The following is a 60,948-nucleotide window of genomic DNA, read 5'->3' on the forward strand; positions in this document are numbered from 1 at the left end:
TAACGTTATTGCATCATTTTTTGCAAGGAAGAGGTGAGTTTCTGTTCGTGTATTGATGTGCACTGCAGTATGTGCAGGTGAAAAGCGTTCGAACTTTCTTTCCCCGAGTATGGTGGAAACTCGATGTATTTCTAGGCCTATTAAAGGAGATCTCATATAACAGAATACTTATAACAAACTATTTTCCGGTCAAAATGAATTAATTTCTTTTGTTTTGTATCGTTTATTGACTTGATCCCAAGGATCTCGTCGCAATACCGAGTTTTCAATGTGTATTTATTTTCGCGTAGCTTTCGGTGCTGCAAACTTTTGCTAGCCTAGGGCCCAAGCTTACTACTGAACTTCGTTTTATTTCTGTCGTTTCTCACACCTCGTTTGGTACCATTTCTTCCATTTTATATCACTTTATCCGGTCCCTTTATACTTTGAAGTATTTAAACGTAATTCTCTTAAGTGTCTCGCACTGTTATTTTCGTAATGGCGATTTCTCCGCTTCGCTGCAATACTTTTTCGAATCGAAGCGACGGAGTTTGATCCCAGCCGCTTCGATGTGCTGTTTGTTGTATTTTCTAAATGTTTGTGTTGTTGGGAGGTGTTGATACTTTGTATTTGTTATTTATTTTCCTAGGTATTTATCTCGAGGGATTATGCGTGTTTCTTATATAGGAAAAGGCTAAAATGATCTTGAGTGATGTCTGATGGTGATGATGATAACTATGCTGGTGACTGGTGTAAAAAGACGGCTTCCCTGTGAATGCTGAGCGTACGTGACGTTTGTTTTATTTCCCTTTCCCTCTTACTCTTTCCCCCTTACTCTTCTTTCCCCTCTCAAGAATGATAAAAAAAAAGGAAATTACATACACCTCACAACAAAAAGAACCACGTGCTATAGTAACCTTCGTAAAGTTAAATCTAAATGTTCAATATCAGCAGGGAGGTGACCTCCCTGATATGTCTCTTCGGCTCGAAGAAACTTGACACCCCACCCCTCTCCCTTGTGGAAATTTCCACAAAAGCAGGTGCCACACCAAGGTGCGTGCCAGACGAAAGAATGTGCGCACTGGAATAAACAGCGTGTAAATATCCTGGAAATATCGAAGAACCAGCTCATTAGTTGAATTAAAGGAATCATTGCAAAGATATCATGATTCTATTTCTATAGCCTTTCTTTTGGCGCATAGTAGGAAACATCGAACAGTCGATTATAGCGTACTTGATGGAATATCTAATGTTCCCTGAACAATAAAAAAAAGGATTGATTATTCAGTCAATTAAAAATGCAATCACAGAAATACATGAAAGGTCTCGTATGCCCAGACAAATTCACTACGAGTAGGTCCAATGAGATGCAGTCATCACCTGGTTAGACAGCAAAATACAACGTGTAATGACAATTAATTTCAGTTCACGCTCATCAAAACTGCTTAATACTTTTTAAAGTTTTGGCTATCAACATTCGTTCGTGGGTGTATTTTGTTTGTTTGTTTGTTTTGTGTGTTTTTCCCTCGTGAAAGACGTAATGATTTCTTCGTATCGAACGTAAACTGCATGTTTACCGTAAACAAGCCATTCAGCTCAGCTCAGGTATGGCGCATTCGATCCATCGAACTTGCAGTAACCTCTTATAGGCAGGAGCACATGGCGCATTCCTTTAAACCTGAAAGTGAAGCCACGTGTTTGCACATTGGCGCTTCTACACACAGCGCGGCATTTTGCGATCATCGTTGTAGCAGACTTTCCGATTCCAGTCAGGGGAAAAGGAATTGGAATACTTAGGAAAATACTGATGTTTAAAATCCAATAAAAAAAAAAAAGCCTGAAAACAACGCATGATTATGTTTTAATAGTAAACAGTAATTGGAAACACAGAACAGAGTTTTGCATCCGCTCACACAGAAGCTCTCTTGAGAAGATGAAAGCATTCCCCGTCCCCTGCTAGATAGTGGAAGCTTCCATAATCAGCCCAGCAAGTTTTTGGAGTTACATACAGGTGTACTTGCACTTGTACACATTCATTGGGAGAAAGCAATCAATCAACGCTGAACATTGCGTAGTTTGGCATCTTTATCGTGCTGGTGACCAGCTCGATGCTTCGGCATGTGTCATAACGTTATTAGTCCATGGGCCAGGCCAGATATTGGTACCATCTGAGGTGGCAAAACCTTTTTGGTGTCATTTTGTTTGTCGGGCATAGATATGCTTATCAAGCTATGATAGCATTTCCAAATGAGTAGCTTAGTCATAGTAAATGAATTCTAAACAAATTTGGTCTCGCTGTTATATCCCTGTACTTCTGAATCGAGACCAACCGCTATACAAAGAAGAGCACTGTCTTCTGTATGTTCACAGGTGTTCTGTTGTAAACGCGGTGCGCTTAGTCTTTATTCAAGGCAGCGAAGGGAATATCCAAGGGTTATGATGTCCACAGCGCTTAGTCTAATATTCAAGACGGCGAAGGGAATATCCAAAGCTTATAATACAGTGTATATCCTTTTATCTAAAAACAACAACAACAACAAAAAGCAATTTCTCGTGAATTTTAGCGTATTTTTCAATTATTTATCATTTTCCGGTGAAAACGCTACCGTGAAAACGCTAATACCACGCCAATGTCGCTTTATTTCCATCCAACAATGAAAGATTATGCAAAAACAATGTACCGGTACACTACAATACATTATAATTAATAATGTTGGAAATGAACAGAGTGATTTTTGTTTAAAACTGATGTATTTGTTGAGAGGGTGGTATAAAAACAGTATAGATAAACCCTTTTATTAGGAACTTTAGATATGATAACGGTACATTGGTCTAGATAAAGACTAAGCGCACCGCGTGACAGCTGTGGACATCATAACCCTTTGGATATTCCCTTCGCTGCCTTGAATAAAGACTAAGCGCACCGCGTTTACAACAGAACACCTGTGGACATACCATGGAGCTCTGTTAGTAGCTCCATGGACATACAGAAGGCAGTGCTCGTCTTTGTATAGCGGTTAGTTTCGATTCAGAAGTATAGGGATATAAAAACGAGACCAAATTGGTTAAAAATATATTTATTATGACTAAGCTACTCATTTGGAAATGCTATCATAGCTTGATAAGCGTATCTATGTCCGACAAACAAAATGACACCAAAAAGGTTTTGCCACCTCGGATGGTACCAACAACCCATTTTTCGGCTCTTGGCCCATGGACTATATGTTTAGAGCCTGTAGGCCTCATAAGTCGACGAGTTTGATTCAAAATAGCAAAGAGAGGGAGATTGAAAAAATACGAATTATGGTGGAAAATACGAATTTTGGAGCTGCTGAGTACTAATTTGTGCTTCCAAAGGTTGGCAGCTCTGTGATTGGAACCTTTCCTCGGTTAGTTAGATCTTGGAAAATATTAGTCGAAAATTGACTGTTTTTTAGGCGGAAATAGAGATACGATGTAGAATCATGACGCCGCAATGATTCCAAAATGTTCTTTGACTGAGGCCGTGTAGTCCGTATGACAGCTAGCAGACAGATCCCCGCGCATAAATATAACTATGAAGTATTTAGTTTATTTTCCGTGAAATTTATTATAATCGAAACAGTGATATTGCAAAAATGAAGGCGCAAAATATTCATAAATTATGTTCAAAACAGCAACGACAATTTCGTCAGTGTTCCAAGGCTGTGGCCACAATGAACACCTGTGCGCTTGCGCCTGCTTAATCTTTCCTGATGGAAATACTTCGAGACGTTGAGAAGCGTCCAAGTGTTTGTCACTGTCATAGCCGTGGTCAGACTTCCAAAAGTTGGAGAGGTGTAATCGCGATCTTACACTTCTCGATCTTTTGCCAGTGTGACTGCGCCTATTGTCGTTATTTTTCTTGTCGTTGTGGTTGTTGTTACCGTTAATGTTTTGCTTCAAGAGTCTTGAAATGTTGGATGTTAGTGCGTGAGACAATCGCAAAGTCTAGGCTTTTGTGTTTGTGTGTGTGTGTTTCTTTTCTTCTTCATTCGTATTTTTTCCCCATTATTAACGAGGACCACTGCACGGTGAAGGCCCACCCGGATATACCAGGGAGGTTCTCACCTCCCTGGATATACCGGGCTAGTATCACTACCTTTAGCGAGCTGCTTGTAGTATGTATGCTTGTTTGTGTGTGTGTGTGTTTTTGTTTTTTTGTTTTTTTGGGGTGTGTGTGTGTGTGTGTGTGTGTGTGTGTTGTGTTTTTATTTCTAACAGCATCCAGCACCTCTTCTTCATGCAAACGTGCATGACAGGCCGTGATTACTTTTGGAAATGAATAACGGTTAAAGGGAAGGTAAACCCAAAGAGCAATGTGGATTGAGTGAAAGCAGCAACATTAGTAGAACACATCAGTGAAAGTTTGAGAAATATCGGACAATCGATGCAAAAGTTATGAATTTTTAAAGTTTTGGTGTTGGAACCGCTGGATGAGGAGACTAGTAGAGGATATGACGTATGAGTGGACAACAATACAAAGAAAATATAAAGGATATTCAACAAAAATTCACTTTTCTAGAATTATGAAAGAGCAGTGGACCAACCGCTTTCAGAAAGCAGGGGGAATAATTGCTACCCTTAACATATGTCAATATCAAGTTGATGGAATTTTTAATTTTCATGAAAAATGGATTTTTGTAGTATTTTCTTTATATTTTCTTGATATTGTAGTCCACTCACACGTCATAACCTCTAGTAGTCTCCTCATCCAGCGGTTCCAACATCAAAACTTTAAAAATTCATAACTTTTGCATCGATTGTCCGATTTTCTTCAAACTTTCACTGATGTGTTCTACTAATGTTGCTGCTTTCACTCAATCCACATTGTTTTGGGGGTTTATCTTCCCTTTAAGATTCATGCAGCTCCGTACGGTGCTAAAATCAATGTCAGACTTGATATCGCGTTCGGAAATGAATAAGGATAACATTCGGTTCCAGAAGATGCTGAAATAAACGTTGAATGTTTGCTTTGACGTTCGTAAAAGAATAGTAGTAATATTCAACTCCGTACGATGATAAAATAAATGCCGGATGTTTGCTTTAACGTTGGAAAGTAGATAGCAGTAACATACAGCTCCGGAAGATGATTAAAAAAATGTCGAATGATCCTTTTGACGTTCGGAAATGAATAAAATAATATTCAACTCCGTACGAATGTCGGATGCGCTTTTACTTTCGAAAGTAAATAGCAATAACATTCGGCTCCGGAAGATGCTAAAATAAATGTCAGATGATTATTGCTTTTACGTTCGGAAGTGAATAGCAGTATGTTCTGCTCCATACGAGGCTAAAATAACTGTCGGATGTTTGCTTTTACATTTTGAAATGAATAACAGTAACATTTAGTTGCGTTCGATGGTAAAATAAACAATTAATGTTTGATGTTTGCTTTGACGTTCGGAAATGAATAACAATATAGTATTCAACTCCGTATGATAATAAAATAAATGCCAGATGTTTGTTTTTACGTTCGAAAGTAGACAGCAATAACATTCAGCTTCGGAAGATGCAAAATGAATGTCGACTAACCCTTTGACGTTCGGAAATGAATAACCATAATATTCAACTCCGTACGATGATTAGGTAAAATAAATGTCGGATATTTGCTTTTAATATCCTTTCGAAAGTAAATAACAATAATGTTCGGCTCCGGAAGATGCCAAAATAAACGTCAGATGATTGATTTTACGTTTGGAAGTGAATTAGTAGTAACATTCTGCTCCATATTCATGATGGTTAAAAAGAAAAATGGAGTGGGCGCGTGCGTCCCAAGACACATTGTAATTTTGTAAAGGCGTCCTCTTTGCGGAATTCCTGGATCCGCCCCTGAGCTTTATCACTCATCTGTGCATGAGGTGAGTATAAACTCATTAACCAATTCTCTGTTTAATGAGTTCACAGCAGCCGAATAGTTATGTCGACGAAGGTATACCACCGAGCATACGCTTCGATGCACATGCCGACAGGTGTAATTGTTCATCTCTTCATCTTCCCTGAGAACAAAAGGAGAATAGTTTCCTTTCAAGGTAGAGACGTGTGGGCTTACACCGACCAGGGAAGGTGGCCCGAGAAGAGGAAACAACTCTCCTTTGAAGTCATGCTCGACACCGTACATAGAACGTTACGCGTTCAACACTTCGTGTAGCCATGTGCTTTGACAAGAGAGAGTGCATCATGCGGTAAGCAGGTCTTGAATAATTGGAGTAGAGAATCAAAATGCAGTGTAAATCTGTCGATTTTGACGCCAAAGAGTTAAAAAAAACACGCTGCATGGAACATGCTTGATTCGGCGGAGCACTTTCTTTCAAAAATCACCTTACAGATATAACAAACAATCAAAAATTACATGTAAGCAAAAAGTTTGCATCATGGATAAATATAAATGTCTAGAAGAATCTAGAAATACATGTTTATGAATTCCAAATATCGAGCATTTTTTAAAGATTTTCCGGTAAAATATAGCTTGTAGCAATCATTGAAATTCGAAGCGCGTTTTTCGTCTCACAGAGTGGTGTCGAGCAGGACTTCATTTGAAGCGTAGCCTATGAATGTTGGACATCTTATATGGTACACAGGTTTGTATAAAAATACATTGAATATGCATCGTGTTTGTCCGAATTACGAAGAGTTGCCACTCCGTCTATAACATCCCAGCTGCACAGACCAAAGAGGACACACAGCTCTAAAATTTTCTCACAGAGATGATAGTGTTTTCCTATAAAATTGGAAAAAATCCATTATAAGGAATCCCTCCTTTATGATAAGTAAGCTTTTCCGACTATGTTATTCATCGACGACATGAATTGTTTATGAAAGTATTTGATATTATACTTTGATGAATAATATTCAGAAAACTGACTTCATGACTCAGGAGACAGCAAAATGTTCTCGAAATCCAGTTGGAACTAAACTTGAAGGGGATATAGAGATGAAATGACAATGTATACAGGCAAACATGAATTAAAAACACATTCTCTCATTTTCCACTGGACCCTTATAGATTATAATTGTGCCCGACAAGATACACATTTTCGAATGATTAAAATCATAGACTGTTTGCCCCTCACGCTATACGACTGGTAGAAATCATATCTCGCACGCGTGTCTCTTAAAAATAATAGTCGACATATTCCAAACTCGTCTATTATAGTTATGGAGCTGTTAAAACCGTGCGTTTGAAGAAAAAAATGAAGTATATTAAACGGTTTACTCGCGTAGTTGACATTCGTCACTGATAAGGGGATAACCGCATCATATAAGTCGCATATAAGATCTCGAGAAAAAAAAAAGAGAGAAAAAAAGAAAAAAAAAGGAGAAAGTAAGTGTCAAAGATGTCTGGGGGGAATCATTTTGCTAATCTTGGATTGTATAAGAAAACGTGGAAATAACCGCGGGACAATCGGTGGCTGCTTTTACATTTCGATTGAATCTATAATAATGTATAGTGTGTGTAAAAATTTTATAGTGTGCATGTTTAAGCGTGTGGCATTCACTCCTGTTTTGCAACGGAGAGGGTAATATGACGATATTTTGCGATAACGAAGTAATTCATAGTTAAAGTTGCCAAATTTGTCGACATTAAAAACAATGGTGTAAAATTATTAGGAACACTTTTGTAAGTACACGGTTACAGCAAAATTCTTGTTGAAATAGTCATTTCCGAGCGTCATTGGCAAAGAACAAAAGAAACATGCTCCGTTCCAGTGAGATGCCACAGAGTCACAGAGACTGCATGAGCGAACGCTTGTTATTTATATTCGTTCACTTTTCTCCGTGGATAACTTTCATTGCATTAATCGAAAGTGAATATTAGGGCTCGTTATCACGAACATTATTTTATGGCGTTTGTCCGAAGGTTCGTTATTCGTATACGGTTTATCACTGCGAAAATGAAATCAGATTTCTTAATCCGAAAATGATAAGAATCTTCGTTATTCCGAAGATTCGCTGATAGGAATATAAATTATTAAAGATTCGTCGATAGGAATATGAATTAAGATTCGTGAATCCAAAAGTGAAAAAAGAGAAGAGTACACTGACACAATTTTGGAATTACAAATCTAAATCATCGTATCCGTTTCTATAGCAAAGTTACGCCTTGCAGAACCTTATTTCATTTTCGGATTAACCACGCAACCTTTTGAATTACGAATCCTGGGAATATCGAATCTTCGGAGTGATCCTCCGAAATAAAGTCGGGAATAATGAACGTTCGTAAACGTTCGTAATCGACGAACTTTGGAATAACGAATCAGGCCTTTAAACACATTCCTTAACCATCACTTTTTTATATATTTTTTTCCAAACTAAGCATGAAAGTACAAACTATACTCTGTTTGAAATCGGTTTCAAATTGCTTTTTCATCCAGTGCAGCGTATTTGATATGACCAAATATTACATTGTGCACTAAGCATTGAATTACGCATCATGCGTATCGTTGCCGCCTTTTTTTTTAACATACTCAGAACTGTATTCGTTCGATAAGACGAAATGTCGTTATACTTTGTATGAAATTGCCAATCCCTAGGACTTCGATTATTTATAAATGGAATGCAGTGTATACAAAATAGGCACGAACAGACTGGCAAAAGATCGAGAAGTTTAACATCGCGATCTTTATAAGATCTCGAAGTTTTGCCAGTCAGACTTCTCACGTGCCTTATGTTTCCCTGGGTGAGCTTCGACCACCGCTGAATTCTCACGTGACTACTAGTACAGTATTGTACCCCCGTTTATGGATGCACAACGTGCGTTGTTGCCTTGACACGTCCACACGAAGAGGAAAAATGGACTGTCATGTCACACGTGCGCACCGTGTGTTTACGACGGACCATCGATTACGGTACTACAGTAGTAATTTATCAGGTGCATCAGCGCTGTCATGCAGTCTGTACTTCGATCGACTGTGCAAACGGTAGCGGTATACTAATACAATTACCAGTTGTACCAGCTCGTTTAGCTGACCAGATGAGCTCGAACTGTAGGTATACGACCGCAAAAAGAAATCTATTCTTCTCCGTCAGATTTGCTCGAACTTGGCCCCATTTCTTACTCGTTTGAGGCGCGGCCACGATTAGTAAGAAGCTGAGAGCTAGTACTAGCTAGCCGCAATAACGAAGCCACATTGTGTGCGCGAATGGATTTTACCTAGAACAATGGCTAGAACAATACTAAGTGGTCCAGAATGATTTAAGCCGATAATTAAGTCATAAAATAGTAGTTGGCTGTTCGTAGAAAAGTCATAGTTTTGAGGGAACTGCCCTGGAGGAAAATAGAAGTGGTATCAAAAGACGGATTATCGCCGTGAATAGCTAGTGGTCTATTGTCCGATTTTCACACTGCATATTACAAAAGACGGCGTTCTCGGTCGCGAGAGCGGAGATGCGGAAGTCGTCTTTTGTTCTGTGGCAAAACTACGACTTTCCTACGACTTAAACCTCACTAATCCACCCCTGATCTACAACCACTTTACATTATCTACGCCTCTTTCACTTCTTAACAACAACGTATTCAACACTAAGGCACGAACACAAAGAACCACGGCAAAACTACGACTTTCTTACTATTTTTTCAGTAGCAATCTACAGCAAAACTCTGTGCCTTTTCAACACGTAAGTACCACGGTTAGTGCTGGTAGTGTAAATGCTCATTACCAGCAAAGGGGGAAAACCCGACAGTAAAAACAAGCGAAGAGATTGTGTGTGCAGTCTCTGGTCTTACGAGAAACTTGTGGAAATTTCCACAAAACCAGGTGCCAGACGAAAGAATGTGCGCACTGGAATAAACAGCGTGTAAATATAGCCTGGAAATATCGATCGAAGAACTAGCCTTTTGTCAAGGCCCTCTCGCTGTAATGGGCGAGCGAAGCGAGCCCAGCCGAGCGCGCCAGCGCAACCCCACTCAGCTGGGCTCTCTTCACCATACAGCGAGAGGGCCTTGACAAAAGGCTATCGAAGAACTAGCTCGTGAGTTGAGTTCAAGGAATCATCGCAAAGATCATGATTCTATAAGCAACACATGGTTCTCTGGCCTTTCTTTTGACCCATAGTAGAAATATCGAACAGTCGATTACACTTTAAAGGTCCAGTTTACCTTTGGGAGCAGTGATTTCAAAAATGTTCAAGATATCACATTTGATGCATATGTGTAGGTCTGTTGTATCATAAAACATCCTAACATATGAAATATTTGCAATAAAACCTAAAATATAAGGAGATATCAGGGTTTTTCTCAGTAAACCGTAACTGTATACGGTTCAGTCTGGAAACATTTTTATTATAACTATTGTTCACATTTTGTGTATTTAACAACACTTAACATCGATTATACGGATTCAAATTTTGACAGTGGTTGTTTCTATCCCTAACTCACATTTTAGAACTATTTTAAAGCACTAATGCTTTCATCTGCAAATGGTAAATTATGCCTTTAAATTATAATAGTGTGCTTGATCGAGTATTTTAAATGTTTACTGAACTGTAGGAAGGGATTGATTAATCACTCGATTAAAAACTAAATCACAGAAATATATGAAAGGTCTCGTATGCCGAGACAAATTCACTATCCGGTTAGACAGTGGGAAGAGATTCTATCACCTCCCTAGGTGTCGGGAAATTTTCACAAACTCCAGGATCACCCCTCCCCTACCAACTCCAACATGTTGCTCCCAAACGTGCATGGTGAATACATGGCGTCTCGATGTCACCGTTAGGTACCCGAGGCTGCTTTGTTTTTGTCTTGGAATATTGATTCATTTCTTGTCATGACATGAGTGTATATTAATCTTTTTGCATGACTATGTAAAAATTTATGATACTAAACTCGTCTTTTTTTTTTCCCCTTTCAGTCCAAAAGTATCATGACGTTTCAATTGTTCAGAAGGTCTGCTTTTGATAACTCACAGACTAACACCCTTTGAAGCTCCTTGCCTGTTCCCAGGCCCTAGCTCCACCCAATCAAGCAATCTACAAACGCGCGCAAATTCTGCCATGTGGTTTTGCCAGCCAGCTGTCGGAATGTGCTTTGAAGTTACATGGCAGCCTGGCCTGGCTGGCAGGAATGGGTGTCAAGTTTCAATCAACATCTGCTGTTGTTTTATTCTTTCACCAGACAGAAACACGGAAATCAGAAAGGTGTAGGCAGGGAGGTGGAGGAGAGAAGAGGTTTTTGTTGTGTGTGCGTGTGTGTGTGTGTGTGTGTGTGTGTTTTTTTTTTCGTTTTTTTCCCCTTTTTTTTTTTCCAATGGGATCGAGGCCAAGGCGTGGAAAGATCAGAGTGAAATGAGTACAAGTACACAGTGAAAGGAGTCGGGTAGAGGGGAGATGGAGTAACCAATTACCAGAAGCATTTTTAAATATTGAAGTACCATTATGTGAGAAAAAAAAAAAAAAAGAATGCTACACCTATTTTAGTGTTCCTGACAAAGCGTAAGGAGCGTGGTAATAGTCCTGAAAAATGAAACCCTGATAATTGTGATTTCTCTCTTTTTCTCAACCTCAGCTGTTTATCAACTTCACTTTCTTTCTTTTTTTTTCCATTAAAACCTTGACATGCAAGTAATTTTTTTTTTATTTTTATATTTTCTGACTTTTTTTTTCTGTTCGGGCAAGTGTTTTACACTAATTTGCAAATCTGCTTGCCCGATCGGGCAAGTGATTAAAAAAAGTTGTGTAGCACCCTGGTTTATGATGGTGCCTCAAAAATGCTTCGCTTAGAACGAATCGACCATTAATTAGGCGTGTATTGGTCACTACTGACACGTTTGTTTGGAGAATAAAAAAAGAATGAATAATCGACCTGTTCTTCACTTCTTGTGAATGTGTTGGTGTGATTACGGTGTGCGTGCGTTCATAAATAAACATCAACATTTCCGAGGCCTGTAGGCTGTATGTCTTGCCCCTGACCCGGAAGACAATTCAACCTGTCACAAAACAGTTACAAAACGTAGTAATGATGAATGATGATAATGAAGTAATGATAATGAATATGATATATAATACAGTAATTGAAATGTCGTATTACTTGCGGCCCTCCCCAAAGTGACATTAGTCATGCGATTAAAAAACAAGACGGACTGTTGGCCAGTCAAAAATTTTGCGGACTAGCCAAAATTGAATCTAACTGATCTGCCTGGCTAGTTAAAAAGTTAAGCGCGACCCCTGAAGAACCATTTTTCATTTCTGATTGTAGAAAAAAAAAAATATATATCCAACGTTTATTAGTATTTAATCAACTTACGGAGCCAAATGTTACCGTTTATCATTTTCGAATGTAAAAGCAAACAACCGACATTGGTTTCAGCATCTTACGGAGCTGAATGTTATCTTTATTCATTTCCGGACATGAAAGCAAACATCCGCTATTTATCTTAGCATCTAACTGAGCCGATTGATACCGTTAATCATTTCCAAATGTAACAGCAACAATGTGTTATTTTTTAGCATCGTATGGAGCATGATATTACCGTAATTCATTTCCAAATGTAAAAGCAAACATCCGACATTTATTTTATTATCGTATACGGAGCCGAATATTACTGCTGTCCACTTCCGAAAGTGAAATGAATCATCTGACAATTATTTTAGCAATGTACTTAACCGAATGTATACTGTTTTTCATTTTTGAAGGTCAAGGCAGAGATCAGACACTTAGCTAACCATATAAAACGCAGCTAAATGTTACTGTTATTCATTTTGAAATTTTATAGCAAATATCCGACATTTATTTTAGCATCGCATGGAGCAGAATGTTACTCCCATTCAATTCCAAACGCTAAAAGAATAAAACAATCATCTGACATTTATCTTGGCATCCTCCGGAGCCGAATGTCATTGCTGTTTACTTTCGAACAAACAGGCAAACATCCGGCATTTATTTTATCATCGCACGGAGTTGAATATTAGCTATTTCATTTCCAAATGTTAAGTCAAAATCATACATTGATATCACCATCGAACGCAGCTGAATGTTACTGTTATTCATTTCGAAATATAAAAGCAAACATCTGACAGTCATTTTAGTATCGTATAGCCCGTATGGAGCAGAATAAATACTGCAATTCACTTCCGAACGTAAAAGCAATCATCTGACATTATTTTAGCATCTTCCGGAGCCGAATGTTATTGCTATTTACTTTCGAAAGTAAAAGCAAACATCCGACATTTATTTAATCATCGTATGGAGTTGAATACTATTGTTATTCATTTCCGAACGTCAAAGGGATCATTTGATATTTACTTCATCATCTTCCGGAGCCGAATGTTATTGCTATTTACTTTCAAACGCAAAAACAAACATCCGGCATTTATTTCATCATTGTACGGAGTTGAATATCATTATTATTTATTTCTGAACGTCAAAGCAAACATTCGACATTTATTTCAGCATCTTTCGGAGCCGAATGTTATCCTTATTCATTTTCGAACGCAAAATCAAATATCTGACATTTACGCTGTTCATTTCCAAAAAGTACAATAAAACTCCCGTCATTTTGTGTGTGTGTGTGTGTGTGTGTGTGTGTGTGTGTGTGTGCCCTGGTTTTTGTCACCACAGAACCCCAAAACAAATGAATTAAAAAGAGGCACACTAACAGAGACTCCAACTCTCCCGTTTTCGACGGGAGATCTCCCGCCGAAAACCCATTTTTGCAAAATCTCCCGTTCTCCCGTTTGAGATTTAATTTCTCCCGCCCTGGTTCAATGTCTCCCGTTGGAAAGGATTTCTTACTTATTGCTATCGTATGTTGCAAAAATAAGCCTTAGATAGCACCAGAGAGCATCTATAACCCTAGGAACTTCGCGCTTCGCACACATTAACTTGGAGTCTCCCGTTTGCTAGGGGTTTCGGGCGGGAGAATCTCCAGATCAGAAGGTGCTTCGGGTGGGAGTCTCTGCACTAACGACAAAAAGAAAAATGGCACGTCTTTGATCACAGGGGAGCGACGTCAAGAAGAAAAGGGGCGGGTGTAAATTGTATGGCCTAGAGAATATCGTTTTCTGCCACATTCTGGGGGCATCACGGCCAAGAGCATCGACGGCTAATTTTCGAGGTCTGCTCTGATAATGGCACGCGAATTTTATTTGTTACGATCAAGAATTCTTTCTTGCCAAATCCGATAGTAGTATTTCATGTAGATAGCGTCAAACACGGAAGGGAGGTAAGTTTCATGTCATAATTTTAAGGAATACGCGGTCAAATAGAGCATGTCAGTGGCGTGCTTTCCGTGGAACGCTCGATAACCCGTTCTAATTTCCGCCTTTTCATTCTTATTGTACCACAACACAAGCACCATTTTATAGCCTCAAATACGATGGAGAGTTCATTTCCCATTCGCAGTTTCAAGGTACACAAGCACTGTAGAACGCAAGAGCATTCTCTTATTGTGTGTACACTGTGGATAGATCGTTCAAAAGCGCGTTTTGGAGGAGTAGAGTCGCAATTTCTTAAGTGGATTCGCGAACAATAGCGCACGATCTTTCCGTGGAACGTTCAAGAACCCGTCCTCACTAAATCGGTAATGACTTTGTTCTTGCCCGTTCCGCAAACAATAGCGAAATTTCCGTTAGTTTTCCAGCAGAACGGAAGGTAACGCGCCTTTTGTTTCATTTAAGTACCCCGTTCAGAACGCGTTCAGAACGCGAGCAGAACTGCAGTGACTTAATTCCCTGACGCCTTATATGTGCAACGTGATGCTGCACCATTCCGTGTGACCTCATAATGGACTGACTTGCCACACGTCCAGTCTTGTAGCTGCGATCACAGGACTGATGAATGAATTTCTGCAGCGTTCACTTTGCTGACAAGGACGCTTGTTCAAGTCCAACTAGAAGACCTTCGGTTATTCATCCTGATGAAACAAGCAGGGGGAATTCCCCCTAAAATAACTGCAGGACACCTACAGTAGATTCACATGTTCAGCAACTCATCAAAGTGAGCTAATGCTATGTTGTGGTTTTGGCTACCTGTTGCCTGTTAGCTGGCCATACCTTCGTGATATTCCTTCTTCGTCACCATTTGGTCAACTTTTCATTCTGGTAGTTACCTCTGATTGATGATAATTAACAGGATGCTAAAGAAACTGAATTGGCTGTTCTCCGTTATTTTGTTCAAAATTCTATTGTCTGCCCTGTGGCATATATTTCCACAAGTATATTTCACGACTTGGGACTTGTGGGATATATCACCAGTGGTTGAATTCACAATGTGGAACCGTTAAGTGGCGAAATGAGAAAGAAATATCACTTTATGAGACGAAAGTTGAGGATTCTCCACCTTGAAGACACTTCACAATGTAACTGTGTTATTGGATGCAATATTTTTGGAAGTTGTTGAATTCATAAAATTCGTGAAAATAAAAACATCGTAAAATGTACTGTGTGAACAGTATCTCATTTTTCAAAGAATTTGTTCTGAGATTGCTTAGTTATTGGTCATCATAGTTTTTACTCTTTTATTTGTCAAACTCAGTGTTATGACCAATGGTGCTGGTCTTTGGACAAGCAGAATGATTTAACCACGACGTAAAAATCATCAAGATGGCATCAAGCAGCTCACAAACCATATTGTACCAGTAACACCCCAAGGGCCCAAGAAACTTACGGCCTGTTGAACTCACCAGTACTTACTTCCATGGAGTCCAGGGCTTATTTGACGCAGAAATTACCATTTTTGTTACCACATTAGCAACTCACTGGGCTTCCCATATTAGAGAAAGGCTTAAAAGAACTGGTTAATGTCATTAAATCTGCACAAAATTAGAGAAACAAAACAAAACAAAAAAATCTGCCCATTTAAGAGGGAAACGCAAACTTCAGTCTCTTAAAATATCCTGCTAATTCAAGGCTCATTACATATTTAGACATTGAGAGGCTTTGGGTAATTTTGCAAGAAAAACAAAGATTGGTGTGTGATGACCAAAGTAAGATTCAAATGAAAAGAGAAGTTTATTATTTTTTTCTACCACAAGTAACACTTACAGTGAATATTGATATAAAACAAGAGCACAAGATCACAGAAATATTTTTCCTGGGATTCTGCGGGTTGTCCTAGAAATTCATGTGAAAAAAAAAAAAAGAAAATGGCCACCACACCACCTGAATAAGAATCACAAGTATACTTGTACTATTATGCAGTTTGGCATTTTATTAATGCGTCATTGAAACTGTTTTGTGATGACAGACAAAATAGGTGCCCTATGTGCAGTGTATTTCTGCACTGCTTCCAGTTGTCTCGTTGTTTGTACTCCTTAATCAAATGCAGCATCTTTCGCTGAAGTAGATACATACCTGTACTGTATCAAATTATATGCCAAAGTAGCACCATCTACAAGAGAAAGACTCATCTAGTGGTGAAAAAGTCTTTGCTCAAAGTGCTTGTCACATTTTCCTTTTTTTTTTTTTTTTTTTTTTTTTTTTTTTTTAATGAAGGTCCCCTATGAATGCTATTAAATGATTCATGCTGGCATGCCTCAAATTGGCATCAGATGTAATCATGATAATCCACAACAAGAAAGATTGTGTCATGTCTCAATATGTTTACTTCATTGTGAAATAAATCAATATATTTTATAGTAAATCAGAAAAATACTGTCTCATTTATTTGCAATACATGTACATGTGTTCTACATTAAAGAAAATGAGCCATACAGTACTTAAGAGTGTGTACAATGTATATGCACCTGATGTGTTTGTGTGTGTGTGAAATAGAGCAATTATAGACACATGTGATACAACAAGCACACAACAGCATGACAAGGAAATTTAGCTGTGATGATCCTTGGATCAATGTGAGAGAGGACAATGTTATGTGGTCAATGGATAAGATTAAAAAAAAAGTATGAGTGTTCCTATGTACCCGTTTGTAGGAATTTGTGCTAAGGTGCTCCATTCCTATTTACGGTAATTGATCCAACCAAAATTACTGTATTATTTCCACTCAGCTGCAAAGAATTTCCACCTTCAACTTCCTGTGAATTTGCTATGAACATAGGCAACCTTATGCTAGCTGAATCCCACAGGACAAAAAAAAACAACAAACAAACAAAAAAAAAACCCCAAACAAACAAAAACAAAAACAACAGGCATGGACTTGAATGCTGATGTTAAGTGTCCATGCATTTCACCAGAAATGACTCAAATATGAAGTAAGGACTTAAAAGGGAAATTTACCCCAAACATGTGTAGATTCAGTCAATGCAGAACTGGTATAAGAACACATAAGTGAAGTTTGAGGAAAATGGGACAATCCATTCAATGGTTGTGAAATTAAAGTTTTGGTTAATCCTTGTGCCATCATTGCTGGATAAGAAGACAACAATTCACGATGTCAAATGTAGGGCAAAGTTATAGAGAACAAAAGATAATTCAATATACATGTATTGTCATTTGTCTCGCATAATGAAAGAGCACTTGACATGCCCCTTCTGAATGCAGGGGTGATGACCACAAGAAGTAGAAGGAGCATACTTCTAGGACAATAAGGAAGAAGTTTTATGGAATGTATTTTCATATTCAATATATTGTTTTTATATCATTGCCCTACTGTGACATTACAAAGTGTTTTCATTTCTTATCCCTCTATAAGGGCACATGGAGGCAACCACAACTTTAAAATTTATTTTTCAAATGGATTGTGCAATTTTCTCAAACTTTTCTAATATGCACTTCTGATATTTCTGCCTTCATTGAATCCAGAAACACACACACATACACATATTTCATATATATAAAAAAAACCTGAAATGGCATTCGATTAAAAAACGCTTTATCGTGCGCTTTCCTCGCCAGGATAAAGCGTTTTTTAGTCGAATGCCATTTTAGGTTTTTATCACACATATATATATATATATATATATATATATATATATATATATATACAGTGCACTCCTGTTATAATGAACATGGTTATAACGAAATTCCAGTTACAAGGAAATGAAAATTCAGGCCACAATATTACCCACACTAAGTATTCTTATTGTTTATTTGTTCTGTTATAACAAAATTTCGATACAACGAAAGAAAACTGCCGGTCCCGAGGACTTTGTTAAAACGGGAGTCCACTGTATACAATATATATATATATATATATATATATATATATATATATATATATATATATATAGCGAAGAATCAAGAAATAAACTAGTAATGCATTATTTCGCAGTTTATTTCTTGATTCTTCGCTATATTGGAGCCAATACGTGAATTCGCAATATATATATATATATATATATATATATATACTCAGTGTGAAAAGAAGAGCAAGGTGGACGTAGCTAGGGTCAACGTGCCTGTTTATTGCCGCCGAGCTTTCAGTCCCAAACGGACCTTCATCAGGGCTTATTAATGGCGGATATAAAGGCTTGCGGCGGTGTCTGTGTGGGTTGAGTGTCGTCACTCAACCCACACAGACACCACCGCAAGCCTTTATATCCGCCATTAATAAGCCCTGATGAAGGTCCGTTTGGGACCGAAAGCTCGGCGGCAATAAACAGGCACGTTGACCCTAGCTACGTCCACCTTGCTCTTCTTTTCACACTGAATGTAAATAATGAAGGAGCTACACTGGTACTGTAAATGGTCGAGACCCCTTCTCGCAGTCTATATATATATATATATATATATATATATATATATATATATATATATATATATATATATATATTATATATATATATATATATATATATATATATATATATATATATATATATATATATATTTATATATATATATATATACACATGTATATATAATATTCGCCAGGGTTTAATTTTCGCGAATCACTGTTGGACCATGAATTTAACAACACACGAAAATATCTCAAACTGACAGGCATTAATGCACTTATGAGACATCATGAATATTTCTACATTTATTAATTTATTACCTAATAAAAGAAGAACACTTATTCAAAGAAATAGATATACAAATATTTACAATAGCATATCAGAATTTACAATATGTGAGGTATTTACATAAAGTGATACATTGCATATGTACTACCCATGAACTTTTAATTCACCACTGTATATGTGACCCGCTACAACAAAAGGATCCGAAAGTCGGTGAAAGACAATTTTCTGAAAATGGCATGACATTATTCCCGTACTCTTCTTCTTTAATTTCATGTATAGCACAACTCATAAAAGCACTCGGTTGCAGAGATATCGATGATTTTATTAGTGCATGTCAAGTTGTTGAGGAAATCAGAGTTTCGAGAAAAACGCCTTCAAAGTTTCGTTCCGACGAAGGGGAGGTGAGACAGTTTTCACCGCTTGACAATAGAAGGCATGCTCCTAGCGACCTCCGTGATGTTCATTCAAGCTTAGCGCCAGAGGTCTACGCACAACCAATCAGTAATCAGGATGCCGCGCACTGACCAATAAGATCAATCCCTCGTTGCTACGGGCGGAGTCTAGTTGCGGCGCTAAATCCAAATCTTGGACACGTTTCTGTTAAGTTAAAAGTCGGAAAATCATGGCCGAGAAATACGCTGACTTCTTGCCTTTCCTTTGATCATTTTAATAGCTTCGAATTTTCGGCAGGTGATAGACAAAACATTAGACTATAAAATTAGGCCAAAACCAGAAATCCGATTGTTTTGACCAGTTTTTATGGTTACAGCTCGTTATTCCAAAGGTTCGTTATTCCGAAGGCTCTTTAGTCCGAATATTCGTTATTCCGAAGGTTCGTTATTCCGAATTTCATTTTCGGATTAACGAATCTCCGGAATAACGAACCTTTGGAATAACGCCACAAATGTTCGTATTAATGAACCCTTTTTCATTTTCGGATTAACGACCCTCTAGATATAGGGAATTTGCGTGTTTCGGATTAACGAACCTTCGGAATAACGAACCTTCGGAACAGCGAACCTTCGGAATAACGAACAGCACCCGTTTTTATGACGTGATTTCAAACTCGATTTTCTCTGCTCAGACGTCAGCGACTTTAGGATCCTTTTGTTGTAGCGGGTCACATATGATCTACTTCATCAGCAATGCATTTACCACAGATTGATAGACCCCAAAAAATAAAATTCTGACTTTTTGTCACTAAGTCACTAATTCACTTTGTTTTTCTTTGTTTTTCTTTTTAAACCCATGCGATCAGTGCCTTGGATGACATCAGTTAATCAAAAGCAGCAGACCGGTGAAGAATTTGAGTAACAGTGATTAAAAGCATCTTATTAGAGAGTTATAAGGCCATTTCAATATCAGTGAGCATTCAAATTTTGATGTTCTCCAGAGGGAAGTCTTGGTAGCTTCACTATGACATCACTTGGGGGTAGTCCTCCAATTCTCAATAAGATTAACTTAAACTATGTGTTGATGGAATACACCTGGTGTAATGATACAAAAATGTATAGTGTAATAGGGCATAATTTCATGAGATTGATTTGCTTGCTTGGTCATGACACTGAAATTTTTCTGCTTGTAATAAAGAAATTGTGTGGAATTGATGAGATGAGTAAATACATTATTCACATGTTCTTGATTTTGCACTAGTTTGGTAGAGCATGAATTCTGGGAAAATTTACTCCACTGAAAATATCCCAAGTTGTTCTTTAAAATTCATATCTCAAATTGCAGTTAATCATGTAACAATTTTCTATCTCATCCAATCTTAATGTTTATGTTGTTTAATCAAGGTACATTTGTCAAATATATATGTAGGGCAGACATTTTTCTTGTAAAGTAAACGGTACTGAGCTGCCAACCGAGCTACACATAAATTGAACAGTGAAAAGTTTCCAGTATCTATTCTTTAAAATAATGGCAAAGACTGCACAATTTCTCTTGGTTGCCCATTTATGTTACATGTATCACACTTTCTTATGTCTGGCATTCACACAACATGTATGAACACCTCAGCCATATTCAGGGAGTATCATTCGTGAACATAGTCTTTGATATTGAGATAAAGTGTTTTACGGTGTATGGAATCAATATCTTTCCAAGCACACTGCAAAGTAGAACCCCTTTCCTACTTTTCTATGACAGCACTTCATCAGATATTTGTTGTTTATTTAGTGAGTGTGAGTGTGGGCATGTATGTTTGTGTGTGTGTGTGTGTGTGTGAACGTGATACAAATACAGTTGTCCAGATGCTAAACTCTTGAAATCAAATATTCTGTAGGACGAATGCATCATTGTATTATGCTGAGCTCCTCCTGGTCTTGCCTCTTGCTAATGAAAGCCAAAACTTTGGAGAGGAACAGGTTGAAGTCCGCTCTCACCGAGTCTGCATCATCTTCAAGATTGGTCTGCACATGGTTGACCTTTGACATCTTTGTTGCTAAAAATTGGGAGGGGAACAAAACAAAGTCATGGAAGAAAACACACACACATTCTCTTGTTGTCTACTTTGGCATAAGGGCAAGTCCAAGATAACGCGTGCGTTACGTATGGGACATTCAGAGACTTTTATGACCTGAAAAATAGTGTTAATGGCTTTTGATCATATTAAACTTTATCATGGTGATTGGTGATTGATATCTAAGAGAAGTATAATCATGCAAAAAATGGAGAAAAATGACCTTCACAATTATATTCTAGAAGAGAAAATATGTGCCGTTACGTATGGGACCAGAAAAATTTTGTTTTTTTGGAACATTTTTTTCAACCTCAAAACTCTCTGAAAGTATTTCATTCTACAACTTGTAACTCACTGTGATGAAAGTCACAACACTCAAGATTATCACAGGTAAGTTTCGTGTCATTAGGCAAAAAGCTCTAATTACAGGTTCTAATTAAAGACAGACATGACGTGTTACGTATGGGACAGTTTGTCCCCCATTCATTTAGTGTGTGAAGAACCATGTTTATGGGTATTTTGCATAATTATTGAAGTAAAATCAGTTGAAACTACTCAAATACTGATCCAGATTGTCAAGGAAACAATATTCCCCAAATATTCACCATCCTAATCATATTCAATCATATTTTTATATTTTTATGACCAACCTGAGTATGCATGCCCTTTGTCCCCCATTCGTTTAGTGTGTGGAGAGACATGTTTATGGGTATTTTGCAAAATAATTTTGCAAAATACCCATAACCAAATTTTTGCATAACTATTGAAATGGAATCAGTTGAAATTACTCAAAAACTGATCCAGATTGACAAGGGAACAATATTCCCCAAATATTTACCATCATAAATCATATTTAATCATATTCTATAGTTTTATTACCAACCTGAGTATGTGTGCCCTATTTTCATCAGGATAGTTACTACTGAAAAATTGAATAGTTTAAAGTGTTTACTTTTATTGATGAAGGGCAGTTTGTCATTTCGTTTCAATAAAAAACAACTTGACACAAGAAATATTAATTTTTATAAATAAGCAATACCTGCTGCGTGGAACCCCAGTGATGGAGTAGATATATGATGTCTGTCTAGCAGTCAGGTCATTGATTCGAGTCACACCTCAGTGTGCATACCCATGAATTTTGTCATGGCTATTATTGAAAACTGAATAAGGACAATTTGTGTATCACTTGCAATAAAAAAAAAAAATCATTTTACTTTATTTTTTTTTTTAATATATATCACAACCATTTCAAATTGGATCTCCCTCACTAAACTTTGAATTCCTCTAGTCTTAGGATTGTATGCTCTTTAGTAATTCATATAATTGGTTTCCAATCATCTCATTAAATGTTGAAAACTGAATCCCCATTTCTACAAAAAAAACTATACCATCCCTTTAATGCTGATTTTGCATTGTGTATTTTGCCATTTTCCCCTCCCCCTTTCTGAAAATTGTTCAGTCAAGCACATGTATTGTTTAAAGTGTCTATAACTCAAAAAGTAGCTACAATGTTGGGATGCTTTCTTCAGGATGATTGACCATTTGTGTACTGAGAGACCTTCCCAGCTACAATTGTAGCTACATGCATTCATATGCAATATGTATGAGGATGTCCCATACGTAACGCATTTGTCCCATACATAACATTATTTCAATGCCTAATAAAAAATATTTCTTTTACTGTTTTTTCTTTTTTCTATGGTATTTAATTTCTCTAGACTATAAATTAGAACTTTCCAAAAGGGCATTAAAATAACCTTAGCAATTTCAGAAAAAACCTAAAAAAATGACCTCAATTTGTTACGTATGGGACATCTCATGATAGGACACGAGCTAATTTGCATAATCATTGGCATAATCCCTAAATTTTCATACCAAGTTAAACTATTTGATGAATTTCTTATGTCCACATATTAACCAAATATCATTTGCTTTCCTTTGAATTAATATGAATTTTTATAAATGTCCCATACGTAATGCTGTGTTTCACATTTATGCAAATGAAGCCCTTGAAATTTGCATAAATTTACATAATATAATTTTTTCCTCCATGGAAATCAAAACTTCAACTCATAAGCTTCAAAATGATACCAAACATGTCAATATTGAGCAAAGATGAAATTTTGCCTTCTGAGGGGACCTTATCTTGGACTTGCCCATAAGCAATTATGCTCTCCTTTGCATCTATCAAGTTCTTTATGCAAACATTTTGATATTGGAAGTAATCAAAGGGAAATAATACACAAATTTTTGTTAATACATTGCACATCATTCTATTTTTGCAGAAACTCCTTTCCCCTGTACATTGTAACAAAATCTTAACAGCACATTAAAACTGGAAAATAAAAAAAAATGACAGGAATGGGGGAAAATTGGTTCCTTTCACACTTACAAAGAAAATAAAGTGTGCTTTGTACATGTATAGGTACATGTAATCTAGCCACCCCAAGGTTTTTACATGTATCATTCAGAATGTTATCTATAGGAAATTATAAAGTTTAAATTTGAATTAAAGTCAAGACACAACAAAGCCCCTTCAGCATAAACTGTGAACAAAATATCTAAACAAAGTGACCCATTTAAAATAGGGCTGCAAATATTGTAAGGAAAAAAAGACAGTAACAACCAGTACATGAGACACTCACGAATTTGTACCCTGACTGCTTCTGACGTGTTGGGTCTATGATGGCCCATTATGACACACTGACCATCCTTTAGTCCCTGCTGGATCACAAAGTGTGTGTACCTTTGACCAAAGAAAGAACGGGAGAAAGTGAATTTGTGATTTGAACGACGTGAAAACCAACAAATTACCATAGGATGATGCACAACTGTGACTCACTCATCTACATATGTAGCAAGAAAAATTGGTCACACACACATACCACACACACAAAAAGAATTAGTTACAAAAAATAACATTTACTCCAGAGTGTAGTTCAAGCATAACATATAACAGAGTGCACACAAGACAGAGTTGAAAGAATATGGTAATTTAAGAGTTATATAATGTCATAGAGGGGGAAAAATATAGTATGAGTGATATCTAATATGGGATCGGTATTTGCTTTAAGGCACAAAATTTTTGTTGGAAAATGCAAGCTAAACTACTACCCGTAGTTAAATCATAAAATGAAATTTCTATCTTCTATCATTAACTCAAAGAAGTGGTCAAGTGGATGGAACATAAAAGTCAGTCTAGATTTAAATAATGCTTCAATAAACATCACATGTGCAGTGTATCATACCATGTGTCTAATTCTCTCTCATGATTTGCCTGATCAGGGTTGTAGACTATGACCACCCCAGAAACATCCTTCATAAAGGCTGGCCAGCATTCGTCAAATCTAGAATGTGAAAAAATAAAGAAAAAATATAAGAAAATAATTGCATTACAATAAAAAGCACACATTCCAATTCTTGACTCACATGATATAGAACGTCTACAGCATATGCTGAAAAATCTTTCCGTTTTTTGTTATACTATAAAAACAGGACATGTAGACATGATGCTTGTATGTCAAAACAAAGAGACTTAGATTTTGATGAAAAAGATTTTGATGAAAATCACTTTGTCAAATGCTCAAGTAAAAATTAGATTTTAAAATATAGCGCAGACAATTATGCAGCTCGTGTTTGTCCACAAAGTTTCTGATACAGAGAATGGAGTGATGTAGCCTACAACTTGAACTCATACTCACTTCTGATCTCCACTGCAATCCCACAGCTCTACCTCGGCAGAGAGCGAGCGATTTCCAACATTGAGGGCGCCACTCTCAAATTCCAGTATTCTAGGTCAGATGAAAATCATTACATACATACCATGAAGCCAAAATATACATGCATTCATACCACTAACAGTACAACAATGTCACAATCTCACTATGAAAATAGGCTAGTAAGGATTACAGAGAATCTTACATAATTTGCATTCTGAAACAATGAAAACAGGAAATGTAATATTTGAGAGAAGAAAATGCCCTAAACACCAGGGGTATAAATCAGTACACACGAATAAAAAAATCATGGATACAGTCAAGTATTTCTTTTACATACATGACTATAGCTAGTAAAAACATGGTTATCACTATCACATCGTACAGTCCATGCCGGCATGAGGATATTAGAGGGGCTATAATATCTGGCATTAAAATGGGGGTTCATAGAGCCAGTCTTGTCAGTGTGCGATCATCCCACAAAGAGACAGGCTTCCACTTCAGCATTAGAGTACATCTGACAGAGAATTTGTAACTCTAAGCCATGTATTTTCAGCTTTTCCAGGGAACGTATTCCATAATGGTCCTTTTTTTTTCACATTATCTCTGTAACAAACAATATGTAATACATTAGACAAACACCCACCTGACACCTTGTGTTGGATGATATTCTCCCCCTGATATTTCTGTTGCATCAGCCAGAAAGTTGGACAAGACACTCTTTCCAGACTATGGGCAAAATCAGAATTTTAATCCTGTTAAGTCATTGGTATTCATAATCCTAGAGTCACTACAAGCAAGACTAGAAGCACATCATCTGACTTGCTTTCACAAGATGTTAAATAATAGATTTGATTTTTTTTTTTCATTATTTATCACACACTAAAACCAAACTCATTAGAAGCAAATGTGAATATTCTCACCAGTTTGAAGTACCACCCTCCAGACTGGAAATCCACAGGAATTCATTCTTTCCCCGCACAATTAAAGGCATAATTTACCATTTGCAGATGAAAGCATTAGTGCTTTAAAATAGTTCTAAAATGTGAGTTAGGGATAGAAACAACCACTGTCAAAATTTGAATCCGTATAATCGATGTTAAGTGTTGTTAAATACACGAAATGTGAACAATAGTTATAATAAAAATGTTTCCAGACTAAACCGTATACAGTTACGGTTTATTGAGAAAAACCCTGATATTTCCTTATATTTTAGCTTTTATTGCAAATATTTCATATGGTAGGACGTTTTATGATACAACAGACCTACACATATGCATTAAATGTGATATCTTGAACATTTTTGAAATCACTGCTCCCAAAGGTAAACTGGACCTTTAAAGCAAGGAATGATCGAACTTCCCCCCTCTGTAATCACACGAACTGATCCAGCTAAATCTAAAGAGATGATACTCAATGAAATTCAACGGTTTAAATGTCCACACTCCGACACCTCCAGTTAAAACTCCAGTGGGAGTATTCAGGAGGATCCCAACTACGGTGTAAGTACCAAGTAGTTCACGTCTTGACTCTTGATTTGGAATACACGCAATTCTCATTTTACCCGGTCGAACAAGTTTCAAAATTACTCAAACGAAAATATTCACTGTTACAGTAATTCACAATTTTGGAGCGACAAATTTTAAAGGGACTAGCTAGACACTAGTCACTATATACTTTTGGTCGAGACGAGTGTTTTATCCTTTTTCGAGATATTAAATGAGCACCCAATTGGTTACATAATAAAACTGAAATATTAAAGAGCATACAATTCTTAGTGTTTAATTAGTTTACTTAATGAAAAATCGGTTTTAATATGGGCAAGATATTCTAAAACACGACAGTAGATATGCTAGACCAGGGTTGTTCTAGTATACTCACTCTACCTTTCAAATGCAGATTTTGCCACACTTGTAAAACGCGACACAGATTTCATTTACAGTGATCAAAACTGCTGAGATGAAAAGCTGTGTAGGTATATTAATACTCCAGCGTATTAGCACATGCTTCTACTACTACTACTACTTCTACTAGTACTAGTATTAGTAAATTTTAATGTAGGTAGGGCCGTAATTTACTCAGTTTAGTACGGTCGACAAGATTCCGCATCCAACAGAAATGTCAATATATGGGATTAAGCGGAGTGACTGAGCAGAACCGAAATACATCCCTTCATCTTGGTTTGTGTGACCCAAACTTTCGACAACCATTAAACAAAGCACTTTAAACAATCTTGGCTTTTACCTCTGTGGGTCCAATTACTAATATTTTGGCTTTCAGCATGATGCAGGATGATAATTAAGCAGGTTTTCTGCAGTACTCGTACCCTCCGTCAACGTCTCGGTAGGTGCGCAGTGGTATTTCTTGAGGTCAAGGGTCGTAACTCGGGACGCTTACCTCATGAATATTTATATCGCTCAGCGAGATGTTATCAGAGAAAAACTGCTCGGTTTCCGCTTTCGTTCGATCCGTTAGAAACTCATTCGTTCTTCTTTCTTTTCGTTTCTTTCTTGTTTGTTCATCCTTCCATGCTCCTGTCCGCACCCCTACTTCTTTTTTTTTTTTTTTTTATATCACTGTTTCTTATTCTTTTTGGTTCCATTCACAGAATAGTATGGTTCCATTATACAATTCATATTTTCAGTTTCAGTTTCAGTAAGTTTTAGGGCTTATTTTTCCACTTGTATAATAATTAAATATAAGTAAGATACTATCAAACATTATTATTCACAAGTAATGAAAATATAAACACGACTTCAGATTACAAATATATAATCATGCGAAATTATACATAATATATTTTATGCTCTGGCTTTATTTTTAGTAATCTGAACAGTCTTCGACATGCCACCCAAAGACATCAGAGGCAAGACGGGTTAGGGTAGGAGGGCCCTGCCACCCCCTAAGCCTGAATCAATCCAGTCACAGCTGGCACTTGAGGAGCCAGAGGAAGATGGAGAGACAACCCCTACCCAGAAAGCTAAGAGAAGGAAGATGACAACTTCACTTAGTGAAGAAAAAGAGGAAATTATCGAGTTCCTCATGCGAAATGAGGTTCTCTACAGCAAACGCTTTGCAGGATTAGAAAATGTCAGCCAGAAAGATGATCTCTGGGCTGCACAGGCAGATGAACTCTACTGTGGGGTGCCTTAAAATGTGGTACACAAGCATGCGGACCACGATTGGCACTTGGCAGGCTGATGAAACGTGTAAAAAAAAGAGTGGGTCTGGAGAAGATGTCATTGCTAAGCTGAACAGCACAGAGAAGTGGGTGTGGGAGAAGTTTTCTTTTTTGATTCTTCATTCGAGACCCTGGAACCCGGAAATGTAGCATCCTTTGCAGCAGCAGCAACGGCAGCAGCAATTAACGGCAGCAAGTCCCAGTGGCATAGAATCAACCCCTTCTACCAGCCAAACCTCCACACTAGCCACTGCCTCTGTATACCTCCAGCAGGGCTCCAACGCCACCACCCTCGACTACATCGCCACCAGGCTCTCAGACTTTCTTGCGCCCAGTATCGACGTGCTCAAGACTGGGCAGTAAGGCTAGGGTAACTTCCGGAGAACTGAGTAAGTATTTATTATTATTTTAATGTTTACCTAAGAGTTATTCACTGAAATCACATGAAACACTTGGCAATATACGTGACAGAAACAGCTGTATTTGGGCAGCTCCAGCGTTACGGACATTGCATACAGAAATTTTTCTGTGACTCTGTGTAAGCTTATTTCAATAACTCAGCATAATTATAAACCCATTCATGATTTATTCTAAAACGGTCATAATGAAGTGCTAACAATCTGAATTTTGATTAGTGCTATAAATCATTTGGTAGATGTTACACGAAATGCTTGTCGTTACAGACATTACATTTTTGGACATGATTATTTACCTCCATGCGGATATGTTAAACAATGTTGAATTGGACCATTAAAATAAGGCCCGATATTCATACTTCATCGTAGTTCTTTTCTAAGACAAGGCTAATATTGGTGCTTTTCATCCCTTCATAACCATCAACCATGGGCGTAAATCCCGGGGGGGGGGGGATGGGGGGGGGGGGGGTGGGATATATCCCCCCTGAAATGGAGGAGGGGGGATGGCCTGTACAATCACCCCCCCCCCCCCCTGAATTTTGAGGGGAAAAAATGGAGGAAGCAGAAATGTGATTGTACACTGCAAAAAGTCCGGTGTTAAATAGTGAACACCGAGCTGGTGTTAAATTTTCGGTGCTCATTTATGGTGTTAAATTAACACCCCCGGGTGTCATTTCCAAATTTTAAACTGTTTTTTGAAGAGTTTCTTAGTAACTGCACTTCTTGTTGATTTTTAATTTAAACAAGACGATCAAGAATTTTACATTAAAATACTAGATTTTTGAAAAAATGTGAAAATAATTCTACACCAAAGTAACACCAGCTGGTGTGGTCCCTTATTGAAGCTGGACGGGTGTTAAACCATTGATATTAACACCAACAAGTATCAAATCAACACCATGTGGTGTCATTTTTTGATTAACACCAGTACAGTGTCAAAATAACACCTGGTACAGTGTCAAATTAACACCACGAAGTGTCAGGTGAACACTTTTCAACACCATCACAGTGCATTTTTAACACCTGTGGGTGTGGTCCTTTATTGAAGTTTGATCGGTGTTAGATTTAACACCCGTGGTGTTAAATCTAACACCCATGTTTTTACAGTGTATCAATATTGCATGACGTTTGTACGCCGGCCTTCAGACAGGTAACAGAGCTGAACAGTATTCTATCTTGTAGGAAAATGTATAATTTTCTCTAGCGCTCGCTCGCTTCGCTCGCTCGCGAAGAAAGTAACATCGACATACACTGTAAGGTATGGCTCAGGCGTTGACAACGTCAAATAGTATGGGTCTACATGTAAACATGCTATGACGCGAGTAACTGGGGACCATCTGCAAAATATGTACGAAAACATACAAACAAACAATAACAACAACTTTATCGCCATAATTGAATCCCCTCCATTTCCTGAATCATTCCTGAGAAACGACAGTGACTGATGACTCAGTCAGGATACATCTATGGGCATACCAAGGGAAGATCAGGGACGTCGAATCTATGGGGGGCAAAGGGGCATTTGCCCCGCCCCAAAGGAAGTGTTTAGACAGACAAATCATTTATCCCCCAAGCAATTCCCGAGATGAGGACAAATCTCGAACTTTCTTAATGGAAAATTGTCCAAATATCGCCAGAACTATGCACCAGATCGTTGTATTGCAATCATGAACATGCAAAAGGTCCGCTATACAGGATAAGGGATAAACTTTGTACACTTTTGACATAGACGTATATTCCCTAATTTATCAAAGAGTGTGCAGCAGATCTTTCACTTAACAAAAGCAACCTAATATGTATAGAGGCGTCGATGGGGGGGGGGGATGGTTCTCAAATAAAAGTGGGACAAACAAAAGCGAAAAATATAGCTACAAACGGCAGTGTTTGGAGTGTAAAATGTTAAAATTTTAAAGCTCGCTCGCTCCGCTCGCTCGCATTTAACCGCTATGCCATTCTCCTGATGTTGCTGCCAGCCTGTGATTGACAGCAGGTGCACCCGGTGCGCCCCCTTAATTTCCAAAGCGAAAATATAGCTACAAACGACAGTTTTTAGGACTGGAAAATGTCAAAATTTTCAAGCTCACTCGCTTCGCTCGCTAGCATTTAATCAGTATGCCATTCTCCTGATGTTGCTGCCAGTAATTGCCGGCAGTTGCGCCCGGTGTGCCCCCTTAATTTCCAAAGCGAAAAAATACAGCCACAAACGGCAGTCTTTGGACTGTAAAATGTCAAAATTTTCAAGCTCGCTCGCTCCGCTCGCTCGCATTTAACCGCTATGCCATTCTCCTGATGTTGCTGCCAGTAATTGCCGGCAGTTGCACTCGGTGTGCCCCCTAAATTTCCAAAGCGAAAAAGTATAGCTACAAACGGCAGTTTTTAGACTGTAAAATGTCAAATTTTTCAAGCTCGCTCGCTCCGCTCGCTCGCATTTAATCGCTATGCCATTCTCCTGATGTTGCTGCCAGTGATTGTGAACATGTGCGCCCCCCTTAATTTCCAAAGCGAAAAATATAGCTACAAACGGCAGTTTGGGGACTGTAAAAGGTCAAATTTTTGAAGCTCGCTCGCTTCGCTCGTTCGCATTTAATTATTATTCCATTCTCCTGATGTTGCTGCTAGTAATTGCCAGCAGTTTTCGCCCGGTGCGCCCCCTTTATTTCCAAAGCGAAAAATATAGCTACAAACGGCAGTTTTTGGACTGTCAAATGTCAAAATTTTGAAGCTCGCTCGCATTTAATCATTATGCCATTCTCCTGATGTTGCTGCCAGTAATTGCCAACAGTTTTTGCCCGGTGCGCCCCCTTAATTTCCAAAACGAAAAAATACAGCCACAAACGACAGTTTTTGGGACTGGAAAATGTCAAAATTTTCAAGCTCATTCGCTTCGCTCGCTCGCATTTAATCATTATGCCATTCTCCTGATGTTGCTGCCAGTAATTGCCAGCAGTTTTCGCCCGGTGCCCCCCCTTAATTTCCAAAGCGAAAAAATACTAGTACAGCCACAAAGGACATGTGGGACTGTAAAATATCAAAATTTTCAAGCTCACTCGCTTCGCTCGCTCGCATTTAATCGTTATGCCATTCTGATGTTGCTGCCCGATTGCCGGCAGTTGCGCCCGGTGTGCCCCCATAATTTCCAAAGCGAAAAAATACAGCCACAAACGGCAGTCTTTGGACTGTAAAATGTCAAAATTTTCAAGCTCGCTCGCCCCGATCGCTCGCATTTAATCGCTATGCCATTCTCATGATGTTGCTGCCAGTGATTGACAGCAGTTGCGCCTGGTGTGCCCCCCTTAATTTCCAAAGCGAAGAATATAGCTACAAACGGCTACAAATGGCAGTTTTGGGACTGAAAAATGTCAAAATTTTCAACGCAAAGAGATTTCACCGTAGGAGGGGGAAACCCCCCTACCATACCCTCCCTCCTCGCTTGATTCGTTCCCTCACATATGCCATTCTCCTGATGTTGCTGCCAGTGATTGACAGCTGTTGCGCCTGGTGTGCCCCCCTTAATTTCCAAAGCGAAGAATATAGCTACAAACGGCAGTTTTGGGACTGAAAAATGTCAAAATTTTCAACGCAAAGAGATTTCACCGTAGGAGGGGGAAACCCCCCTACCATATGTATACCCTCCCCCCTCGCTTGATTCGTTCTCTCACATAACCGCTCCTCCTAAGATCAAATCCTGTCTACGCCGATGATAGGCCCCATTATTTAGTAAGCCTTCACAGTGATGTCGCACAGCAAGAGCTGAAATGCCACGATTTTGTCATTCAATAATATATTGTGAATATTTCATTTTCTTATTGTTTTTTTAAAGAAAAGAAAACAAAATTTTCACCACAAGTGAGCACCAGATCGCTGAATTTCAGGTCTGAAAATGCAAAATCTTCCTCGTGTGGGAGAGGGATACCCCCCCCCATACACACCCTTCCCCCGTTCGGTCATTCCGCTCCCTCTCACAGATATTTCCCAAAAAAAAAAATGTTTTCATACTTTTAAGGTCTGATTTTCCGCCGAAAGTCGTCTGACAAGCAAAAAAAAAAAAAAAAAAAAAAAAAAAAAAAAAAAAAAAAAAGCAACAAGAACAAAAAGTCTTTATGTTGTTGCTGCCACTTTTCTCCCACTTTATATTTCATGCAAAAGAGTGGGGCATCCGATCCCTGTAAAGTGTGTGTGTGGGGGGGGGGGGGGGGGAGGGGGGCACAAAGCTTCTCCCCCCACCCTCCCCACCCCCCCCCCCCCAAAAAAAAAAAAAAGGCTGCGCCGGTCCGGTTATGGGCTTGTAATCGTGGCGATGGTGACCATCCCCCCCACTCCTCAGTATGGATTTACGCCGTTGCCATCAACTACTTCAAAATGTACATTCTGAAGTGCTAATGAATATAGAATAATGAGAATCAAAGATATGTGTTTAACGACAATATATATATATATATATATATATATATATATATATATTGCTCCAAATGTATTTTTGAAGAAAAGAAGGCCTAAATGTACTTCAGTTGTATCAAAATACCAATCAATATTGAAAGAACTTGACAAGTTCTAGCTTTTGGTACTTTTTGTCCAGTAGCCCATATATTTTTCAAATAATTGCAGATTTATGATTTTTATGAAAAATATTTTTTTCGTAGAATTGTCAATTTCAAAGAAGACGCTCCCTCGCTTTCCCTCTTTCAGAAAAACTGCTGATGGAATTCATCTCCAAAAGTATTACTGCGTCTGGAAGCTCCTACTTTGGAAAATATGTGGAGGAGTCCTTGTCTAAGCTGCCTGGGGAGGTCAGAAGAGATGCCGAGGCGAACATCGTGCGGGAGCAGCACAGGGCTCAACGAGTAGCTAGAGAACAGGCAGACACTTCCACCACCAACAAGACCGGCAAGCGCCCTTCCAGTTCCTCCATGATTAGTGGCAGCCTCATCCCTCCCAGTGGCCACCTTGCCCAGTGGGGCCTCGGCCCAGTGTCTGATGGGGTAGTCAAGACGAGCCCATTACCACCCATCAACGAACCACAGCCAGGACCTTCAATGGCCAGGGTCACCACCACCACCACCACATCTGTGCTCTCATCCTCCCTACGTGATTTATTGGTTAGCCTGCTGGGATCCAGTTCACCAGCTTCCAGCAATTTCAGCTTCCCCTCTCAGCTCAACACCCCTGATCCACTTACTGAAGACGCTGTTAACACAGACATGTCCAAGACACAGTCAGACCACCCTGACAACCAGTAGAGAGTTCTGATGGCAAAAAGCCCCTCAAAGACAGAAACGGTTTAAGGGCCCTTATCAGGCCTATCAAAGTAAGTCAGAGTAACATTTTTTTTTTTTCAATGAGAAATAAAGAAAGAAGGATATGAAATACTAAACAACGAAAAACGACGACTTTGTGATTTTTTCGTGGTATCATCATCATGGATGAATGCATCTTGTCTGTTTGTTTGTTTGTTTGTTTGTATGCGTGTGTGTTTTGTTCCTTCCTTTAAGTAGTGTTATTGTAGTATTTTTCCCGTTTGAATTGCTCACCAACACCAACGGCACACACTCAAACACTAATGCATAAGTCCATACAAAAACAATACACATAAATACGCTCATATTTACACACACAATCACACGTTGACCTATAGGCCTACACAATTACAAACAACTGAAATAGACTGCATTTACAATTTTACATGAATTTAGTCAAAGTATTAAAATGCACTCTATAACTACAACTCCCACTCGGATATTTTCTTCTCTTTTTACTCTTTTTTTTTTTCATTTCTTCTTTACCTACTTAATCCCTATAGAGTATCGTAATTCAAGACTAGTTGTATCTTCTATCCAGTTATGTACGTCATGTTCGTTTGAAAAGTTCATGAATAAAACAGTTAACACAACCAAATCACACTCTACATACCCCAAAACACCTGCACGTCACTCAAAAATAAGAAAGAATATAATAGATGATGTGACGTTGAAACAAAGGCAACTTTATTTTGTCAAGTTCCTTTTATTGGGTAGACATTTCTTACATCATAAATCTTCCTCCTTTTAGGTTCGATTACATTGTAAGGTGGGATATATTATTTATAAAGTCTACTCTCCTGGAATGCTGTTGATCTGAAAGAAGGAATTTGGCTGTCATTCCGGAAGGACCTCAAGCACCACGGTCTCATATCCTCTTAAACTGGGACTTGAAAAGAGTCGCTGTGTAGGGGTGTGTATGACTAGTGTGTTGGAGGGGGAGGGGGTCCCCTCAGTCAGTTGCATCACCATCATTACCATCACAACCTCTAGGTTCTTCTTCATTCTCTCCACCTTCTGGGTCATGCAGCCCAGTCATCCTTTCCTATCAAGGGAGCGCACCTTGAGGTGAAGAATTAGACCTTCATGAATTCCTTCTGTCGCTTTGCGTCTGCTGTTGCTGGGTTGCGAGGTGCTGAAGATTGATCCACATCTTGCCAGTTTACTTGATCCCTTCATGCCCCTCGGATGACATTGTGGCTTTCATCCTCATGGTCTGCCTCTTGAGCTGCATTACCTAATGGATGCCCCTGAGTCAAGAGGTTTTGTAAAACCACTGCTGCCTCCACCATACCCCTCACAGTGTGAGTGCGAGAGTTCTGAGGAGACATCTGAATTTAAAATAAGGATGCCAAAGGCATTTTCCACCACTTTCCTCCCCCGTGAGAGTCTGTAATTGAAGATCCTCTCTTTACTGGACATCTTTCTTCTGCTGTACGGCTTCATGAGGTACTTCCTCAGTGCAAAGGCGTCACCACCCAGAATGAAGAAGGGCATGTCTTGGAGATCATCAGGACTTGTAGTCAGTGGGCAGGCTGGAGGGAGTCCTAGGACTTCTCGTTTCAAGAAGTTGAACAACTCAGAGTCGCCAAATATGTGAGCATCTGACTTGTGTCCTTTTCCACAAAGTTCGAAGTTCGATCTACACAAACTTGAAATGGTATCGAAAAGAAGCCTTCGTAACTGTAAAAGAGGCTGCCAGTGTGGGATGGCTTCTTGATATGTGTTTGCCATCCAGAGCCCCATTGCAAATGCGTGGGGGATATTCCATCTCTGCTCAAACTAGCTAGCTGCGGCTCTCCAGCCTGCAGGAGTCACGGGTGGGTTGAGCACCTCATCTTTGCACGCTTGCACAAAAGCCCGGTACACTTCCGGAATCATCTTCGAGATACTGGACACTCCACACCTGAAGGCATTTACGCAAGAGACCGATAGCTGTCACTTGTTGCAAGGTGCTTCAGTGTTACTGCCAGTTTCAGTCGAGGTGAAAGAGGTTGCCTGAAAGTGGTGTGTTCGCTCTCTTACATTGCTGGGGTTACCTCACGCACTGTAAGCAAAATGCGCGTTGCAATGTACTCACCGAGATTACCCCCCCAAAAAACAAACAAACAAACAAACAAAAAAAAAACCACAAAAAAACAACAACACCAAAACAAACAAACAAAAACAAAAACAACAATTACTACAAACAAACAAAACAATTATCAAAGTCATTGTCAAGATTGTCCTTCCCATTATTGGCATCTTCATTGTCATTCTATTTTCATCGTCACAGCCCTTTTAATATCATCATCACAATCATCATCATACATTCGAACTTTCATCATTTATTATGATATACATCCACATCTGGTTGTTGTAAGATCTATACACAAAACATTCCAATTATAGTGACAAGCGGATCGTCCTAACTGCTCCCTGTTAGACTTTATTTCTCTTGATTTATTGTGATCGGTATAGTTTTCCCAGAGAAAACAAAAGAAGCTATACGTGCCTCAAACTTATCACTGTCAATACCAGGATTGGGGGGGGGGGGGGGGGGGTATTTCATGGCGTTCTTTTTACATCGCATTTTTTTTCTTCACAAATCCATTAGGCAACACTGAATTTTATTCATTAAACGTGATATGAGTGTGTTAGCAACTCTTTTATTTAATGGAACATTGTTTTCAGGACATGATTTAAAAAAAAATCGTTTTGTGTCAACAATAAAGATAGCATGATGATGAGAGCCTAAGTTGCATTTTTTTTTTCTCATTTCCGATGGCCCGAATTCACGAAGGTGGTACAATCTTGTCCATGGTTTAAACCATCATGGACAAAGACCGTAGTTTTTTTTTTTTTTTTATGGGGAGCCAAGTGTCGCATGGCCTATTTCGTTACGAAATCAGTAATTTCGTCGACGAAATTATCATTTCGTAACGAAATGGTCATTTCGTCCACGAAATGACTGATTTCGTATAACAAAATAGGCCATGCGACACTTGGCGCCCCATAAAAACTACGATCTTTGTCCATGGTTTAAACCATGGACAAGATTGTACCATCTTCGTGAATTCGGGCCTATGTGTTTCCCCTTGTATCGGCATGTTTTAACTTCCAATACTCATATTCTGCAAAGAGAGAGAGCGAGAGAGAGAGAGAGAGAGAGAGAGAGAGCGTGGAATATTGTAAGATCTGGTTATTACTGATTTTTCAGTAATAGTATCAATTCAATTCAATTCAATTCAATTCATTTATTTCATTCTCATTTTCTTTCCAACAAAACATAACACGAGGTAAATCAGAAAATCCATCATAAGCATGTATACAGTACAAAGTGCGAAGGATTAACGATATCCAACAAACTAATAGAGATGAATCATGTATACATACGGGAAAATACAAAGTTATATTTTGAGGAGAAAAAAAAGAGAACTGAGAGGTCCACTAAAAAGCAGTGCTTGTAGATTGTGGACCACTCAAGAATTTCTTCCAAAAATACACATACAATTACAAATACATTACACATATGCACAACAACATGGCATAACTAAACTAAGGAGATACAATCGAACGGAATGGGACAAAAACAGAATTAGTGGAAGAAAGGGAAAGGAAGAAAGAGAGAGAGAGAGAGAGAGAGAGAAATGAGAGAGAAGGGGGAGGGAGAGGGAGGGAGAGGAAAGATAGAGAATGCCTACACGCTGAACAAGAGAAACGGAAGAGAGAATTGATGAGGTGCTTCGAACAGCTGGTGACTGCACGCAGCTGTGTAGAAATTATGCAAATAACATGCCGTATTTCATTGCCTAGTAATGCCGTTTTTCACTGCGTAATAATGAATTAAATAACCGATGATGACCCTCATGTTTGCTGTAACCTGTATAGGTAATGAAAATAAATATCTTAGCTAGAATTTAACAAAAAAGATTTCAAATTACGCTTAAAAATGTATAACGATGAAGAATTTTTTATTTCAGGACCTAATGAATTCCAAAATTTAGGGCCGATGTATATAAATGTGTTCTGAGCTAATAAGGTTCTCAAAAGGGGTAAGTGAAACTCATTAGAGCTCCTAGTAGGATAATCATGAAAAGATTGATTTCGTGGAAACATTGAATTAAAAATATTGGGAAGAGCATTTGTGTTATAATTGAACATGAACTGGCCCAGTTGAAAAAGAAACAAATCTTTAATTTTTAAAATCTTATATTCAATGAACAATGAATCTGAATAAGAACGTGGCGAAACCCCACAAATAATACGAAGTACTTTCTTTTGTAATAATAATAATTTATCTAATAAAGTTTGATGGGCGCTACCCCATGCTAAAATTCCGTAATTAAGATAAGGTAATATTAAAGAAAAATACAACGTTAACAAAGCCGACGATGGAATGTGAAACTTAAGTCTGTTGATAATACCAATATTTCGTGAAATTATTTTACTTATGTTGATAATATGAGGCCTCCACGAAAGCTTATCATCCACTGTAATACCAAGGAATTTTATGTGGGATACACGTTCTAATTGAGTACCATCAAAAATAAGATCTGTGCTTAATGTTTCTATGGATTTACTAAAAAGCATATACTTAGTTTTCTGGAGATTAAGTGATAATTTATTAGCTCTTATCCATTGAGTCACTTTTTTCAATTCAGAGTTGACGGTGTCAATTAAAGTAACTGGGTCTTGATGGGAAAAGAAAACATTTGAGTCATCAGCAAAAAGTATAAATGAGAGTGTATCAGATGACCTGCAAAAATCATTGATGTAAACAATAAAAAGTAAAGGACCTAATATACTACCCTGAGGGACGCCACATTTAATAAATTTGAAACTTGAGTTATTCTCGTTCAGAGATACATATTGTTTTCGGTTTTGCAGGCAACTCCTGAACCACTCCAAGGCCTTCCCCCTTATGCCATAATGTGACAATTTATGAAATAAAATGTCATGATTAATTGTATCGAAGGCCTTGGAGAAGTCCAGGAAGATACCAACAAGATGCGAATGATTATCTATTGTATGCGCGGCATTATCAATAAACTTCAATAGAGCGTGAATAGTGCTGTGTTTCCGACGAAACTCAAATTGAGAGTTTACAAAAACATTATGAGAGTTAAGAAAATTAATTGTTCTTTTAAATATTAATATTTCTAAAATTTTAGATAAGGATGAAAGTAAAGAAATGGGTCTATAATTGCTGACATCAAGATCATCTCCTTTTTTAAATAAAGGGACAACCTTAGCAATTTTCATTTGATCAGGAAAAACGCCATATAACATAGATTTATTGAAAATATGTACAAGTGGGTCCACAATTGAAGATATAATACCCTTTAAAATGAAATTACTTATGTCATCATAACCCGCACTGCGTTTGTTATTCATTCCAGCAACAATATCCATTATTTCATGTTTCGTAGTTGGAACGAAAAAAATAGAACTAGAATTAGATTCACCTAAAAAATGTGAAAAATGTGTATTAGACGGTGGTACTTCTTTCGCCAAATTCTCTCCAATCATTGAAAAATAAGAATTAAAAATATTTGCCATATCACCAGAATCTTCAAAAATTCTATCATCGAATCGAATTTTTGTAATACTTGATTTCTTTTTTGATACATTCATGGCCTGTTTCAATACCTTCCATGTATTCTTCATATCATGTTTATATTTTTCTAACTGAATCGCATAATATTTCCTCTTTTCAAATCGTATAACTTTAGTTAAAACATTTTTATACGATGTATATTTCCTTTTTGACTCTTCAGTTTTTTTCATTTTATATTTATAATATAACCTATTTTTCCTATTCACAGAACGCAAAAGGGATTTAGAAATCCATGGAAGCTTAGGGGATGTTTTATAATTAACTAACTTATCTTTTATTTTAGGAATATATTCATCTAAATTTCTATTAATTATCTCTAAAAAATTATCACATGATACATTAACATCATCATTATCACAAACACCAGACCAATCAACTCTTTCTAAGCTAGCACCAAGGCTAGCTAAATTTTCTGGTGTGGCTCTTCGTCTAGTTGGAGGAACATGAAACTTATTAACCGCATGCTTAAGATTAAACCAAGCCATAACTGGGAAATGATCAGTCATATCGGATAAAATTATAGAAGAATCTAAAAATTGTAATAAATTACCAAAAATATTATCAAGGAGGGTGGCGGAATGATTTGTAACACGTGTGGGTTTCGAGATTAAAGGCAAAAATGAGGCTGATAAAAGTATTTCAAGAAACTCTTGTGACATGATATCATTTTTTATCAAATCAATATTAAAATCACCCATTGCAAAAACATTTTTATTAACAAAAAGGGGACTCTTTAACACATTTGTAATACAATTCAAAAAATCATTAGGATTAGAACTAGGGGGTCTGTAAACAATACCAATTATAATATTCTTACTTTGTGGAACAGATATTTCCACAAATAAAGATTCTATAATATCATTCATTGAATTTAACTCATCGCAAACGTTGAATTTAATTCATTGAATTTAACTCATCGCAAATACCAGTCAGTTGTGGCTATACTATTCTCCATAACTTAAACAAAAACGATTTACAAACATGTCAATTCAATCTTGATGAATACCTCTTTTAGGATGTTCCTAACAACAAATGATTTATTCTGATGTTTGTTGCCATAAATAAATGACTATTACATGTATACTGGCCTCCCAGTACTGGACTGCTACCAACTGGTGCGTATGAAAATATACAGTAACATGTGCTCGCATATGGTCATCTCTATCTATACACGCTATAAGAGGTACACTTTCCTTTAATTGAATTTCCCTCAGAATTTTAAGCGAAGGTAGGCATGATCTTTTGACTTTTGAGTATTAATTTTTCCTCCCGTTATCGGGATCTTGATCCCACCACTCGAATTTATGCGTACAGTTTAATAGTTATATCAAGAGTTATAGAATCTTGTCACTATACCGGTAATAAAAATGGTGTGCAGTGAATTATCTCCTGGTAATGATTTCGGATCCCTTCAAAGGATGACACTTTTTCATATTGTGATGTATTTTAACGAAAATATTGTTAGACATGTTAGAAACTGCTCTGAGGTTTTGTTGGCATGTAGGTTTGAGCCTTTTATCATGCAATATCTTGTATTTGAGAGATGAGATAACATTGACGAAATAAGTTGCGATGATTAAGTCGTGTCACCCTGAAAGCGCCCATTAGTGTACAACTGTCATTACAGTAAAGATACAAACGTTAATACAAAATAAATACATACAAAACAAGTCACTTCAGAACTATAAAATCTTCATGACAGGTTTTCATCAATCCAGTCGTTTCTAAGCATGGTCATCGGACCCAGGTGCGTCCGGAAGAAGTTGATAGTCTTCCTCCAGGCCGTTTCTTGTGCTTTGGCGTGCAGTATTCGGTCGCCTCCCCATTCTGTGTATGCTTTAACTAGCAAATGAAGAAAAAAAAATCGAAGGATTAGTATAGATTAGGATTATAAGTATGCTGTAAAACAAACAGGAATTTTTACCCTTTTAGGTCGGGATAGGTAGGGGTATAGACGGGCAAGATTCATAGGGTTGTTTTTTACCCGGAACTATACTGAACTTTTGTGCTAAAGAGAACTACATCTTTCATTCTTGGAAATTTTGCGGATTATAGAAATATCATCACATACCATTACAATGATAATGGTTATAATGATATACTGTTAGCAGTTAGACCTGCAGCTATAGACCCCAGACCTACCGCTAGGATAGTAAGGCATGGTCAGGAAGATCCGAGACTGAGTGCAGAGCGGCATGTAGGGCGCCTCCAATAGGTGACCCGCCCCTGGTAGGTAGGTGTAGTCAAGGAGGTGGCCTTTCCCAGCTTTCGCGAGTCGTTGAGCTGCCTTTCTTGATGAGTGCGAGATAAATAGAAACAGTTTAGCCCTCATTTTGATATAACGGATTATATAGCAATGATGACCAGGGAGACAATGGGAATCATTCATGGTGCATCCGATTTTTATCAAATTTTTACTGTTGAATTTATAGACTTCACTCTTTCTACTCATAATAACTTTTGTCTGGTCCGGAATTGCCTTAAATCAATTTAGTTTACTTCACGAGTGTTGGGGAAAGTCACATAAACCTGGGCACTCATGCCACGAGTCAAACTTACCCTCGTCATACATTTCTCCGTCGGGACTGGATCGTCCCCACACATTAGGAACAGTAGTGGACACGAAATGCTTTCAACCTTGTATGAGAAAAAAAAATGGTTTGAATTGGTGTTAAATTTTTTATCTAAATACAAAATATTTACATCCGGGATTTTCAGCTGTCAACTCTAAAGCTTTTCTCAGCGGACTGACCCTTCTTCACCGTGAGTACGTGACGGTTGCTGAGCTGGTCATAGTCTTTTGGAAGTTTAAAATCCACCCTCCTGGCTGATAGAAGATTGGTTGCCCCTAATGGAGATTGCGTCCTTAACTCCCCTTTCAAAGTAAATGTAGGGCTTACCGAGATCGGTTCCCGGTCCAGAATCTCAACCTTTTCAGGTCCATGTGGTGGCATAAGGACAGTCGATGTAAATGTAGTGGAAAACTTTAGAGAAGGTGAAGATACAATATAGAACATCTGTGTTCAAGGATTCTGCGTGGTCCTATAGGCATGATAGGTGAGCGTTCTGTTCCATTGATGTAATTCCTCGCAAGCATCGGGGTCAATATTGGTAATGAATCCATACATGGGACCAGAGATAATTATACTAATTTTTTTATTTTTTTCTTCTTCTTCTTTTTCTTCTTCTTCTTATTATTATCATTTTTTTAAACAATAGTCTCATCCTTCGAAGCAAGCTTTGGCTCTGTGTTCTAGTGATACCCCTAAAGAGATAAAGTTGCTGAATTCCTCCAGAAGGTATCGGCAACTCTTTTGCCGTAAGGGAGTACAATTTGTCCTAAAGAAGCAATCTTGTCTTTGATGCTTGTACTTTTCACAGTAAAGGGGGATATTTCTTAACTTAGCTCACGAAATTTTGTAGTTAGTCAATATTATATTCACATCGAATCTCCATGCCACCATGAAGATCTAGGAAAATGAGGTCTTCTGAACCGGGTCTACTCTGAAAGTGTAGTCAAGGAAAGCAATGTACATCAGGGCCTACCAACCTTCAGTGAACAAGGTGGAGCTACAAACTTTCGAAAGTCTCTGACCCGCTTATCGAGCGTCAAAGTTGATCAAGGCGAAGACGGGTAAGTCTGCTAATGAATTAGTTTATATGGGGTTGAAGGCTGAAATTTCGGAGTTGAATATTCTATACTTAGATTAAAGAAGAATAAACACGAATCCACATGAAGTATCAATACATGTATATACAGATGAACTTCTATTCTAATGGACCGCGGTTGGGGAGTGTTCACGAGCAGGATAATGCCGCGGGCGCCTTGCGGGCGATGGAGCATAATGTAACCATGGAGCTATTTGGTAGCTCCATGATGTAACCAATGCAATACCATAATACTCACACATGAACTCACACATGGAAACACAGTACATTCGGGAGTACATTACAGGCTGTCTCGAAAGTAGCTTTGTAAGATTTAAGAAAAATACCTGGAACGAATTGTCAACTTCTCTTTTTGACCTGCCTTCAATGTTTTACCACTAACTGCAGGTTATTTTCCAGCTGACTCAAAGCTTTTGTGTTGTGTTGTTTTGTTTTGTTTTTGTTTCCTTTTTTACGCGAAATCGATAACAGTCTCAGTTTGTTCTGCTCGAAATCTTTATTTTCCCCACCATATCACTCTGACAAATAGAATTGAACCATTCGACCTTGGCATTAAATTTTTTAACGGTAATAGTAGCAAAGTGATATATCAAGGGTTAAATGAGAAATCAATATTTACCGGCGCAATGTAACTGCCCTGAGTTGTTTCGTCAAACACGTGGTGATCATGTTTGTATCTTAACCATTGTCTACCGTCTTCTCCTTCTTCCATGACTGTGAAATCATCAGGGCGCCTGAAATTGTTCATTTGAAATCTTATAGGATTGCAAGGAATCACGAAATGTTACTAGTCTGGTAGTAATTAATAAATAAAAACTCACTACACTAAGGTGCCGAACATTTCAATTATACGTAACGTCGTAAGTACAAATAACCTTTGAGCGATGAGAATCCTGAATTTAACATCTTGATAAATATGTAATAGTACAATGTAATGATAAGTAAATTATAATAACAATAAATGACTTTTTGAAACAATTTTGATATGGTCAGGTGAACCTGTGTGATTAAGACTACGTGAAATGTCATATACAATCATCAAGCAAGCATTCCAAATTCCAAAATCAATGTTTCTGAACTTTTGTATTTTCAGAGTCACTTCGAATTGGAGAGCATAAAGGTCAAACAGGTGTACTCCCTAAATCCGATGATTTCAACAACTTACAGGAATTCATGCTGGGCCGTCGCGCACGATGTATGAATGAAATCGCGGGATTTCAAGTTCAATGCTGCAGGCTTTGATACGCCGCCTCCCCCAAAAGATATTATTTCATGTTAATGTTTTTTAAGAGCCTTACTTTAACCGCATCACCATAATCTAGGTTACTGTTACTTTGGTATTTTGCAAGATGATTATTTAGTTAATTAAGGCGAAATTTCGTTTGCACACAACCAAAGAAAACTATTTACCTTGCGTGAGCTTTCGCCTGCTCTCTGTAGGCTTCATCAGACTGGCGTTGACTCGCCGTAGATGGGGTGTAGGCAGTCTTACAGGGTTCTAGGAACAGTACCCCCCGGAAAACCACCCTCAGGATAACTACCACCCGGATAATTACCCCCCCCCCCCAGGAAAATTCCCCCAAGGGCAACTACCCCCTGGACAGCTACCCTCCAAAGGCAATTACCCTCCAGGGTAATTACCCCCTAGGACAACTACCCCCCGGACAACTACCCTCCTAAGGCAATCACCCCCAGGGCTATTCCCCCTTAGGAAAACTACCCCCTGGATAACTACCCCTCGGATAACTACCCCTGGATAACTACCCCCTCGGATAACTACCCCCTGGATAACTACCCCCCCCCCCCCCCCCGGAGAACTACCCCCTGGGTAACTACCCCTTGGAGAACTACCCTCTGGATAACTACCCCCCGGAGTACTACCCCCTGGGTAACTACCCCCCGGAGAACTACCCCCTGGGTAACTACCCCCCGGATAACTACCCCCGGATAACTACCCCCCGGATAACTACCCCCGGATAATACCCCCCGGATAATTACCCTCCGGATAACTACCCCCCAGATGATTACCACCAGTATAATTATTCCCAGGTTAACTACCCCTTCCTCCGATAACTAGACCCCATATAACTTCCACCCGATAACTACCCCCTCCGATAACTTCCCGTGAATGATTACCCCGGATAAGTAGGCCTATAACTCCCCCTCCCCTATATAACTATCAAAAGGAAAATTACCCCCAGGACAGTGCACCAATCAATTACCCCTGGATAACTACCTCCCGGGTCATTGCCCCCCCCAACTTTTACTTTTACTAAAAAGAATATTATTACTACAGGAAACGAAGTTCTTTGTATCATTTGCCAGGAATCACGGAGATGCCATACTGATACTTCATCTTATGAAAACAACATCTTAAGGATTTACAATATGTATCGTTTGCATTTAGGACGATTTATGTACAAGCTTAATTCCTCCCTTCTGTATTTCTCTTGATAGTAGTATAAAAGAAGTTTTAAGTTTGAATGCCTTTACCATTGAACTAAAGACATTTTGAAGAAATGTTACACTTCACTTTTAGCATTTTTTTAACCACAATCGTCTATCGTTTACCACTAACTCCATGTAACACTTCTTTATTTTGAGGAGCTTATATCTCATGTCTCACGTGCCCTGGTTTTGACCCATCATCTTCCTCTTCCCTCTCGCTTTTCTCTGTCCATGTACCGTGAAGGTAGTCTATTCCTGTCATTCATTACTCACCTTTCCTCTTTCTCTCATTACAAGGGATTTATCTCCTGTGTGTTCATGTGCAGTGCACTCCCGTTAGGACGAAATGCCCAGGACCGACAGTTGTTTGTTTGTTTGTTTTTTTCTTTTTAGCGAAATATCGTTCTAATAATATGCAATGTATAACGAAAAGAAGGAAACCACGCATAAAAATAAATTTTTGTTTGTTGAATCCTCATCATACGCTGGAAAGCTATGTGAAATGGGAGAGCACCTTTTTAATTTCGTTTAAATATTACATTTTAAAAAGAGCATAAAGTTGTTTGTGTTGTCACACATGTGTAGAAAATGACGGTGTAGGATTTGGTTACAGTTCGATATTCCAAAGGTTATCTTTTTTATTTATTTATTTATTATTATAATTTTTTTTTTTACTTAACTACGTTACTCCGAAGGCTCCTTATTCCGAAGTTTTGCCATTCCCGGGATTCCGATGGTTTGTTTATCTGAAGGTTCGCATTTCCGAAGAATCATTATTCTGAAAGTTCATAATTTAAGTTGAAATAATATATTGTTCATTTTCCGAAGGTTCGTTGATCTGAAAATGAAATGAGGTTCGTCATTCTGAAGGTTAACTATAAATAAAAAAAAAAGAGAAAGGTTCACTATTCAGAAAGTTCGCTGTTCCGAAGGCTTTTTCATCCGAAATGAAATAAGGTTCGTTATTCCGAAGAAAGTTTGTTAATGAAAAAAAAATAGACAGGTTAGTTATTTCGAAGATTTATTTATCTTAAGACGATTATAAGGATTGCAATTCTTAAGTTTTGTTAGTGTACTCACCTTTTTCCACCATGGATTAACGATTCTTTTTGTAATGTTCCGATTAACGAACGTTTTGAATTCCTATCATTTTCAGACTAACGAACCGTATAAGAATAAGAACCATATTTTATCATGGGATTAACGAACCTTTGGAATAACGCCAAAATGTGCTTAATATTTCATTTCCGAACTATTACGGACATTTAGTTGTATCAAAATCTGTGTGTTTTGTATCAAAGGACTTCGGAACAATGAAACAAATCTTATCTGAATTCAGATTATTGTATTACAATAACGCAAGTTCCCCTCGGAAACTGTGCGTGATACACGGAGTGAACATACGCTGTACAATGATGTGAAGCGTTCGCTCATGCATGCAGAGACGCTATAAAAATGCTTGTTCCGCTACGCATTTTCGAATGCGATCCGCATTTCGTTGTAAAGGAGCACATTTCTTTTGTTTTTCTTTGTCAGTGGCGCTCAGAAAAGACTGCGTGGTAACGAAAATTTTGTTATAACCGTCTTCGTTATAAGCGAATTTTGTACCATAGACTTTAATGGCGATAATTTTGGGACCAGAAGTTTTGCTTCGTTATAACGAAATTTCGTTATAACCGTGTTCGTTGTAACGGGAGTTCACTGTATCTTTATTTGTGTACTTCGTCTCTGTCTTAATTTGCTTTCTTTGCATTGTTTCATCAATTTTGTAACTATTTTACTGTTATACCGTTAACACTCATTTCAGAATTGCCCTACTGCATCATTGGGCATTAACAACTAGTACTTATCAAGGATGTGGGAAGAGATTGTCACCTCCTTGGTATGATCACCGCGGAGCATTACCTCCCTTGACAATTACTCCTTATTAAAATTAGGCTCCAACCAATCACCCCTCTTACAGTAACTCTCCCCCAGAAATTACGTCTCTCATTTTTATTTTCGAACAACGTTTGCTATTTGAATTGAAAAAAACAAAACAAAACAAAAACCAACATTTTTTCATATCGTCTGGTTTTAGTCGAGACCTCACTTCAGGTTTTAAACATCTTTTGGGTGAGATAATTAGAAACCCCCTACGAAATATTAAAGAGCATGTTATTCCAAGAAGGTTTCAAATTTCTGTGAAAAAAAAAATACTCTTGAAATGACCGGGATAAAGCAGAGCAGCCCTATAATGCAAAAAGAATTCTGTCAACTACAACTCTCTATAGATCTATTCAAAAAGAGGGTGCAGGACAAAAGACTTCGTTAACAACTAGGGGTGTTTTGTAAAAAAAAAAAAAGAAGAAAAGAAATACCGTTAAACTCGTAATATTTTACTCTTTCTAATCAGACCAACTTATATTTGAACTTGATTTCAGTGTCGAGAACATTTAATTTGAAAACTAGCACAATTCTACTTGTATGTAAAACAAGCTGTAATTTTACTCCTATGACAGATTAGGGCACCGTTTGATAAAAGTTGCCAGTTATGACATCTTGTTAGTCTCTAATAATTTCAATAAAACCATGGGTTCTGCTTGATTGATAAGCTCGAGTCACTGACTTGTTACCATGGACCTGCTTTGATCGACCTATAACGATTGGTAATTGTGTGGAACTGACAGCTTATCAGGACTGATAACTTTTATAAAACCGTGCCCGGATCCTATCAGAAATTATGGCTTTAATCGAAGGGTCCCTCGCTAATGTTAAGGGAATATGAATTGCAGTGCAATCAACTCTCCTTTTCTTATGTTTATCGCCTAATGTGTTATAACGGTAGAAAATGGCAAGCCAAAAGAGTAAATGATGACAGTGTAAGAGAAAGGTGCATCTTCTGATATGGTGTTATGAACTTATGGAAAAATTACAACGGGTGGTAACTTTCGGGGGCGGGGTTCGGGGTATGGTTAAGGGGGGGGGGGGGTAGTAATCCGGGTGGTAGATATCCTGGGGGTAGTTATCCGGGGAGTAATTATCCGGGTGGTAGTTATCCGGGGGGTAGTTATCCGGGGAGTTGTTATCCGGGTGGTAGTTACCCAGGGGGTAGTTATCCGGCATTGTCCGGGGGGTAGTTACCCAGGGGTAGTTATCGGGGGGGGGGGGGGGGTAGTTATCCAGGGGGTAGTTATCCGGGGGGTAGTTATCCAGGGGGTAGCTATCCGGGTGGTAGTTATCGGGGGGGGGGGTAGTTATCAGGGGGGTAGTCATCCAGGGGGTAGTTATCAAGGGGGTACTGGGGGTAGATGTCCTAGGGGTAATTGCCATTGGGGGTAGTTGCCCTAGGAGGGTAGATGACAGGGTGGTAGTTGTCCTATAGGGGGTAATGGCCCTGGAGGGTGATTGCCGTAGGAGGGTAGTTGTCCGGGGGGTAGTTGCCCTAAGGGGGAATAGACCTGGTGGGTAATTATCCGGGTGGTAGTTATCCGGAGGGTGGTTGCCCAGGGGGTAAGTGCCCGGATACGGTCTTGCAGTCCGAGAGAATGGGAATGTACGCTGAATGGGAATGTACGCTGTACCCCCCTCCCACACCCTCCCTCACTCGGTCGCTTCGCTCCCTCGCCCACTATTACAATTTATTGATAATGAAAACAAATGAATGTGAATCAATAAAGTATTTCTGAGGAAAAACAGAACTGTAAATTTGATGGTGTTGTTCATTGAAGTTGGTTAAGAAGAATATCAAAGAGAGGCAGTGATTTTGGGGCTGTATATAGGATGATCAGTTTGTTATCACTATATTTAGTTATGACACTTATGTGTGTGTGGGCGTATGTATGGGAACACACTGATATCATCAATAATTAAATGATAAAATGATAAATAATCAATAATTTCTTGTTAGTCAATATATAAGGGCAGTATTATATGCATGATGTAGGGTGCCCTCTACATTAACGTATTCTATCTGGTCCCCAGAACCTGTACAGTTAAAAAAAAAATAATATTGTTGTGTTTTGTTTTGTTTTGTTTCTTCGTTGTACATGTTCGTTCAAAAATCAAATTCCCTTAAATCTCCTTACAGTTTGTGCGTGTGTGGGTGTGTTTGGAAGCGGGGGTGGGCAGGGGCAGAGGGGCACTTGCCCCCCCCCCCCCATATTTTTTTTTTTTTTTTTGGGGGGGGGGGGGGGCAAAACGAGTTTTTGCCCCCCTTGTCCCCTGTAACAATAATTGATCAATTATTCAAAGACAAAAATTAACAATAAAGGCACTTTTCTCGTCTAAAAGTTGTCAATTTCGTAACTGAAAATGGGACATTTTTCGCCCATAATGGGGCGAGTAATATACTAACAATATACATTATCTATACACTATTATATCTACCTATGAGTAAATTTAGCATATAGATGGAAGCCTCGCGTCCTCGAGTGTGCCCCTGAAACATACATTTAGTAAACCTAACATTTTGCCTTTTCTTCTACGCTTCTATGCCCATATAGAAAACAATTTGTATTGCTCGAACAATGCGATCACGTTTAAACTTTTAATGAATACATTTTCAGACGAATGGCAAAGTGAAAGTGGTTCGCACCTGGGAGGGAGGTATTCCCCTCCCACACTCTCACCCGCTCGGTCGCTTCGCTCCCTTGCCGAGGATCTCAAACCGTCTCATAATGTATCCCCCGTATTTTATAATCGTAATCACTCGCAGTGATTTTTCCACTATGTTTAATTCCCTGGAAATTTGATTTTAGATGCTCTACAAACGCGACTTTTGTACTCTGCTTTTACAAAAAGTCCCTACCGTGGGAGGGGGGTATCCCCCTCCCACACCCTCCCCCGCTCGGTCGCTTCGCTCCCTCGCCGAGGATCTCACACCGTCACATAATGTAACCCCGTATGTTATAATCATAGTCCTTCACAGCGATTTTTTACTATGTTAAATTCCCTAGAAATTTGATTTAAAATGCTCTGTAAACGCGACTTTTATACTCTTGTTTTTACAAAAAATCCCTATCCGTGGGAGGGGGTATCCCCCTCCCACACCCTACCCTGCTCGGTCGCTTCGCTCCCTCGCCGAGGATCTCACATCGTCACAATGTTCCCCCGTGGAGATTTTGCCCCCCAAACCAGAAGTGTTCCGGCGCACTTGTGGGTGGGTGTATGTGTCACTTTGTGTGTTTAATTAAACCATGGCTAATTTTCAGTTCCATACGTAAAGTACATGTAAACTTCCCATGACATTTCGTATCCAATACTGAATACATAAATAATGTCTGATGTAGGATGTTTAAAATGATAGATTGCACATCGAAAATATGTGTGCATTGTAAAGGTCATGCAGAAAAATACTTTGAAAACAACTTATGCTTATGAAAGCGTGCCACTAGCAATGTATGTATACATGTATAATGATATTGTGTACAATGTATATAAGTAAATGTACATTATGATACAGGAACCAATAAAGCAAATAAAAAAAAAATTCGCAGGTTACTTTAGTTTCAAAACGCACCCCCCTTGAAACAAAGCTGGTGACGCCCCTGCCGATTCATCATGTGTTCACGCCCCCGTTGGATGTGGATAGCCTCTTTTATCCATTGTGTGAATATACTGCTGTCTTTGGACACAATCTTGCTTTTTTTCAATTCTCTCGGACTGTAAGACTGCCTACACCCCATCTACGTCGAGTCAACGCCAGTCTGATGAAGCCTACAGGCAGTAAGCGAAAGCTCACGCAAGGTAAATAGTTTTCTTTGGTTGTGTACAAACGAAATTTCGCCTTAAATAGAGAATTACCGATCAGATGAACCTCTTCCAATAGTAGTTGTCACACGTGACGTGAAAATTTCCATAAAGCATAATGTATTCCTTCCTTCTATCAAGTAGCTCGTTAACATTTTCTTTTGTTAGTTTCAAAAACAGTATATAGCGGATCTAGGGGGAGTGTATCCATCGGGCGCGCGCCCCCTTTATTTCTTGTTAAAACAAAATAAATAATATGAAAAAATGAGGAGGGGTGTGCATGAGCCCCCTTTAATTATGTAAAGGCGCCCTCTCTTTATGGAATTCCTTGATCCGCCCCTGCAAAAAGAATGTTATTGAATGAGGAAAATCATTAAGAACTTGTGTTGTCATTATTATTGAAACACCTCACAGAGACTTACCACGGAAGAATTATCGGTGACCCGTCAGGCAAGCGGAAACCGGTGAAGAGAAGCGCGTCGTATATTCTTTGCATGACTGCGCAACGTACGGGAAGGTCAGCCAATAGCGATGCGGCGAAAAGAGCGATGGTGCCACCGTAGCAGGAACCAGAAAGACCGACCCTGTCCGCGTCGAGACGAGGATGACTCCTGGCGAAGTCATGGACATCCTGAATAAAATTGACATTCGCTGGAATTATAATCGGACAATATCTTATTCTTGTAATATCTGTAAGTTGATATCCAATTCGTAGATCAATCAATGGTATCACAAGTCATTCCTGTAAAAATTTGGCTCAGCGTTGTTAACAGCTGCGGCAGGAAGGCAACATCTTGAAACCTACTGACGCCCCCCCCCTTTTTTTTAGACTTTTGGTCCTATACAATATTGTGCAAGGAGCCATAGTACGTCCATATGGGGGACTCTATATTAAATCCGTCATCAACAAGGCACCTCGAATAGTTTTAACACGTCGTCCTGTCTCCATTTTCTCTCAGACGTGTTTTTACAAAAATGAGTCTCATTCTCCCCGTAAATGAGGCGCCTAGCCTAGGTTGGGGCCTCCCCTCACTCGGTATTTCATTATGCAGCATCTCAGATTATTTGTGATACTTTGGACACTTTTGTGAAGTGAACACAACTATCACATTTGAGCTAATCAACAAAATAGTGCAAAAGTTGAACACACACACACACACACAAACAATCACAAAATTCCTCAGAATCATTATTATTTTAAGTCGGTCTCGGAGACGTCTTTGCGACCTTGCGGACCACTAGCGATCTACCACAGACAATGTGGAGACCTCACAGGGAAGTCTCCGCGAAATGTGAGAGCGGAAGACATTAGTTTGATCTTTCGAGTCGCACGTGCTTCTGCGACAGCTAAGTCAGTTGTCTCCTGTGATTAAGAAAACTGTAAGATAAATCACGACTACTAACACATGCATTCAAAGATGTATAAAAGTATTTCTGTAATTCAGGGCTCTTGTTTACAGCAGTTGTGTTAAAAACGTAAATAATTCTGGCTTTGAATCGATCAAAATAATATGTAGAGCTTATCCTGTGCCGATTAGTAATCGGGTATCTACCTTGCGGTAGAGGTGGAGATGGGATAGAAAAGGATAGACTTGATAGCTGATTTCTGGAAGACTTTAGTGTGAGTTATAAAATGGTGTTGCAGATAAATGCAGTTTTCACTTGCAAAACCGTACGTTTCCATGCTCAAGTCCAGTGTTGCAGGCTCGGGCAGCAGTTCCGCACGCACCGCTGTGTTTATGCTGTTAGCATGCGTTCTCTCAGCTGTATTGAATCGCTCGTATTTCGTGAAAATTGCGTCTAGCTCCTTCGAATATGTTACAAATCATTCGGTTTTCTAGAGAGAAAGGATCGATGTACTATTTCTTAAGTGGAAAAGTCATGTTTCATCTTGATACTTCATGGTTTGGAAACCACGGGGTCTTCAGGTTATCAATGCTTACGTAGCATTGGTAACAACATGCACTCACGTAGAAAATTTTGCTGTCTATGCAGATGCTGTTACCGATTCTCAAGAGGTCGTCTCTTACGGGCGATAAGTAATCGAGGTCAAAAACAGCGAAGCCATGAGACGCAAGGAGAGGAGCTCTGTCTTGGACGCTTCGCGGGGACAGTCCAGGCAGGTTGATAATGAGCGGGAGTGGTCCTCTAGCGGCTGAAGGAGTTTAATGATAGAGCTATTCAAGATTCAAGATTCAAATTTATTTTCATTTCCATAAAATAAACAGAAAAATTATGCAATGTATAAGTAGTACATAATTTGTAATAATTGCAAAAACGTAATTGTATCACTTTATCACAAGCTACCGTATTATGAATGTATAAATAGGTTGATTCTGTAGGTCCTACATATCAATGCAATAATGTGAACTGTTTACGATCGAGAACAACACTCCTGTTATGTTGAAACATCTATGAATATCAAATCATTTCTAAAACGATATAGAACCATAAGCATGTAACTGTGAAACTCCTTCGTTAGCCAGAATACAGAAGTACATGTACTACCATCTACGTGAAGGAATGTTCAACGTTTCTTATAAAGAGACCAAGCCACAAGCACTTCTAAGAAACAAAACAAAACTGCAGACCTAAGGTGTGCAACTCGACCAATTTCGTCTTGTATGGTGAATATGATTAGTTTTAAAAAACATTGAGAATTGCTTTATCAATGTTTATTCTAATGAAACTTGTTATGTAGAATTATAGGGTTGTTACACGACTTTACCATCTTCACGTGGCGTATAAAGCGATCCCACTGCAGATCCACATTTTACAGGCGTCATTTCAACGTTGGGTGCAAGGAATATCCTTTTCACGATTTTGGAAGCGACAACATCCCCAACGTCACGAGTATCCTCCCCAGGTACCCCGGCGCAGAGATCGAATCTGTAAACCCAACGATGTATGGCAGGCTCAGTCTTCATAAGACGACCCAGTTTTTTTTGCGGATACCTCGTCTGGAAGCATGCCCCACAACAGTCCCATTGGTTCGATTCCAGTGTACGTTCCGCCGAGGGATGGCTGGGTGTTAACTGGGTTCGACCGGAAATTATGGAAATAATTATTACATCTCATGCATCTCATGCCATCATCAAAGAATGACTAATCAAATAAAAAGGATAAAGACAAGACACAAAATAAGCTACAGGAGTTCCATCACATGGCAATTATGTTCTTGTCTATTACAAACAAGAAACGAGTGTATTGCAACTGGGCGGGACTTTTAGGCTCAGATTCTTCCAACAGCATCAAATTGGTACATAAGATGTGTAACCCAAGTTTTGATGGGCCCCAGGAAAGATACCCTCTGGGGTGGTCAAGTAGTGGCAAAATCCAGATATGACCACCATCTGGGTTTAGGTGATATAATCGATATCTGGTATTTTTGGTAATATTATGCAATTTATATGTTATTTGCAAAGAGACAACCAGTCTGCTTAAATGAATGTGATGCAAATTTGATTTCTGATATTTTCTAACATATGAATTTACACAAATCATCAGTTAGAGTTTATTTGCATAAATACAGTGTATTATTGGATGACAAATTTTCGATTGCCCCAAACAGTGCCAAAGAACATCTTGGCCAAGTGGAAAGTTCGTACTAAATTGCTACGTTTACCCCATTAGGAAGCCTACTTCAGTAAGGAAATAAAGAAAAAAAAAAACTTGCTTTCATCTAGAAAACTGGCTTTCTGCAAGTCCGTAGAAAGTAAATTGAAAAGTAGTAGACATTCCGAAAAGGAACAATAGAGTATTTGTTAAACAAAGTAAATAAAAATCAAGATTAACAAAAGACTATGCGTGTGTGTGTGTGTGTTAAAACACACATACACACACATATTAACAAACATGGAGGCAAAAAAAAAAGGGGGGGGGGGAAAGAAGAAAATCTATGGTAACTACAGGTTGGATAAAGGTGTCTACTTAAAAAATGTAAAATTATTGACATAATACCAAAATGGTAAAGGATTGTGTGCAATGCATCTGCCAAACAAAAGATACTGATGCTAGTTTCTGTTCTCAGATTTGCTGGTAGTGCGTTAAATAATATTATGTGATGGTTGTATACAAATAACTATTTCTACGACTTTTGAGCAAGATTTCTCTAAATTCAGAATACATTAATTGATAAGCAATCATAAGCATTTTCCTTGACCTAATATCATAGGAATAACAGATCATGGAACAATTTGATGAATTAATTTGAAAATCAAAATAAACAAAAAAATCTTTACTTAAGCAGTTAAACAATAAAAACGTATTATACAATTTTTTCCATACATATATGCCTTTACTATCAACTTTCAAAATTATCTTTAGTCCTCGTTTAAAGGGTATTACGTTCATCTGAGCAGAATATGGGCTTTACAAGATTTGTATTGCAATAAGCGGAATAGGATTGGATCATATCATATTTGCTCTTTTTTTATTGCTAAACGCTGTTGCCCGACTGAGGACAGAGAAAATTCTAAATAACTTTATATTCACCTTCGCATTTTCAATTTGAAGTACTCATATTAAAAACATAAATTACATCGAAATATTTATATTTACCTACGACTTCTAGATTTCACAGCCATCAACCTGTCAACGCATCATCTACCTGTTAAAATATGGACAAAACTGTCTTCGTTCCATAATTATGTTTCAAACTCACGTACAATTATTTTCGGAATAGCATTTTCAATCAAAATACATAAGATTTTTTTTTTTATATTCTTAAACAATGAACATCTATCTAATGAACGATATCAACACTCGAAAAAGTTTAGAGAGCTGAGATTATGTCTTCGTGGCGGTTACAATTTTGCTACTTATATGATTATCGATGAAAGGCGTGAGTACATCATAAACACTGCTGGGAGAGTATAGCTCATCGTTGTAAAAGAAAGAAAAATAATTCACTTAACAGACAAATGGGACAAACCTAGTCCAAACCGCCTCAGCACTAATCGATTGATTCAGTTGCGCCATCATTCTTAGTGGTTGTTAAGATATTGGGGGCTTGTCCGGGAGGTGAATTTAAGTTGCGTGTCGGAATTCGGAATATCGGTAATGAATATAGGTGGCAGTTTGATACGTCGAACAAACTTGTAACAATATCGCAAGTGATAACACACCGATACGACGAACACAACGGAATGTATGACATCACAAAAGCACAACATATAAAACAAGTTTTCTTGAAATTTAGATGGTCAAGAATGAGGAGCATTTCTGCACACCGCCGCAGTCTAGAAATCAGTTGTAATGTAACGATCAATTATTTTAAGTAGCTTCATTGAGAGATCTAAAATGTAATCGAGAGAAATTTCATTTTATGCATTCTATCCCAAATAATAAAACAATTTATGAAGATATTAAGATTTTGCTTTTTTTTTTTTTACCGTTTTGTAAGGGAAATGCTATTCTTTCTATCAAGAAATGCTTAACTTGTCCGGGAATAAAACTTACCTTTTATAAAAAAAAAAAAAAAACTTCACTGATGCTTACCGCTTTGCACTTACAAAATCGACATAAACATATTTTCGGCCAATTCGAAAGGCATAAGACATGTATGATTTTATGACAAGGAAACACACTTACACACACACATATTATGCTACACATCCATTATTGCAAGCTTCTGATTTTATCATCCTTCTCCCAATACACAATGTGTTCATAACACCAGAAATAAAATAGCATGACACACACCCGACAGTCTACCACTGGTATCAGTTTCGTAGTGTCCTTGAGATTCGAACCCAAACTTGCTGCATTCGGACCTCACTCGAGCTCGCAGGACGACACGTTGTCCGGGAAGCAGCCCGCTAGCACTAATGTCCATGTGTCCATCCATGAGACCAGCTTCAGGGAGGACACTGAGGACTGGCACCTGACTCGGAAACGTCCGTGTCCAGATTCCCTGGCCAGGTTGACGGAGAACGATGTTGATAACCTTGGACAATGCTAACATCTGCGGAAGTCTCCGAGTGAACGCCATTATAATACCGAATGACGCAGTCAGCAGGACTGAGATCGGCACCCTGAATAGAGTAGGCCTACACCCTTTATGCGTTCATCAAAGCGTTCTGTGTACAGTTGAGCGACACCACAACTCATTGAGATAGAATATCATAAAATATCATGCTTACACCATTGACCATAAAATATTGATTCATAAATTAATACGTATGGAGTACGAGGTCACGCTCTGCTCTGGTTTATAGATTATTTGCAAAACCGTCAACAGTATGTTAGTTTCCAGTCTTATGAATCACAGAAACTTGATATTAAATGTGGAGCACTCCATTTTAGGGCCTCTGTTGTTTAATATTTACATAAATGATATCATAAATTCTTCTCCATCTTTGAATTTTAGACTTTTTGCTGATGATACATCCATTATTAATCAGATCATGATATAGGGACCCTTGTTAATCGTTTGAATAGTGAATTATTAAATACATTGTATTGGTTTAAATCAAACAAGTTATCTTTGAATGTTAACGAGAGGTGCAGTGGGCAAAGTACAGCGGACTGCAGCCCACAAGATTGAAGTTTCTCAGACATGGTTATGTTCATAATCACCGTTCGAGAGTATTACATCTGTACAATAAAAAGTGATCTCAGTAGTGGAAAGAAATAACATGTGTTTGGGTGGAGGTAAATATCATTCATAATTATATGTATAATTACATATATATATATATATATATATATATATATATATATATACATATATATATATATTCATATATATATATATACATATATATATATATATATATATTCATTTATATATATATATATATATTCATATAGTGTGTGTGTGTTACATTATGTGTGTTTGTGCTGCAAAGATTGTGAACGCAAAAAGAGAAGAAAAATAAAAAAAAAGTTGAATGAGGTGTGGCTTTATTAGAGTTTCGTAAAATGACCTGTGCTTTTTTTTTTTTTTTTTTTTTAACCAAATAGCACCAGGGATGATGCCATATTGATCGTGATGATGGACGTACTGGTACAGGGCATATTGTCTACTCCTTTTCATGTTATGATATGAATCCCTATTGAAAGTCTGTGGTAGTGACAATGTAGGTTGCACGAGACACACAGTACCAGAGAGGCTGCCAGCCACCGAGTGCACGGTTGACTGATGAAGACAAATTAATGGTGTTTTTCAGATAAGTCAATGGCATTTAAAGGAAAGAATAGAAAATATGTGTTTGTCTGCTCCTTGGAGCACGAGTAATTGTACCTCCCACCCACCTCGACCTCGGACATCCGTTGTGGTGCAGAGCGAAATCTTCCTCTCTTTTCTTTTTTCTTTTCTTTTTCCCCCACTAATAAATAAATAAATAAATAAATAAGTTAAGCAGCAAACAATGAAGCATTTGAATATACTGTTTGAATTTCCCGTCACAGTGGTATTAAGGTTAGAATTTTTACATACACCTTTTACTTGCCTGCGAATGAATCACCAACAACTTTTCAACACAATGCGTGTTCAAACGAAAACATTTGGTTCATATGCATTTCACTCACTATTTCATAGTGATTATATCACCTTCGACGTACCTGGACAGTTATGTTTATCAGCAATTCATTCGGAGAGTTGTGAGGCCATGACACTACCACTTCCAATTTGTTTTTGCTCGTCTTTAAAAGAAAATAAGATTTCGTGAATATATGCGAAATCTGAAATATCCGATTTTTTCCCCTGCAAGTTATCAATATTACGACAGTATAGTTATAATCAGTGCAACTTTGGACATTGAAGATCGTACCATAAAGAAACAACATAAGCATGGATTTTAGTTCGCTGTTCCGAATGTTCGTTATTTCGAAGGCTCTTAAATCCGAAAATTTGAAACAAAAGAAAAAGAAGCAAAATGATATTCAGGGAAATGTACAAAGAGCACATAAGAAACATGATTATACAACATAATTATGTTTGTGTGTGCAGGAGGAGATTGTGGGAGGAGAGACAGCCCCTTTCCACACTAGGAAGATTTTGTATTTTCCGACCGGAAATGGAGAGTTGTGGTGCACATTTTGATAAGATGTAAATTTTTTGCTTCTATCCATAAAATGTGTAAAATAAAGACTAGTATTCAGGGCAAGTAATGAGATTGTGGGAGGGCGTATCGTGGGAGGGGATACTTTCTACCACACGAGGGATACCCCATCCCCATCTTTTATTGTTATTCGAGGATCTGGTACACATTTTTGGTGTTAAATTTGGAAACACTTTATTGCATTCTCGTCGGTTGTAGTACATGTTTTGTACGGGACTGTACGGGAGTGGGTGTAGTTTGGGCACTTCCTATTGGGTTGCCTTTGAATGTGCAACCTTTTCACTTATATTGTAGAACAATATCTCCTTTGTCAACTCCATAACATTTCTTGAAAATAAAAGTGCACTTGCTATATGACAGGAAGAACTTTTTAATACATGTGCACAATTAGACCAACGAAATTAGTAGAAAGTAGATCGCATGTTTCCTATATTGCCATGAGGGTGGGTAATTTTGGGCACCTCCCACAGGGTTGCACTTGAATGTCACACTATTCACTGTCAAGATACTGTAAAGCAATGCCTCTTCTATCATTGCCATGACATTTCATGGATATAAAAGTGTATTCGTGACCACGCATCATAAAACCAGATTGAACTGAGGACTCAAATACGTGGAATGGGTCAGTCAAGGCAATTTCTACTTTTCCATAATCTCTCAAAGAGCATTCTTCTTATGCATAATTCTGAAACATAGGGTAATTAAAAATTGAGTTTTGCTAGATTTTTTTTTGGAAGAAAATTTCAGTTGTTCCTCACAGGCCCCTATACATTTCTTACGAATCTCTTACATATACTCTTCCCCTTCAACTGTCAAAACTTCAGATTGCTTTGATTATCAGGTAGTCTGCATCCACAAACTCTTTCAAAAAAAAAAAAAGCTCTGGAAACAGCCATTATCATTTCTAAATGCAATCTTCAGCTCTGCAAAGGTATATGTGTTTGTGTATGTGTGTGTATATATGTGTATATTGTCTAAATAATAAATGCCAAGGTAGGACTTATGCCAGTGCTTACCTATTGTATGATATCTCTAGATGATAGATCTAAGGTTGATCAATATGTTGTTGTTTTTTATTTACTATTCCGTATTTCTGTTAAGTAAACTTTCTTTCTTTTTTTTTTTTTTTTTTGCAAACGCTCCCAGCCCAACGAGAAGAGTGTATCAAACATTCATTGCATTGTATTGTTTTGTACTGTAATGATAAGAAGGCGCTTCTGTTTTGAAAATTGGTACAATTTATTAATAGACTATTTTGATAAAATGTACAAGATTTCAGCTTAATCTGATAATCCTTTCAGCTAAATCTGATTATCCTTTTGTTGTGGTCGCTGTGAAGTTTTACTTCCTGTTTTAGTTGCCCCATTTATTGTACAGAGCAAAGCCTTGTGAGTGCTTCAAAATAGTTCTAAAATGTGTTAGGGATGGGAACAACTAATGTAAAAATTTAAATCAGTATAATCAATGTAAATTATTGTTAAATATGCAAAATTATTATTATTATTATTATT

General features: G+C 38.2%; 3 protein-coding genes and 1 long non-coding RNA gene across 6 annotated transcripts in view; 1 reads left to right on the top strand and 3 right to left on the bottom strand.

Annotated features, from left to right (window-relative positions):
- Nucleotides 1-16,376, top strand: part of LOC140226914 (INO80 complex subunit B-like) — a 25,428-nt gene extending 9,052 nt beyond the window's left edge. The window contains exon 9 of one of the 2 annotated variants that reach the window (XM_072307344.1): nucleotides 14,675-16,376. In XM_072307344.1, the coding sequence (XP_072163445.1) occupies nucleotides 14,675-14,692 (18 nt within the window). In that variant the 3' untranslated portion in view covers nucleotides 14,693-16,376. Of the gene's footprint in view, nucleotides 1-14,613 lie in introns of both variants that reach the window. The other variant, XM_072307345.1, reaches the window with a different exon arrangement.
- Nucleotides 16,377-18,863: 2,487 nt separating this feature from the next.
- Nucleotides 18,864-27,580, bottom strand: LOC140226915 (intraflagellar transport protein 22 homolog). The gene is made up of 6 exons (XM_072307347.1): nucleotides 27,279-27,580; nucleotides 25,681-25,763; nucleotides 25,020-25,109; nucleotides 24,567-24,665; nucleotides 23,964-24,064; nucleotides 18,864-21,300 (listed from the first exon to the last, which is right to left on the bottom strand). Exons 1-6 carry the CDS (start codon nucleotides 27,315-27,317, stop codon nucleotides 21,152-21,154), a joined length of 561 nt encoding a protein of 186 aa, XP_072163448.1. The 5' UTR covers nucleotides 27,318-27,580; the 3' UTR covers nucleotides 18,864-21,151.
- A 14,101-nt stretch (nucleotides 27,581-41,681) lies between these two features.
- On the bottom strand, nucleotides 41,682-54,257 carry LOC140226916 (acyl-coenzyme A thioesterase 1-like). Of its 2 annotated transcripts, none has more exons than XM_072307348.1 (6): nucleotides 54,100-54,257; nucleotides 53,342-53,526; nucleotides 51,794-52,002; nucleotides 43,813-43,907; nucleotides 42,084-42,161; nucleotides 41,682-41,811 (listed from the first exon to the last, which is right to left on the bottom strand). In XM_072307348.1, exons 1-4 carry the CDS (start codon nucleotides 54,155-54,157, stop codon nucleotides 43,883-43,885), a joined length of 477 nt encoding a protein of 158 aa, XP_072163449.1. In that variant the 5' UTR covers nucleotides 54,158-54,257; the 3' UTR covers nucleotides 41,682-41,811; nucleotides 42,084-42,161; nucleotides 43,813-43,882. The 2 variants fall into 2 exon arrangements, with proteins under 2 accessions (XP_072163449.1, XP_072163450.1); XM_072307349.1 differs by having other exon boundaries at nucleotides 41,785-41,815.
- A 61-nt stretch (nucleotides 54,258-54,318) lies between these two features.
- LOC140226917 (uncharacterized) lies at nucleotides 54,319-57,438 on the bottom strand. The gene is made up of 3 exons (XR_011901002.1): nucleotides 57,075-57,438; nucleotides 55,932-55,980; nucleotides 54,319-54,406 (listed from the first exon to the last, which is right to left on the bottom strand). It is a non-coding gene; the product is annotated as an uncharacterized lncRNA (long non-coding RNA).
- Nucleotides 57,439-60,948: the final 3,510 nt, after the last annotated feature.

This window comes from Diadema setosum, chromosome 4 (genome assembly GCF_964275005.1).
Source record: "Diadema setosum chromosome 4, eeDiaSeto1, whole genome shotgun sequence".
Taxonomy (NCBI): domain Eukaryota; kingdom Metazoa; phylum Echinodermata; class Echinoidea; order Diadematoida; family Diadematidae; genus Diadema; species Diadema setosum.

Coding starts and splice junctions, on each gene's coding strand:
- LOC140226915 (XM_072307347.1), bottom strand. CDS start 27,317: ATGCTGAAAGCCAAAATATTAGTAATTGGACCCACAGAG. Junction 25,764..27,278: donor TAGTAATTGGACCCACAGAG/GTAAAAGCCAAG, acceptor TTTTGCCCATAG/TCTGGAAAGAGTGTCTTGTC. Junction 21,301..23,963: donor AGCAGTCAGGGTACAAATTC/GTGAGTGTCTCA, acceptor CCCAATTTTTAG/CAACAAAGATGTCAAAGGTC.
- LOC140226916 (XM_072307348.1), bottom strand. CDS start 54,157: ATGACGCCTGTAAAATGTGGATCTGCAGTGGGATCGCTTTATACGCCA. Junction 52,003..53,341: donor TAGACAGCAAAATTTTCTAC/GTGAGTGCATGT, acceptor AATTTTATTCAG/GATGTCCATGACTTCGCCAG. Junction 43,908..51,793: donor TCACCGATAATTCTTCCGTG/GTAAGTCTCTGT, acceptor ATGATTTCACAG/TCATGGAAGAAGGAGAAGAC.